Source organism: Daucus carota, chromosome 9 (assembly GCF_001625215.2).
Source record: "Daucus carota subsp. sativus chromosome 9, DH1 v3.0, whole genome shotgun sequence".
Lineage (NCBI taxonomy): Eukaryota > Viridiplantae > Streptophyta > Magnoliopsida > Apiales > Apiaceae > Daucus > Daucus carota.
The window spans coordinates 11,850,912-11,921,663 of record NC_030389.2 but is presented as its reverse complement, the minus strand read 5'-3'; the positions used below and the strand labels follow the sequence as shown (position 1 = coordinate 11,921,663).

General features: G+C 34.2%; 4 protein-coding genes across 4 annotated transcripts; 2 read left to right on the top strand and 2 right to left on the bottom strand.

Moving 5' to 3' along the window:
- The first annotated feature begins 5,563 nt into the window (after nucleotides 1-5,563).
- On the top strand, nucleotides 5,564-6,880 carry LOC108201274 (tetrahydroberberine oxidase). The gene has a single exon (XM_017369565.2). The coding sequence runs from the start codon at nucleotides 5,564-5,566 to the stop codon at nucleotides 6,878-6,880; it is 1,317 nt and encodes a 438-aa protein (XP_017225054.2).
- A 2,770-nt stretch (nucleotides 6,881-9,650) lies between these two features.
- Nucleotides 9,651-11,090, top strand: LOC108201273 (tetrahydroberberine oxidase). Its single transcript, XM_017369564.1, has one exon. The coding sequence runs from the start codon at nucleotides 9,651-9,653 to the stop codon at nucleotides 11,088-11,090; it is 1,440 nt and encodes a 479-aa protein (XP_017225053.1).
- A 6,941-nt stretch (nucleotides 11,091-18,031) lies between these two features.
- LOC108202919 (pheophytinase, chloroplastic) lies at nucleotides 18,032-23,597 on the bottom strand. Its single transcript, XM_017371534.2, has 6 exons — nucleotides 23,456-23,597; nucleotides 21,854-22,583; nucleotides 20,969-21,195; nucleotides 20,684-20,875; nucleotides 20,431-20,587; nucleotides 18,032-18,528 (listed from the first exon to the last, which is right to left on the bottom strand). The coding sequence occupies exons 2-6, from the start codon at nucleotides 22,565-22,567 to the stop codon at nucleotides 18,286-18,288; spliced, it is 1,533 nt and encodes a 510-aa protein (XP_017227023.1). The 5' UTR covers nucleotides 22,568-22,583; nucleotides 23,456-23,597; the 3' UTR covers nucleotides 18,032-18,285.
- Nucleotides 23,598-28,957: 5,360 nt separating this feature from the next.
- LOC108202464 (protein transport protein SEC31 homolog B) lies at nucleotides 28,958-42,395 on the bottom strand. The gene is made up of 22 exons (XM_017370858.2): nucleotides 41,879-42,395; nucleotides 41,311-41,365; nucleotides 41,070-41,192; nucleotides 39,498-39,594; nucleotides 39,380-39,416; nucleotides 39,177-39,282; nucleotides 39,042-39,099; nucleotides 37,985-38,082; nucleotides 37,744-37,863; nucleotides 37,420-37,462; nucleotides 34,752-34,855; nucleotides 34,376-34,503; nucleotides 33,723-34,278; nucleotides 33,466-33,558; nucleotides 32,462-32,647; nucleotides 32,173-32,386; nucleotides 31,820-31,914; nucleotides 31,379-31,684; nucleotides 30,455-30,580; nucleotides 30,091-30,373; nucleotides 29,445-29,683; nucleotides 28,958-29,348 (listed from the first exon to the last, which is right to left on the bottom strand). Exons 1-22 carry the CDS (start codon nucleotides 42,193-42,195, stop codon nucleotides 29,259-29,261), a joined length of 3,474 nt encoding a protein of 1,157 aa, XP_017226347.1. The 5' UTR covers nucleotides 42,196-42,395; the 3' UTR covers nucleotides 28,958-29,258.
- Between the last annotated feature and the right edge of the window lie 28,357 nt (nucleotides 42,396-70,752).

Here is a 70,752-nt window from a genome sequence, read left to right as displayed (position 1 = left end):
TGACTGGTATTAGTAGTTTGTTAATCAAATGTCTCAATATGAAAGATTTATCTGAATGTATAATACCGGAAGAGTGACCATATTATTTATATGGACTGTTCTGTTTATCACAGCTAATAACGAACCTTATTAACTTCCTAGCTAGATTGGAGTTTAACAAACCAATTAGATGCAAAACTTAATACTACTACTATATATTAATTTACTCTTTTATAATAGTTAGATTGGGTTGGGTTGGGTTAGGGTTTTAAAAGGGTAAATTTTGACCCAACCCAATGTAAATGGGTCAATTGAAAATTAACTCAACTAACCCATGGGTTTGGATGGTTCGGTTTGAACGGCCTAATTAAGAGTTGGGTTGGGTCGGTTTATGCGGGTTCGCTGACCCATGAGCAGCCCTAATATCTATAGTGCGGAGAGACTATGGTTTTTGAATAATATACTTAAGTAATGACTCTATCTCTCCAGAGTTTATCTGTCAGGTGGACTGCTATAAAATAAATGACAACAAAGACTAGTTGAGGGGGGCAGGGGAGTGAGTGAGTGAGTTTCTCTAGATCTATGTTACAATGCACGTTCTCTCTTTTGGACTAATATGACCACTGTCCACTGATAATGATCCTTGTGAATTATGTCACACTACAAGTATACTGTAGTGTATTGTGAATTATGATTTTCAGATGTCAATTAAATCAAAATTTTGAAATTATTAATAATATATTTCCTTATACTTTTTTTAAATAAAATTTTAATTTTGATATATTCCTTTTATCTACTACATCTATCTATGTGCTTGTTTGGCAAGGCAAGAGAACCACTTCTTTTCCCAAGAAGTTGGCTTCTACTTTCCTTGACCAATTTGTGTAAAAAAAACGGAAGCACTTTTTAAAAGTCACAACTGCTAGATTTTCTCTAAGAGCTTCTGAATTTTTTCCAAACACTTTAATAACTTATAAGTCTTAACTTACTTCTCACTTTTAGTGCACTTATTTATTTTAATCAAAAAATCACTTTCTTTTTTAAATTTACCCACACGACCCTTATATATAATACATGAGAATAGGTTCTCTTATCAAAATGTTATGGTTTATAGATTTTAAGTATACCTCATAAATTATGAAGAATCTAAAACTTCAGAGTTCTAGAGTTCCAGATGGATTCTACTCTTTAGAGATGACTATTTAGAGTTCTAGTCAGTGTTCTAAAAGTCGGAAATTAATCGCCGATTAATCGCTGTTCGGTCGGCCACCGTCTCGATTAAGCGTTAATCGGTGAAACAATCGCTTTTTCCTCAAAATAGGCCAAAGTTGGGATTAATCGATCAAAAAGCGGGATTAATCGGAATAAGTAAGTCAAAAATTGGTGAATTTAAAAAATTTTAAAAAACAAAGTAAAAAATTTAAAAAGTGTATATTTAATTTCAAATAAAAGAAAAGGCACGAAAATGACAAATCAGTGAAGTTAAAGTTGTTTTTATTACATTTCACTCTTTTAATATTAGCCGCAAAAATGTAATTATAAAAATGTGCAATATCTTTCTTCACAAATTCAATCAAATTCAAGCTTGTATATGAGATGAGTGGACCTATATATGTATATTAACTCATTTTTGTGTTATTCTAAATCAATAATTTTTTTGATTTTATAACACTATAAATTTATAGTACATATAATTATATTAATATACATATATTTTAAAAAATAATAATAAATTGATTACGATTAATGATCCGATTAATCATTCCGATTAATCCCCGATTATCCGATTAATCGTTGGACGGTGACTTCACCGACTAAGTCCGATTCCCGCTTTTTACAATACGGGTTCTAGATAATCATCAACTCAGGATAATGATCAAAGATTATTTTTATTTTACCTCAAACATGAACACCTACTTCCACTCAATATCCACTTGAGATGTCTATATATAGGGCTCTACCCATCAAAATTAAAATTACGTTTTGTGACTTGATTTTTTGCTCCGATGAAAATATGTAGGCATCTCGTAAGGATCTGTTTGAGTTTCGACAAACGAGAGCAGTCAAAAAGCATGAAGCTCACCTCTCGTTTTTTAATCCATAACATTAGGCGTCGTCTGCAAGCAATAACTATGGCGAGACCACGAAGAACACTATGCTTAGATGTTCATGTTCCATCAACCGGATAAGACACCAGAACTTATGATCCATCCATCAGCCAAGTCACTGTTGCAACCACTACAAAGATGATTCCTCCGTTCACTACCTAAAGGACTATATCCTCAAACCCCATCACTTTTGCACCACCAGTCACGCTGACCCTCACCGGAAGTGGCCACACTACTGAACCTCAAACCTCAATCTCGATGATTTTCAGCAGTTTACCCTTCTAACCAATATCTTTGCAACAACCACCCCGCGGGGTTTTATTACTCAATCGTCATTGTAACTCATCACCTCTTCGATCAAGGACGGAATACTGGACCACACACCGTTGAAGGAAGTGGACTCAACAAAGGCAATCCTCGTGGGACTGACTATGATGCATGTGTTATGGGCAACGGCTCCCCGGATATTATAAATAGGGATTATGATGCCCCCCCCCCCCCCCTCTCAAGATGGAGGCCCCATTGGTGATCCCAAGCTTGGACCGAAATGCTTGAAAAGCTTGTCGAGGAAATGATTTTGTAAGTATATCGGCCCACCGATCTTTGGTGTGCACATGACTAATTCGAAGAGATTTATTATTGACTCGTACATGAACAAAGTGGTAATCTAATGAAATGTGCTTCATGCGAGAATGGAAAAGCAGGATTAGAACATAAGTACATGGCACCTGTGTTGTTGCAGAAGATTGTGGGTGTTGAAAGATTAAGCTCTTTCTCAAAGTCTTTTCTCTTATATATTATATATAACACTCTTAACTATTTAGAAGTTAAAATCTTATTTCTTCTCCAACAAACTTCGTCAAATTGATTCTCTTTGTCTATTATTTATTGCTTCAAGCATGCATATATAAATATTATCATGCATGCATGTTCAGTATATTGAAAAGAGAGAAAAGAATATAAAATGAGTTAGGAGGAAACATATCTTCTTCACTATTGAGGAGACAAATGAAACTCCTAAGATTTTGAGGACGGGCAAAGAGTTTGTTGAAGTGCATGTAAGCTCCGGATTCTTTAAAAAATGACTAAAGAGCTTGTCTAATGTTACTGTTGGAGTTGCTCTAAATGCCCTATTCCACACGTCTACAATAAAACACAAAATAGGGTGTCCTGTTTTATCTAGTAATTTAGCACGATATTCAAAAACAGCCGGTATCTAATCGTTACGTAATATATTCTATATTATTAAAGATGAAATATTCAAACTTAAATAAGATATTAAAATTTTAGAAAATGGCGATTCTTTACTTACAAATGTAACAGATTAAAAATATGATTTGTATATGATTTCGAATCGAATATGAACCATGGATCATATTCGGGTATTCGGGTAGGATCATATTATGAAAAATTATATGAGACCTAATCTGAGCGGGTGTAGGAGTACTCATATCCAGGATTATATATTATCTGGGTTTAATTTTTCCGTCAGATTTGGATCGTTTTCAAAATGGATATGAAACACGTATCATATTTTCGAGCCGGATATTAGCCGAGACCCAGATAGTCCGTATCGATTAACACCCTAATCGGTAATCCACCGAGCCAAAACTTAACATATACTTCCTCCGTCCCTCTAGGTTGTTTACGTTCACTGTTTGCACGCATTTTGAGGCTTCTATAAAGTATAGTTCCATAACCTTTTTTCAAAATTTTATTTTTTTGAATAAAAGTTTAAATATAAAACTTTTATTCATAACAAAAAAGTTTTAGAATATATTATGGTACTATATTTTAAATGAGTGTGGAAAAGCGTGTCAAAAAGTAACGTAAAGAAATGAGGGGGACAAAGGGAGTATTATTTTGTGAAATAATTTATAATCAATTTTATAGGTGAAGCATTTTCCAAGAAATTTATTTGGATTAAATTTGGGTATGATAATTATCAATTATATTCGGCCGGGCAAAAGTTTATAAATCACGCAATTTACCGTGGCACTGTAACCGACATACCAGAACAGGGCCGTGCCTGAGGGTGTGCGGGCTGTTCGACGGAACAGGGCACATATTTTTTAGGGGCACAAGTATATGTATGTATTGTTTGAATTGAAAAAAAAATATTATCTTAACAAAATTAAAAAAATATTATATTAATCTTAATGATAAAATAATTTATAATTTTTTTAAAATAAAATTAATAAGAAAAATATGTAATGAGAATATTAATCTATTTGATTAGTAATTTAGACTACTAATTTTTAATAATTAAATGCAATGATCAATACTAGTTTTCGTTTAGACAACTTGTACATTATATTATTTTTAATAATTTAATTTTTTGGATATCTAATTTATTTTAAATTAGGTTTCTATTTAATGTTTATATATTCAATGAAAAAGTTAAATTAGAATTAATTAATTAATCAGTTAGTTAAAGTTTTACATCAAAATTTAATATATTTTACATTTAAATTAGTTTTTGTATGATTATTATTTTTTATAATTATTATAGCTTACTATTTTTGTACTTGTTTTTCCAGTTTTTTAATTTTTTATAATTATGTTATAATAATAATAAAATGATTATTGTTATTATTTTATATAATACCATTATCATTTTATTGTTGGGCCACATATTTTAATTTTGCACAGGGCACCTGAAATCTCAGGCACGGTCAATTTTCCTGATAAAATTGTCTAAACATTCACGTGTCTGAGATATATGCTAGCATAACCTTAACTCTCGTGACCAAAACTGCAGATCAAAGATATGCTGATTGCTGATATGCATATATGTAAACAAGCAGTCTGAAGGTGGATTCCACACGTTCAGATCGTCCCACCTGAAAAACAACTCCAAGCTATTAATTAGTTTAGCTTCATAAAATTATGAGACCGTTTGGTTAGTTTAAAATAACTGTTTATTTCTTATAATAAAAAAGTAAAATAGAAGTTACAAGCAAATTAAGATTTATGAGTGATAAAAGTATTTGATATATTTCAACTTTTTATAAGTATTTTTTGATTTTTATATAAAAATAAGTGTTTCTAACTTATAGACCCAGAAGTCCGGCTTTTAGCCCCGGCCAAACACCCTATATCATCTTTCTCCTAAATATAGCAAAGCGCATAGCTTCTTCACTCAAACAATTCGCACAGAAGAATGAAGATGGTCACTCGTTTGCTGCATCCTCTTTTCTTTTTGAGACTCCTTCCATTCTTCATCGTCGCATCTCAGTCCCATACTAATCTTCATGACATTGTTTCTTGTCTCGTTTCACGCTCGCCTTCCATGTCACAAGTTACTTATACGTTATACCCCAAACAACTCTTCTTACACTCTCATTCTAGAGTTCTCCTTGGTGAACCAGCGGTTTGCAAAACCCGAAACTCCTAAACCTCTTGTAATCGTAACACCGAACGAAGAATCTCAAATCCAAATTGTCATATATTGTTGCAAGAACCATGGCATACAAATGAGGATCCGCGGAGGAGGAAACGACTTCGAGGGCCTCTCCTACACTTCACAAGTTCCATTTCTTCTGCTCGATATGATTAATCTTCGAGCCATCGAGGTTGATCCCGTGGCAGGGACCGCAACAGTTCAATCAGGCGCAACAGCAGGTGAGCTTTACTATGCAATTGCGCGGAAAAGCAAGACCCTGGGGTTTACAGGGCCAACATTTAGTAGTGTTGGTATAGCAGGCTTTGTTGGTTACGGAGGGTATGGTGCATTGCGGAGAAAGTACGGCCTGGCGTGTGATAATATCATGGATGCTCGTGTTATGGACGTTAATGGAACAATTATTGATAGGAATTCAATGGGGGAAGATCTGTTCTGGGCAATCAGAGGAGGCGGACCTTCTAGTTTTGGAGTTGTGCTTTCCTGGAAGATAAAACTCGTTTCTGTTCCGGAGATTGTAACGATTTTTACAATCAAGAGGACTTTGGAACAGAACGCTACGGATATCGTTCATAAGTGGCAAACGGTTGGCCCGAATCTTCCGGATGATGTGGAGATCCGAATCAAAGCATATCCCGCGAAGAAAGGCACAAACATTCCATCTCCTGAAACAGCATTGACGAGTCAATCTAGCAGTGATCCAAAAAGTGATACGACGATAGTTGTGGAATTCGTGGGGTCGTACCTCGGGAAAGTGGATAAACTAGTCCTTCTAATGCAAGAAAGATTCCCGGAGTTAAATTTGGTCAAAGAAGATTGTTCTGAAGTTAGTTACATTCAGTCTGTGCTTGCTTTCTCCCTGTATTCACCTCAACAACCCCCTGAAGTTCTCCTCCAGAGATCGAGATTTAAAATCCCGACCAAGGTAAAATCAGCTCATGTAAGACAACCAATTTCTAAAGATGGGTTGCATGGAATCTGGGACATGCTTCTCAAACTAGAAAATGCGACAAACATTGTCTTCACATCATTCGGGGGGAAACTAAATGAATTTTCTGAATCATCTACCCCGTACCCACATAGACCTGGTATATTGTACATGGTTTACATTCGAGTACTTACATCCGGGGATTCGGACAAGGCCTTTTCTTGGATCAGAAGTTTATACAGCTACTTGGCTCCCTATGTAGCATCTCCAAGAACCGCATACGCAGGTTATAGTGATCTTGACTTGGGAGTGAACAATCAAAGTGGTGTGACCAATTACACTCAAGCAAGCATATGGGGTAAAATCTACTTCAAGAATAATTTCGATAGATTGGTTCAGATCAAGTCGAAAGTCGATCCTACTAACTTCTTCAGGCACGAGCAAAGTATTCCTCCTCTTTAAGGCCAATCAACTATGTCAAATGTCAAGCTTTATGTTACAAAATAAAACCATCAATCAATATTGTAGTCTGCATTGAGTTGCCTTCTTATTGAAAAATAAAGTTCTTATTATCTTCCTTAGTAATCAAGAATCCAGTCCATTGAACTGAAACATAAAAATTATTGGCCGATAACCTGACTTGCATCTACTTAATATACTGAAATCTGGCCGCTTCATAAACTCCAAGGCTACTGCACTGAATGCTTCTGTCGTGCAAGGTGATTTAGAGGAAATGAAACAAAACAGAATGTGTTTCTGAAAGCTTATTAAATTGCAAGACAGCTTAGTAAGAATACCAGAGTAGAAGAAGGGCTGTCCAACTTGCATTCGCGCTTCTCAGAAGTCTTGAAATACTAGAACTATTGAACTCTAAATTAATAAATTTAGAAAAGATAAAAAGCACCTTAATAATTATATATAAGAACAGTTTTTCTATGGTGTGCCCATGAGCACATAATAAACTCTAATATTTATGAGTTTGGTGCATTCTTATTGGTCATGTAATAATAAATATGGATGACCCTGCATTTACATCAATTCAACCAATCAAAATCCTCCAAATTCATCAAATTTTGTGTATATTGTATGCTTTTGGGCACGTATATTGTATGCTTTTGGGCACATATTAGAAAGACCATATAAGAAAGGTTAAGTCACCTTAGTGTTGGCTATTTGGGTCCAGAAGATTTGGATACCGAATCAACTAGAACTATCTCTAAAATTTCTATATATATATAAGAAAAAGTAGAACTATCTCTAAATAATTATATTTTATCATTATTTTTTAACAATATCGATAAAGAATGACATATTTTTTCATCTCTTTTTTATTTAGGTCCTTATATTTTAAAATAAAATATTTTGACCTCTTAACTTTTAAGATATCTGAGTTGCATCTTCCGTCCAAATTTGACTAACAAACATTAGTTAATGTTGTCATGACAAATATGTGAAAATTAAAGATTCACAGGTTAAATATATTAATGAAAAAATTGAATAATTGATGACAAGAAAAGAAGTGGTGAAATTTTTTTATTTTGAGTTAACTAATATATAAAAATAAAAATTTGTAATAAGAACACAAAAGATCGATATTCGCATGCAGATTTCTATTTGTTATTGAACTTGAGATTAAATATTTTTACCGTCTTTTATCTAAATTTGATTTTAATCGATGAATTTTTGAATTTCACATAACTATCAATTTAATGTTAATTAACTTCCTTGAGTCAAGTTTGGACATAAGGATGCATAAATCTTTTCAAAATTAAGATGTCAATTTTATGATATAAGGACCTAATCCCAAAACAACATATAATTTAAAGATGAAAGAATAAATCATATGTCCAATTAATATAATTTTATTTAATAATTATCTAAATATATCATTCTATAAATAATAATATCACATATTTATTTGGCAACTGTTTTTGAAATCAAAAAATGGTTAAATGTTCTTTTACATTTCTGATAGATTAGAGTTATCGATTTAATTCAAATTTACGAACTTAATATTACTTTTTAAAATTTTAACACATGTTTTTGCTACATTTTCATACTGAGCGAGGCATTGGTAGCCACTTTTTCGGATTTGTCGAGGTTCATTCGGCATTCAACGAGATGTGTGTAGGGATGAGAAGCTAAAATATAAGCAGTCAGAACAACTCCAGTTTTGGGAGATGTCTAAAAACAAAGTCGTGCGAACTCGGTCCAAAGCGGACAATATCATACCATTTTAGAGTTAGGCTCGCTTAACTGCCACAACCATGTGTGCACCAGCAGAGAGTCTGCACAAGCTCATATTTAGATGTTAACATAAAAGTTTAATCAACCACGCAATTCACACAGTCCCTGCAACCAACAACCTAAAACTGCCGACGTATCTAACATGTTTAGCAGATCTACAATACTTGTATCAGATTCTGCAAATCAGAATATAAGCATACTCTGAAGGTAAATACTGCACGTATGTAACAAATCAGTGTTTTTATCAAATTGTCCCAATATGAAAATAACAGCTCGTAATTATGTCTTCTTTATCTTCGAGTGTAGAACGAATCTGCTAATAGCTTCTACCAGAAATAACGTTATGTTACCAGAAATAACGTTATGCAGCTTAAATTATTAGGTTCCGCATGGCGGCATTTGGAAATAATCGATTTAATTGCAAACAATGAAGGGGAGAAATAATAAAAGAAATATGCTAAAAACAAAGATTGAAAAGAAAATAGTGAAATATCAATTTGAATTTATCAACTGTCGGCACAGATGAAAAATTCTCCGTTTCGAGCATGATTGGACAGTCCAAACGAATTTATCATCATTTGTCCCCGGACATCCGGATCCGACTCTTACTCATCCGAAAAGTATCAGGACACCTTTCTAATGCATATAGCTCAAATTGTCAACAACAAAAAAAGAAACTCTGTTCTTCTGTTTCTGTGTAATATGTTTTCGGCAGACCCTGCAATGTCTTTAGCATGAAGTATTCGCATCACTTCTCCTTTAAATTGCATGAAGTATTCGCATCACTTCTCCTTTAAATAGCGAACTATGATCCCTTCATCACTACGACAGAAATTAGTAGAAAAGAGAAAGAGTGATGAAGATTTTGGCTTGTTTGCTCCTTCGCTTAATTTTCTTGGGTCTCTTCCCATTAATTTCTTCGTCGTCTCAGCGTAGTACTAATCATCAAGACATTCTTCATTGCCTTGTTTCCAACTCCACAGCAATGTCAGAAATAACCTACGCCCCAACCAACTCTTCATACACTTCAATCTTAGAGTTTTCCATAGTTAACTTGCGATACGCAAAGCCTGAAACTCCTAAACCTCTTGTGATCGTAACACCAAAGCAAGAATCTCAGATCCAAACCGTCATATCTTGTTGCAAGAAGCATGACATTCAAATGAGGATTCGCGGTGCAGGCAATGACTTCGAGGGCCTCTCGTTTGTGTCACAAGTTCCTTTCGTCTTGCTTGATATGCTCAATCTTCGGCACATTGAGGTTGATCCTGTAGCTGCTACGGCTACAATTCAATCCGGGGCAACAGGTGGTGAGGTCTATTATGCCGTTGCACAAAAAAGCAAGACACTTGGTTTTTTAGGCCCGTCGTTTGCTCCTGTTGGTGTGACCGGATTCATTGGTCATGGAGGGTATGGCACATTACGACGAAAGTATGGCCTTGCAGCTGATAATGTCATTGATGCCCGCATTATGAATGATAATGGTGATATTCTCGACAGAGAATCAATGGGCGAAGATCTGTTTTGGGCTATTAGAGGAGGAGGCCCTTCAAGTTTCGGAGTCATTCTTTCTTGGAAGATCAAACTAGTTCCGGTTCCAGAGACCGTGACAATGTTTAAAGTCAGGACTATAGATCAGAACGCAACTGAAATTGTTCATAAGTGGCAAACGATTGCCCCGAATCTTCCAAGAGACGTGGAAATGAGGATCAATGCATATCCATCCACGGACTCTTTGACTGACGAGACGACAGTAGTTATAGAGTTTGTAGGAACGTACCTCGGGACAATAGATAAACTAGTTCCCATGATGCAAGAAAGATTTCCCGAGTTAAATTTGGGTAAACAAGATTGTTCTGAAGTTGGTTACACTCAGTCTGCTCTGGATTTTCCCCTGGATTTACCTAACCGGCCTCTTGAGGTTCTGTTGGAAAGATCTACATTCAAACTCCCCAAGAAAGTAAAATCCGTGCATGTGACAAGACCAATTTCCAAACAAGGCTTACAAGGAATGTGGGATTTTCTTCGTAAATACGAGACTGGGACGTACATTGTCTTGACATCATTTGGGGGTAGAATGGATGAAATCTCGGAATCAGCCATTCCATACCCTCACAGGCCAGGGGTGTTGTACATGATATTTTGGCGAGTACGTACATCAGAAGATCCCGCAGCAGCTTTTAGTTGGATCAGAGACTTCTACAGCTACATGGCTCCCTATGTAGTCTCTCCCAGAACTGCCTACGCGGCTTGTACTGATCTTGACTTGGGAGTAAACAATCAAAATGGTGTCACTACTTATGCTCAAGCAAGCAAATGGGGTAAAATGTACTTCAAGAATAATTTTGATAGATTGGTTCACATCAAAACCAAAGTTGATCCAGCTAACTTCTTTAGGCATGAGCAAAGTATCCCTCCACTTTGAAAAAAGACATCAACTATGTAGAATGTTGTGAAATAAAGTTACCTCAATGTATGAGAGTAAACTAGTTCTTCTTTGCCCAGCTACCTGGTTTCACTGTATTAAAGAGAAATTATTATTTATATTTTTGTTTGACTATGCATAATTAATTAATTATGGTCGTTTTCTTATGTTTTAGTTGATAATATATTATATATTTAAGGCAAATTTATATGTTGTTTGATATAACGCATTACTGTCACTAACCTGAATGAGAAATTTGATAAATTTCGTAGTACTAAATAACCCGCACATGTATAATTTTTGCAAATTTCATTTTAAAAAGGTTTTAAAATGTAAATACCTTCTTGAATATTTAAATATATGTACTAAAAGTAATTATATATTTGATATTACTTATTAGTAGTAAACTTTGAACAAAAGGTATGGCCAGTGAATTTTGAACATGTTCAAATATTTAATATGTGGTCGTTAAAAAAAAATTAGAGTACACACTTTCATTCATAAATAAATTAAGTTTCGAATAGTACTAATATATTTTAATTTAATATTTACATTTGTAAGTTATAGACATCCGGGGCTAGATAAAATTTACATGTCACATAGGTTGTCATAGAAGATGTTCGTTGTTTTCTGAAGCTATCATGCGACATCGAATATATGTATGGTTGAGGTGAATAATGGAGTGGAACGAAAGTTTAAGTATAAATTGATTAATATTTCAAAAAAAAAGTATAAATTGATTAAATTTTCAAAATTTTCGTTCTTTAACCCAATTTCATATTTAGCCTCCTTAATTATAATTAAACATTTTTAATGTGAAATGAAATTCTCTATTCTTTATTAACCCTATTTTCTTCGCAATTCTTATCATAATAATTTTACATGTCTAATTCTCAATATCATATCATTAATCTTGATTAATCTCTGACTTTTAGAACACTAATTACAAACGATTATGTTATTATGAAATGCTGCAAAAAGATTATATCTTACCAGACGCGCCTCTGTCAAAGACGTCTTTGCATAATGGAATGGCCTATGACTTTCGGGTCTATCCGACTGTGATATACAACCTATCTACAATTAGATATTTTGTCGTGTTATCTTGATGCAGGGGTTTGAGGTGATCATAACATTTGTTAAACGCCTTCCGGGATAATTTGAATAATTATCACATGTCATGATCCCGCATTCGGGTTAAACGGTGTTTTGGTCACTCAACTGATCGGAAACTTGCAATTGGGTCATCCAACTCAAAAAGCTGTCAGTCACATCATTATACTCTTAAAAATTTTCATTCAGGTTAGTGGCCGTTATACTCCGTTAAAAATTTGACGGAAAGCTGACTAAGCGTCGTGACTTGGCTTAAATAAATCCACCGTGGCATGTACAGTCAGCTGAAGTGGCATTTTGGTCACTCAACTGACTACAAACTTGCAATCGGGTCATCAAACTCAAAAAGATTTCATTTAGGTCACTTATCATAATATTCGTTAAATATTGAAAAAAAGAAAGAATTGAAAGCTATCATGAAAGGCATATGTTTAGCCTATTTGTAATTAAAGAGGTACCAACTCAACTCTGATAAGAAAGTAAGGTAAATAGCAAGTACTGTTGAAGGAATCCGTACGAAGAACGTCAAGTGATTCATTGAAATTATATGTCTGAAGAATTTTAGGATGCTGCTGCACACCACTGGAAGAAATTCATTAATATGTTCAAGCCTCAGTGTACAAATTATCTTTTGTAGCACGTCCAGAAGTCCAGAAGGTATAAAGTTTTAATACTTTACTTATTCAGAAGATTCCATACTATTGTTACTAATGAAGAAGAACTACGAAGACAAAGAATCGACGAACAAGCCACGTCTCAAATGTTTATTTGATAAAGAATATTTAATTCAGCTAGATACAGATGAACCAGACAGTACATTTGTGCGTCAGCTACTCAGATTAAGTGTTCTGCATCAACTATAAGTGGCCGTTTAATCAAGACGAAGATCTACTACGTTTAAACATGTCTGGAGTCCCTGCTGCTTGAAGAATAGAATTATATAAATATTTCTTTAATCACTTCACTTATCAAAATAATTAAATTGGTTGTATAAGTTATTTATTAAATTGATTCACCTTCGAATTAATTTAATTTATGAATTTATATGATTAATATAATTAATTAAGTGATTATTGAATATTTATTTAATTAAAAACAAGTGTTTATATACATATAGCAGTCGGTATGACATTATTCAATAATGTCATACCGTGTCTCTCCTTATGACATTCCTTGCCATGACTTTGTTAAGTCATTCTGATGCGTGTGGTATGATATATCAGTCGGTATGACTTTCTAAAAGAAAGTCATACCGTGTACTATGCACTGACTCATCCATCATGACTTCATTAAGTCATACCGTGTGATGCAGTATGACATTCTTTGAATGTCATACCGTTTGCATCCTTATGACTTATTAAGTCATACCATTTGCATCTATATGTCTTATAAAGTCATACCTCCTAATCCCTTATGACTTTAGCTAGTTATGTCATGTCAAATGACCCTTGAAGGCCAAGGAATTAATGTCATACCGTGTATGGCAGTATGACATTCCTTTTAAATGTCATTCCTTCCTTCCTTTTGGCATGGCTTTGCTTTGTAATGTCATTCCTAAGCTAGTAAGTCATTCCTTTCAATGTCATACCTAGTTCCAAGTGCTTTGCCTATATATATGGCTTCACTTCTTCATTTCTAAGTTGTTTAAGCATTGTAAAAGCTTTCAAGTTGTTTGTAACTTGCAATTGTTATATCCACAGTTTTCTGTGCTTTGATCACTCGGTTGTTTTAATCACTAAACTAGAATACATCCTGTCGAATTTATTCTACGAACTTTAGTGGACATTAAAACGAACCTTATTAATTATATAATGACTTAAAACATTGTTATATTAATTAATTAAAATCTGATTAACAAGTTTAATTCAAATCAGATTATTCCACCGCGATTTTTTAGTGACGATTGTATTCAACCCCCCCTCCTCTACAATCGTTTCAGGACCTAACATATCATGCATCACCTTTTTTGATCTCTTGAAAATTTCGAAACTTATTAGCAAATGAAACCAATAAACACACATAAAATCATCAGATTTTTTATGGAATTTTCCACAATGACCAAAAATTATTATAAAATGACAATAGATTTTTAAGTTTGAAGTTTTTCGAAAATGGCCTTAAAATAGGATTAAATATCAAAGTGGTCACTGAAGTGGAGGTCATATATCATTTTGCTCATTAATCTTAACGGGATCTCATTTCAATTATTAAAGTCATACTCCATCCGTCCCAATCAATTCTATACATTTTCCTTTTTGGGATGTCCCATCATTTCTATACACTCCCAAAATAGCAACTTTTTATAATATAAAACACTACTACACCCACTAAATTCTCCCACTATCTCTATTATATAATAATAAAAACACTATTACACCCACTATTTTACTCTACTATCTCAAATCTATTATTAAAAAATATGTGGGTCCACCACTTTACCCACTTTCCATCTAACTTTACTCATTTCTTACATTTTTCCTTGGTCTCCGTGTCCGATCCCAATGTATATAATTCATTGGGACGGAGGGAGTAATAAATATCAATCAAGTAACTCCAAATTTTAGTCGAAGGAGTAAAAATATTATTTATAGAGTTTGACACATTATTTTTAATAACTACCACAACCAATTAAAAGGTTATGACTTTTAGTATTTATGATAATATATTTATATTTTATCAATTTTATTTACTATTTATTTTTAATTAAAACAAATAAAATATTAATATAATAAAAATAAATAGTAAATAAACTTTATAAAATCTAAATATATTATCATAAATACTAGAAGTCATAACATTTTACTTGGTTATGTTAATATTCAAAAATAATGTGTCAAACTCTATAAATAATATTTTTACTCCTTGAACTATAATTTGGAGGTACTTGATTGATATATATTGTGACGTTAATGATTGAAATGAGACCCTGTTAAGATTAGTGAGCAAAGTGATATATGATCTTCATGTCAGTGACCACTTTGATATTTAACCCCCTTAAAATATATAAAACGATAAGAGATAAACAAAGATTAAGTTTTTGTGGGTCAAACTATTGATTTTATGTGTGTGTATCTGTTTCATTTGTTAATAAGTTTCGAAATTTTTAAGAGAGAAGAAAAGGTGTTGCGTCATAACTTTTAATTCTTTCTTTTTTTCAATTTTTAACGGATATTATGATAGTGACCTAAACGAAAGTTTTTAGAGTTTGATGACCCGATTGCAAGTTTGTAGTCAGTTGAGTGACCAAAATGCCACTTCAGCTGATTGTACATACCACCGTGGATTTATTTAAGCCAAGTCACGACGATTAGTCAGCTTTCCGTCAAATTTTTAACGGAGTGTAACAGCCAGTGACGTGAATGAAAATTTTTAAGAGTGTAATGATGTGACTGACAGCTTTTTGAGTTGGATGACCCAATTGCGAGTTTCCGGTCAGTTGAGTGACCAAAACGCCATTTAACCCTCCCGCATTCTGGTTAATTGTTCTCAGTAGGTGATTGAGATAATCATATATTCCGATAATCACAGGGAGACCTTCCCCTACATTCTGATAAATTATATTCACTCGTAGGAAAGGACTTGTCCATTCATGTTAGGGACATACGCAACTATACCATGTGTCTTGTTCTAGGCACCGATGGAGTGGACTCTTATCCCAAACATTGCAGAACCGTCTCAACAGAAAACTCCCAATGACTCTAGAAGATTCGTTGGGTTATGGGCCACTGTCTTAGTCATAACCTCATCCTCAAGAAACCCACTTCTAATCAACTATTATTTCTCGGTCTCCAAAAATTACGTATGTCTTGATGCTGATAAATGTAAGATATGTAGGCACATTGAAGGAATCGAAAATTATGAGCATTGAAAAAACCTACAAAACTTTGATCTTAGCCATCCATAAACACACATTTACTCTAGTTTGGGAAATTTATCGTCAAACATATTTGTTGATCATCAATTCCTATATAAACGGTATGGTTTTTTGACATCGGTTTTTTAGACTGGTGACTCAGAGCGAAACTTTTCATAAAGTGTAGTGATCTTCATCGTTATGTTATAAGTGTAGTGTGTCAAACTGTAGCATCTCTTAAAAAAAAAATCATCCGTTTTGAGTCTGGGAAATGGTGGCATGCCATGCTTGACCCTTTATATGTGTCCTTGTACTTAGTGTATGCGCTCTCTTACAAAACTAACCACTTTAAGCTCGTTCTTTTAAAAAACAATTGAATGTACAATAAATAAGTAGTAATAATCTTGCGTGCAACAGATCAGTAAGGGTCGCCCGTGTAAGGGGCGATCTTACTACCTCCCGCATGGGTCGCCCAACTTCCTCTGAATTAGACTGGTTAGTTTTAAAAAGTCGAAACGAGAGTGGTTATTTTTAAAAAGAACGAGTTCAAAGTAATTAGATTTGTATGGGTATCTACTCCCTCCGTCTCATTATATAAGTCTTTTTTGACTTTTGACTAGTCAAATTGACTATAATTTAACTGAAAATTATAAATATTATATAATTGAAACAATATTTAAAAAAATATTATCAAAAAGTAAATCAAGTCTATATTAAAATATGTAACCTTTTATTTTGTAAAACAATAAACAAATATTTTTTAATAGTTGATCAAAAATTAGTCAATTTGATTTTTAGAAAAATAAAAGAGAGTTATAAATTGAGACCGAGTGAGTAATTTGGTTAGCAGCAGCTCTTTGGGTTGTGCCTAGGCCTGTAAACGAATCGGGTTTGGATCGGATCTAGCTAAATCCATATCCTAATCCATTTAAATTTATCGGATTCGGATCGGATCGGATCAGGAGTCGGATATTTTACAAGTCAATCCATATCCGGTTTACTAGGATCATGGATAATCGGATCGGAGCCCCGATCCACTAAAAATTATGAAATATATTTTTTCACCATGAACAATGTTTTAACTTCCATACAAAAAAAAAGTGATATTTTCTAGCTATATTAATTCATAAACTTTAGTGTAATAGGTAAAAAAAACTAATAAACCAGTATTTAATAAAAACTTTGTTGCTTGTTCCTATAAAAACTTCAACACAGAATTTATCAAGTAAATAGAAAAATAATAAATAAGTTGCTTAATATCTTTGTAGGAAGCAAATTATGATTTGCTCCTCTATTAATAAGGATTAAAATCGATAAATATGTCTTAAATACAGAACCAGATGATTGAGGAGGTTTTAAGTGGAAGAGTTAGCTCCTGTGTTTATACTCACTCTACATAAAAAAAAGAGTGATTATTAGATTAACCGGATAACAAGAGTGAGAGCCATTTCAAGAATTAGGAGCGGCTAATCGATTATAAGAAAATATGATTTTGTATGTACTATATTAATATTAATATATTATATTATAATACAATATAATATAAAATATATAATATAGTTAAGCATGAATCGGATCGGATCGTTAACAGATCGGAGTTGACCATATCCATATCCATTCTTTATCAGACCGGATTATTATCGGATCGGATCATTAGCAGATCGGATTTTTTTTAATAAAAATCCATAGCCATTTATTTAACCACGGATCAGATCGGGTCGGATATCCGATCCATTTACAAGCCTAGTTGTGCCTTTAATTTCTACAAAATAAATTATTATTTTGGCAGTTTCATTAAACCTAGTAGACCAATGACAATTTTGACTTTCCGGTCAAGCTCAGATAGAAACCAACCAATTAACCTTTTTTGTTTTTTCTCCTGAAAAAAATGTAGTAGAAATGTGAAAACAATAGCTGGGCAGTAGTGGTGGGCAGAGCATCATTTTCACATGAAGATCTAATGAATTTTGAAATATGAAAAGAAATAAAAGAGCACCATATAATGTACATATTTGGAAAATATAAGTCCGGCTAAAACTGGTTCTATATCTTACTGTGCTATACAAGTTTTTCATTTTTCGTATTATGAAAAATGCTACTACTATTTTCTACAACATATTACAAATTTACATTCTTAGAATTATACAATCCATAGGTTAAAGTGGTTTCCTTCATATACAACACTTTCATCCAACAGTTCAACTCGAGGCATGAGTGTATTATTCTAGACTACAGGAACTTCATTTTTATATCTTTTATGCGAGTGTTGATAAATGAGCTTATCTGATCCCACAGAGAGAAGTCAGACCCATAAAGCCGCACCTTCACTAATCTTTTAGATCCTAGTCTAAGAAATTCCAGTTCCGCATTTGTGTCATGCTCAAGGCTGTGTTGGTTGTCAAGCAGAGGCATCACAACAGAACCCTTGGTCTCTAGGTTTTTGATCCACCCACGAAGTAGATAATTGACTACCTGTACACCATATTTTAATAAATGACAATATTAGTCTATTTTGAAGCCAAGAAGAGACTTGAAAGAAGATTAGAAGATCACCAATTCAAATTTATTGGAACCCACTTAAAACTGACTCCCCGAAAATGACAAGACAAGACTAGATTAACCCGAACATGAAACATTTATGAACACCAACACACCACTAGCAATCTGTAACTGCCACAGTTAATTTATATTAAATTAACTTCATATAATAATCACGGAGAAGAATAGAAAATTTTCTGTGACACAACATAGGAAAGAAAAATATAGAAAAAGAAGGATTATGTCAGTTCAGTTCTTTTTCTTTTTCTGATAAGATGTTGGTTCAGTTCTGAAAGCAATGATACGTGGAGCTTATTAGTAATTTCATGACATATTAGAAAAGCACTTCCATACTTGAAAAAAGGAAGATAAATTAATCAATAACTTCTACTTTTTAATAATTAAGCTTATATGCCTTACAAATGAGCAATGATATATGGAGCTTATTTGAAATATAATGACAAATTAGAAAAGCACTTCCATATCTAAAAAAAGGGAGATAAATTAATCAATAACTTTTTTTTATAAAGTAATTAGGCTTATATGCCGTACAAATGAGTATATGTTCTACAAATCTAAGGATGAGTGAGAATCAAACAAGAACCTGGGGCGACAAGAGATAAGCTCTTACCACTTGAGTTAACTTTGGAATGGAGGACATCCAACACTACCCATATTTCACAGACGTCAACATAGTGGAGAGAAAATAGCAGTGAGCAACCTCTATAAATGGTCCATGACGAATGCTTAAGATTGCGGAATCATATAAGTGCAAATTTTGGAGTGATTTATTCAGGCACTATCTTTCTTAATTTAGTTATGTTTGTTTGATTGAATCAAAATAGTAGGTAAACAAACAAGCTTAATGAATAGTAATTGATTCATCGTAAGCCATTCAGTTTCATTCACCCAGGAAAAAGGGGTCCCAACTCCCAAGTCATTTCTTCAATGTAACACTTGAACAGAAGTTGACTAGGCCTGTCTGGACTCTATATTCCCGATGTAGAAATACCCATTATTAAAAATATAAACATCGTTCATGTGGAATGACAGCATCATCTAACAACTCACCTAAAGTGGAATTGGAAAGCACAAAACTATCAAATGAAAGAAAGCCAATGGCCATTGGAGCAAGAAGTGCTTTAGATTATTAATCTATTATTACAAGACAAAATTAATTGGTACATATAACAAATTTATTGAACTCTAATGAAATAATATATACTGTTAGAGTCCCTATGTTCTTTAATTATACATGTATATATGTACTCTTTGTTAGCATTTATCCACTACAGAATCTTTGAAATTTCGCATTGTGATACAAACATAATGTTGTCTGTACATTAAATTACTTGCAAAGATATTAAATGCTTTACAGTAACAAATTAGATTAGAAAAAGGTAAATGATAAAGACCAATGTTTTTACATCTTAGAGTAATGAAATGCTTAGTCATATACCTTTTCTTCAAATTCATACACTGTTTAAACTTTCTTCTGGGGTTGTCTGTATTGCAGTAAACTAAGAACTTATTCAGGTCCCAATTAATTCTCAATAGATAACTAGTTTTGGTTTTTCTTTCATATTTAACCTTTATATTAACAAAATATATATCATTTTTGAACACTTCAACCATCAGAAACAACTCTAAAGATTTCATGGTTCACACTCATAGTGAATATGACAGAGATACTATACAAGTACAGCATTTGATTGCCCCGTGAACTTATAATTATAATAGGTGTGTACTATAATAAACTATGATTCCCAACTCCTTTCACATATATTGTAGGTGTATCAAAGATTCAGTAGAAAGTTTAAAGGTGTGTTGAATTACCTCAGGAACTTCGTCATGAGGACAATGACCAGCAGGGCTAATCTGATAATAAGGAGCTTCAGGAAGCTGCCTTTTCACCCGCAGACCCCATATTGGCTGTACCCAAGGGTCTTCTTTTCCATACACGAGACATATAGGTACATTGCTCATTCGACATCTAAAGAAGAAGACAGAAGCAATTCTTAATTTTTACACAAGAAAAGAGTATTTTAAGACATTTATGTATACCGAGGTTATATTCTGTATTTGTTACCTTTCTAGAGAATCCCTGAAAGATAGTTGTCCTTGAGGAGCAAACATAATTGAAGCTAATGAAGCAGCGGCAGCCGGATGCCGTGTTGTCTCCATTATATTGTCAAATACTTTATCAACATCTGTTGAATGATCTGCATAGACTTGCTTCAAAATTCCCGCAATACTTGTAGGGTCACTTACTTTTTCCCAACTGAAATCAGAATAGGATTAGAAGATGCAAGCTTAGACAACGCAGTCTCTAATTTACCAAAAAAGGTACTGAGTTATCAAATGTGAAGCTTACACAATTTGTACAAGTTTTCTGACATTTGCAGGAAGTGGAAATGTTCCTGCCCATGGAAATACTTTTGACAGTCTTGGAGACCTTTTAGGATTGGGGACAAAACCCCAAAATGGTGTTGCATTGAGCAAAGTGACACCCTTTACCAATTGAGGATTGCATGCAGCAAAATAAAGTGCAACAAATCCTCCAAGTGAGTTACCCGCAAGATATACTGGTTCTTTAATGACCTGCAAGAGCATAATATATTAATATATATACATAATCATCAGCAAAAAACAACACAAACAGATGCATATACTAAGTAGGTGCAATTAGAGGCTGAAGAATTAAAATTTTAATCATGGCTCCAAGGTTTAGCAAGTGATGTCAAAGGAAAAGTATGCTTCATGATATACAGTACAGAAGATGATATTATCAAAAACAACATGTTGTGTAAGCTATCTAATTTTGCAGTTACCCAGCATTTAAAAGAAAAGTATATAAATCGGTAAGATCCGAGATATTAACATCTCGAGATAATATGGATCCGTTATTTCATATCAATTAGTAAAAAGACATCTCAAATTTCGATATGATGCATTGGCCCTAGACAGAACAACAGAACAATATTAAATTTATAGTCCATGTGGAAATAGTAAGAAAATCTATCACTAACACACATTTTGACTAATGGCACCCATGTGAATATTCAAGAAAAATTAGCCAAGAAACAATTCTTGAGGAAACAGAATGTGTCAATTATACATTTGCATTACCTTTTCTTTAATGTGGAAGAAAGAAAAAGTGCATGCTCTGAGCAAAAACAAGCAAAACACAACATATGTTACAGATGGCTAATCATAGAAGTGGTGCATTAAACTCACAACTAGCATTAGGAAACCTTACCTCTTCTATAAAGTAGCGAACTTGCTCCTGCCACAAATCAATGGAATAAACAAGCTGATTCGCCCAGGGTTCAGTTTCATTTCCGAAACCCCACATAGAACTCTCCTTCTCTGTTTCACCATTGTTGTTCAATTGAGGGGTAGGATCCACATCTGGCAGCGACATGCCCTGTCCAAGAAAATCCAATGCCCATACTCTATAATCACGACCTAAATCCTTGAGCTGCTTTTCATAATGAAATGAACCGACACCAAAACCAGGAAGAAAGAGCACTGGTGGGGAATTAATGTTCTCAGAACCTGATGTTTCATAATAAACTTTTAAATTGGGCTTCCATTCCCAGAAACGACGGCTGATAGTGGCACCACTGTCTCCATCCGGCAGACCTGGAATAACAGCTCTACGTACATTGTCCCCTCTATCAGTCACATATGTACCATACTCATCTATAAAACTGCCAGAATCAGCGTTTTGAATGCCTTCAAGAGAACTGTGCACTCTTGGAAATCGATATAATTTTTTACTCTTAGATCCAGAACGGCCCGGAGGATATCTTGAGGAAACCCACTTTGAATCAATTACATCATGGTGAGAACTTCTATTTCTTGAAGTAACAACTCTAGTTCTTTGACAATCTATGCTCTTCTCAGCTGTTATTCCTCTTAAACTGGAAGCGTGACAGCCAGGTGCAGAATGCCAAGCAATAACATCCATATTGAGAAACAGCAAACTGTAAAATCAAACCATTATATTAAATACTGGACATACAAAGTTTAACATTACATAATTCTTAATAAACTTAATGATCAAGAAGAGGTACATAAGCAAGTTTTCTTTATACGATTCTCTTCTTAACTTCAGGTTCTTTTCATACAACTCGTGCACATTTCATTCAACTACTGTACACAGAAAATATAGAACCAACACAAATAGTACACCAAGCTTTTATAATTACCATAAAATATCAGATTATATTAGTTACTTGAGCAGCACTAAACTAACCAAAGAACCATAGAATAGAAATGATTAGCAATTCCAATGAGTATGTAGCGAACGATTTATCCGGTTAACAAATGAGGTCCCTGTTCCAATAAATTGAATTGCTCATTCAAACACTAACACATAAGTTTAAGGTTTCAATTCCTATAAACCGGGTTTATTATACATGAACCAGATTAAAAACAATCATCTTGGAGTCAACAACCATAGCCCTAGATGTTGTTAGCTTGTATTTTATTTATATGGAAATCAAAAATTTTAAAGTTCACAATTTTAGAGAACCCAAAAGAGGCCAAATCATTTAATCTACGAACACAGACCCATCAGATAATTTTAAGCCCAAGTAAACACTGGTTCACCTCATTCCAACAAAGTAAACCAAATCACAAAAAATCAAAACATCAAAGAACTCTAAGAGACATGAAGTACTTGATTTTATTTCTGATTTCTTTGGAACCTCAAGCAATCAAAAAAAAAAAAAAAAATCAGATCCATCAAATTCAAATCAAGAAAGAACATGTTTCAATAATACAACAGCAAGAAACTAAAAGGTTATTACTTGATAGAAACAAACTAAAAAGATGCATGTGAAGTATAAGTCACCTGTAACTAGGAGAAGCTGAGTGTCTCTAGAGACCACAAGATGTGTGAGAGAGTTTGAGCTAAGTTTTAGTTAGAAAATTAATGACACGAGGAAGTGTAAACATGGGTGTTTGGTGGAGTTCATTTTCAAAGTAGAAGAAATGTGCACGCAAGCTAATCATACATTTGTCAACCGACGGAAGAAAGATTATTACATTTTGGGAGTATTATGAAATTGTCCAAACTCCAAACCATTATAATTATTATATATATTATTTAATTAAATATTAAAAATTTATTATTAGAAAAAATTAATAAATAAGAGACTCATTTAAATTATTATAGTTATCACGTATATCATTTTGTTAAATCTTGAAAAGATATTAATGAAAATGTTATAAAATAGATGATTTATTTGCTACAATATTTTTATATTTATTTTTAGTACATATGAATCGCACATGGTGATTAGGATATTATTAAGTTTTCTGTTAATTATTTTTCAAAATTTAACATAGTGATATATATATGTGTGTGTGTGTGGTGATTCCAGCTCCCGAAGAGATTGGGTAACCACTTGATAGTTAATCAAGTTTTTAACGAGAACAATATATATCTAATAGACCAAATATGAGTAATTTAAATCAAAATGACTAAACTACCCTTGTTCATTATACATAATTTAATTCAAAAAGACTAGACTACCCCTACTCACTATTAATATTTACTTTTAATACCAACATATTTATTAGACATTAATGTCTCTTCATTAATATGCATTAATTACTTTATAATTAAAACTCTAATACATATAAGTATATAACATTTATAATTATTATTTAATAAATAAATAAATATCCAGTATTATAAAAAGCGAGAATAAAAATATCGACGATTAATCGAAATGGTTAACATGGTCATTATTTGATTAATATAATATTATATATGTAAAAATAATATATATAATCATCTTTAAAATTTTAATTTCTCTTCACAAATTTTGTAAATTTTTATATTTTGCATGATTTTCGACCCATTATTCAAATTTCTGACCAATTAGACATCGATTAAACGGATTTTACCAAATCGGATCAAAATCCGTCCGACTATTGATTAATAGGTTAACTCGGCCAATTTTTAAAATGTTTAATTGTTATTATTTAATAAAATTATATACATATGTATTAGAATAACTATAAATAATATATATATAACTATATGACAAAACTCTAATTCGGCAAGAATCTCATTTTTCGTATTAAATTTTCAATAATTTTAGGTGAGTGGTAATTTAATTATATAATTTTATATAGTGTACTATATTTTTTGTATTTATATTTTAATAAATATCATAATAGTGAGGATATGTGTACATATATACATCAATATAGAGTGTATTTGGGTAAATCTTATGAAAAGTGACTTCCTTCTTAAAATAAAAAAAGTGGACTATTTGTGAGAAGTGAGTCAATACTTATAAGTGATTAAAGTGTTTGAAAAAAAAATGAAGTCCTCAAAAAAAGTTGGAATTTCAAGTTCCTATGCGTGCTTGTGACTTTTTACACAAACAGGTCAAAAAAAACATATGCGACTATTTTATAAAAAAAAAAGCCGGAAGCAAGGACAGATATACACATAATATGACTTAAAATACAAATAAATATTAAATTGAAATTAAATTTACAAATAATCTCAATTTAAAAAAGATGAACAAAAAATATGAGATACATTAAAAAAATAATTTAAAGCAACCCGTGCTTTGCACGGGGATAAAAAGCTAGTTGGATATAAAGTGTCAAACTTCTTTGATAGTTAATCAAGTTTTTAACGAGAACAGTGGGCATTTGATATAAAATGTCATCTTCTTTAATAGTTAATCAAGTTTTTAACGAAAACAGTGGGCATTTGATATAAAGTGTCATCTTCTTCTCGCGTGTTTTCTTTTGTTCATATTTCTTTTTCTACTCTATAAAAATAAAATATTTCATATATTATAAATATTTTATTTATGTGAATGACTTTTCACTAATTAGATTTTTGACTTTTCATTAGCGATTTTTGAATTTCGCTAACAAGATTTTTGATTTTACTTATAACTCGCATTTTATTATCTTATATAAAGTTCATTTGTGTAAACTAGATTTACATGAATAATAAAACATTCTTTACTTCTTTCAACTTTATCTAGCTCCCTTTAGTCTTTTATTTTATATATTATCACATGTTAACAAGACGAATCGTTTTTCATTTTATTTGTATGTTGCATGCCTCGCCTTTTCTCTTTGTCCGTATGTTGAGATCCAATTTATATGATATGACCATGATTTGTAAAAATTTGTTGCATTAATCGATGAGGACTCGTTCTGCTACAAAAATGTAGTTGTTGTTTCGATATCAGAGGTGATATCAGAGGTTTTTATCAATCCTCTTGTAAAGACTCTCTTGAAGTAATCTTAAATTCGATAATAATTGATCATCAAATTGTAAGATTTTAAAGTACGCATCCCTTCATCATTTTTTTTATTTTATGATATTATTCGAAATATATATGTTTGAGTTACGCTAGTTTTGCGTTTCTCATATAATTTACTAATTTTTTTTCACCATAATCAAGAGATTTTAGATATTTCTCAAAATTCTCTTGATTTTGTTACTGCTTTAATTGGTTAGTATATTTGATATTAGACATCTAAATTCTTCAACATGCATACATTCAGTGGCGAATCCAGGATTTAGTTCCAGGGGGAGCGAAAATATATATATTGATCTTCCGTGATTTCATATTTTGTAATTTTTGGATGATGTCTTCATTTTTTACGGTCAGAAAGACATCTCGTCGGGAAAGCTTTCTCTTTCTCTTTGCCGGGTCTGTTGGTAGCTCCAGAAGAAGGTGTTTTAAACAAATTTTTACTTGTTAAGAGATAATTTCATTGTTGAACCCTAATATGTGTGGTCTCTTTATATTTGTTATTAATACTTGATTTGATATAATTATATTAAATTGTTCCTTCCTAATATTATTGATATTTTTCGTGTGTTTTTTTTTTTTAACAGAATAACCAAATATCATTAATTCTCAGAAGATCCATACATGATTGTCTCCAACACAGAAAGTGGAGGAGCCTCAAAAATATTGTAGCCATTGAGCGAATAAGAAACTCGAGCCATTAAGTGCGCTGCCCTGTTTGCTAGCTTTCTAACATGAAATACTCTAATATTATTCTTAGCCGAAAGAATGTTCCGGAAAGCTTCCAGAATTGAACCAACCTCAAGTTGATACTACCAAGAGAGGATCGGTCTCTAAAATAAGAGGTTGTGTAATAATCGACACCACCTCAAGCAGTGCTTCATAAACCCCCAATGCTTCCGCTTCAAACACTTGTACCTTCCCCGGAAATCTAATCGTTTTCCCCTCCAAGAATAATCCGTTATTATCACGGAATATCATTCCAATGGTGAAAGAATTAGAACCTGCATATACCGAAGCATCCATATTGAGAAGGGTGTATTGGATTGGGATTTTAAGCATTTTTTTGCATTCATGAAATCCGAGGGTATTCGATTGGGATTGTTTGAAATGCATTAAAATCTTGAGGTATTCAATTGGGATTTTGAATTATGCTACAAAATCTGGTGGTATTCAATTGGGATTTTAAATTATGCTTTAAAATCCGGTGGTATTCAATTGGGATTGTTTAAAATCCATTAAAATCTGATGGTATTCAAATGCTGACGGATTTTTTTTCATTTCATAAAATGGTGGATTTTGTGGCATTCTTCAGTGTATTTTAAGTTTTATGCAATCCCACAAAAATCAATGGGATTTTGAAGCATTGTGCTTAAATCCTATGAACTCTGCGACATTTCATCAAGAATCCGCACAAAATCAAAATCACATGCAATCCATTAAAATCCATAGACTAAAAACAATCCATTAAAATCCCAATCGAATACACCCCTGTGAGTTTCAGATGCCCCGTATCTGGGGGTTGCCACTTGATTTCACCTTGAGGGACTGCTTGGTTTTGTACATTATTAGCAACCTTCATTCCACTAACCAACGACACAGCCTGCTTCCAATCATTTATTTGTTTCAAACTCCATTCAATGGTCATAGCAGGAGACACCCATTTCCCTTCCCAGACTCTTTTATTTGTAGCCATCCAGATCCCCCAAAGCACAGTTGCAATCTTAATCGGATGGTCGTATGTTTCTATCTCGAGTTTTCTTAATAGCCAGCTGGGAGCATACTCTACCTCTGTCATGTCGAAATTTAATCCCACCTGTTGCCAGCAATTAGAAGCAAAAATGCAGTCAAAGAAAACATGTAATTTATGCTCAACATCTTGATTGCATAAGGGGCAAACAATAGGCACACTAACTCCTTTTCCTCTGAGTAAATACCTCACAGGAATCGTATTTTTGCAAAACCTCCAGAGAAATATTTTTACCTTATGAGGTAAATGAAGCTGCCATAACCTCTTCCACCCACTTGATTGAACTATTTGAGAATTCTGGGTATTCTGAGATTGCCAGAAGTGATAAGCACTTTTAACAGAATAGTGACCATCCTTTGATGCAGTCCAAGCCAGACGATCTTTCTTCTGAGTCTGCGGAATTCTTGTGTCAAGAACAGCCGTAGCATCTCAACTGTTGAAAGCCAACCTCACACGGGCCTCGTCCCACTCTTTTGTATTAGGATGGAAATAGTGACTGACTTTTCCAGTTCGGAGACTGTTTTGTTCGTGATTTTCAACACAAAAATTCTCTGTCCCGCGAAGCCAAGGATCCTTGTGAGCTTATATTTTTCCTGTGTTAATGTTATATTTCTAGGAGTCATTATATATATTTTAACTTCAGATTTTTTTTAATAATATTTGTAACTTTTAATTATGAATATTCTCTGACCCATCGTAGATATGAAACTAATACTTCTTACTTTTCCTTGTCTTCGTTATTATACTCAGAACTCCGCAATACAAATTTTTTTGATATACCAAAAAACAAGTTTTCAATACAATGATGAATTTAATTATATTTTATTACTCCGACAACATAAACACCTAACGCATAAATCATAATCCGGCCACGATAAATCATAATCCGGCCACGACAAATTTGAAAATGACCCATCGTAGATAGGAAACTAATAGTTCTTACTTTTCCTTGTTACATAATTCTTTGTTATTATACTCAGAACTCCGCAACACAAAATTTTTTGCTATACCAAAAAACAAGTTTTCAATACAATATTGAATTTAATTATATTTTATTACTCCGACAACAACATAAACACCTAACGCATAAATCATAATCCGGCCAAGACAAATTTGAAAATGACGATTACAGGTATATAATAAAAAAATAAAAAAAAAAAAAAGGAACCCAGTTATGAAGCTACTGGCCGAATGTTACAACAAATGTTGCAAATGCAAGTCTACACCTATTACTTATTTAATACTATCGCAGACAAGATTGCAACTAGTACATGTCCTATGCAATCAGCATAATTTAACCAAAAAATTCATGAAATTCATGATCATCTATTAAAGAAAAACCATATTCTATTTTCAATGCACATACAAATTTGATTTTAATCACCAAAAAGTCCAAACCTTTCATAGCTATATTTTCTAAACATAGTGAGAAGGGGAAAAAATAATACAGGGAATTACGAGATCAGTGAAACAAAAGTCCATCGCAAAATCTAAAGGCAGCAGTCCTGTTTACATTGTCGGAGCCTTCAGTGTACTGATAAAACCCTAGATCTCTGAATGCAAGCAGACCATTACTTCATATTTCATAAGATAGCCAAATATTCTTTTCATCTAACATTTTGCCTGGTCTTGATCATTCTCTTCAGTGTCGATAACCAGAAGTTACATTCATCCCAGTCACTTGTCGTCAGAAGTACCTGCATCCATCAGATGAGCAACAGATATCACCCATTTAGCTAGATCTATCTATATGTTATTTTACCATGACTTGTGGAACTACTAAAAAGGAATACCTGGATTTGGAGGGCTGTACTAAAATCACCATTATCCAAAGCCTGACAGAGCTGTACAAGTTTTTCAACAGCATTTTTAGAAATGTCGTTACTGTTTAACTTTGCAAACAAGGCACCAATTTTCTTTGAATTGTCTTCTATTTCACGCTTCTTAGCAGGATTTGCTCGAGGGCCTCCCAGTGCTTCTGATGTCTCATTGAACAGTCTGGTCAAAGTTGTAATAACAGGCCTCTGCGAAGCTGGTAAATAAGATTACAAAGCAAAAATTATGAACATCTACAGGTTTCATATTCATATTCAAGTTTATTAAATATAAGAAACTAATGGTACCCATATTCTGATAGTAAAGGACTAAAGGTACAGGGACCGAACCCCATTTAGGGTGAGAGAAAATATCATACTACTTTGTTATATTAGATTGTCATGTTTTTACTTACATGTGTAAAACATGTGGGACAAGTCCATTTTTAGTTTGATTACCTTACACCTCAGTTTTAAAAGTAGAAAAATAAAACAAAAAAGTTACATAAACAGCTTAGAAAGATTTGCAAGTAGACAGTTCATGAAAATATAATCTGCGAGATGCATAAAAGTTTAATTTCTCCTTGTTTTTCTTTCCACAGACTATTGGTCAAAGGTTTATCACCTGGCACATTTGAAGTGTCAGCTGTCTGCACCGTAGGTGGTGGAGCTGCAGGAGTTACTGGTGCTGGTGCTGGTGCTGAGTGAGTAGGGCTGGGTGGCTGCATTGGGCCCATCCCAGGTCTTTGCACCCCTGCATTATTTACTTGCATGTATCCTCTAGGTCCTGGTGCGGGAGTAACACCCTGTGGCATCTTATGCGCAGGAGGTGCAACTTGAGATGAAACAGGACCATGTGCACCACCTACCTGGTTTCCAGCTTGTTGATAACCAGAGTTGGCACTTCCCTGAATCAAGTGTGTATTTCAAATCAGCAATCAAATATAGACATGTAATTGTGAATAGGTAAACATAAATATGATACATACTGGATACAACTGGGAGGCCAATGTAGGCTGCTGATACTGCTCTACATTTCTCAAACCTTGAGGAGTTGAAGGAACAAATGGTTTCACTGCAGGCTGACTGGTAACTGGACGTGGGGCTAAGCTAGGCTGAAGAAAAGAGATCAGGAGTCAGTATGATAATTTCAAACTCTGGACGTTTTCAAATTGAAACCTTTCTTTCTAAGAACAAAGAGATGACAAAAAAACCATTTCAGCATAAAATCAATAAGGCAGATTATACATTTTACCTTACTCATCATACTACCGAGTGGGGTACATGGGGTATGCTTAGTTTGGTTTAGTGAAAAATCTTTATTCAGAGACTCTGATTTACTACTCATTATTGAAATAGTAATCAGTAGTGTAGAAGTCTTCGTTCATTCTACCTTCCTCATATCCTACTACCCTGTGGGATACATGGGGTATATTTAGTGAAAATCTTTATTCAAAGACTCAGAGTTACTACATACTTGTGTCCTCTGGGCATGACATAGGTGTGAGTACGGGATCTGAGTTAGACCTTACGTATAAAAACCAGAAAATTCACCTTCTACCAATCACTTCAAAGGGAAATAGAGGTCCCCAGTCAGCTTTTCTATGATTAGAAAGCTCCAGAATACAGTTGTTCGTGTTATCCTCTTAATTTTAAAATGGAACAGAACATCCCAAGATAACTAGTCTATGAAGAGCAAACTTCATAATAGAGCAAATATATACACATTATTTATACTAAACATATGCAATCCAGAAGCCAAAATAAAATTACAAAGACATATATAGCTTATAAGTTTAGTTAGTAGTTATTCAAGTACCAAATCTCACAGGAATTTCAACAGCAGTAAAGGAAAGCCTTTTTTAACTGAATTAAATTCATCACCAAAAATTTATTATGAGACTTGCACATACCTGGGGAATTTGTGGTGGCTGAGACGGAACGAACATATTAGGTTGAGGGGCAGGCTGATATGGAGATGGCTGGGGTGCAGGCTGATATGGAGATGGCTGGGCTGCAGGCTGATATGGAGCAGGTTGGGCTGCAGGCTGATATGGAGCAGGTTGGGCGGCAGGCTGATATGGAGCAGGTTGGGCAGCAGTCTGATATGGAGCAGGAGAGCCATAGTCCCTCCTAAATGAAGAATTATATGGCTGTTGGAAATTATCACCATAGGGAACACTAGGAACAGTCTGTTGCATTTGTGGCTGTGCTGTGTTCTAAGCACAAAAAAAACTATATAAGAAACACAAAAATAAGGAGCAATTGTCATTGAAAACCAGAACCACACTCAGGACTATAAATACATGTATAAACACCCTCATTGAATTTAAAATTTGGAGTATATACAGCACCTGATAATAATTTGAGGCATCAGGAGCATAACTAGGTATGGTCTCAGTTTGTGACTGGGAGTGCCCAAAATCTGTAGAACTTTGTGCTTCTCTCTCTGCAAGAAAAGTGAGCAAATAAATAAATAGCCAAAACTGCAAGAGGAGCAGGTCTATTCAAAACATACTGATAAAGGGACCTAAACACAAGCCAAATGAGTACATCAAGGTACATAAGCATGTTGGCAAAGCATAGATGGACTTAAAATAGTGAAAGTTAGACAATAAACAGAGCAATGTCAGGATGTCAGCATTCCCAAAAGGAAAATTTTCACAATTCAACATATATAAAAAAATGAGCATTAGTGAAACTATACCAGGTTGTGTAGAGAGAGCAATGCAATCCCGCAGAATCACTAGTTCAGTAGTCAATTCCTCAGTCCCCATAAAATTTAAGTATTCCATTGCAGTTGTTAAAAGCCCTTGACTTGCCAAAATTTCAGCATACTTCTCAACTAGCTTGCACAAAGAAGCGCTAAATCGCTTTTGCCCAGTTGCCATTGCAAGAATCATAGTTTTTTCCATGAGATCCTGTCATTAAAATCAGATAGTGTCAACTTACCATATAACCTTGAACAATAAAACATATTATTGTAGTACAATAACCTGAAGAAGAGCGACATAAGATTTCCCATCTTGCTTGGTTGTAACAGTTATCGACCAAATTTCCACTGTTTTATCTATGTTCCCAGCACATATATAGCAAAGAGTTGCTGCCAGAGTTCTGCCTGCTGCCATGAGCCTAGAAGCAAGCGTGTCACACAGAAAAGTCCATTCCTCTCTTTGTGCAAACTGGTTGATGACAGCATTAGTATATTAAAAGCAGAGTATGGGCAGAGAACAAGGGGCAATGTATTTCAGCGTTACTAGCTATAGGAGAAAATGATAGGGAGATATTTTTGTATATGCCTTCAATAGTTTCTAACACGTAGAAAGTACATTACATCACAACAAGAACATTAACGCCAAAGGAGTTTCCTTTATGAGGACTTTTATTTGGTCTCCTAGTTAAAGCAGATAAAGCTACATGTTCTTCAACTTGTTTAGAGAATATGATAAAATCCAATGACAATAAAATCTGATATTGATATTTAAGGTTTTACTTGGATCTGTCTCAATACTTTGCAGAGTTATAATCTCTTAAAAACATTTCATAATTCCTTCCAGAACCAATTTACACTATCCGTTACTCGGTCTATAACTGAAGACATGAAAATTCGATACATCGATCAAATTAGCTTTTCAACAAACAAAAGTTGGACTGGGTTAAAAAAATACTAAGATTTACTTTGACAAACCAGATCTGAGCAAAGGGGTGCTTTGCTTATTTAATGATTGTTGATGACTAAAGGAGAATTTCAAAATAAATCATACAGCTTAATTATCAATCCATCTGCTCTTTAAATATAATTCAACTTATTCATCGTCGACCAACAAAAAGTAATGTAATACTATCAGACGATAAATTTCGAGACTGGTTCATATTCAACTTGTATTATAAGTTTAGAACTCATGGTTGGTTCGTCGTTCAGAATTGGATAGATAACATTACTCGATACCAGTCAGTAATAATATCAACTGCAATGTCTGCAACTTCTAAAGAAACTTACAGTGCAGAGGAGAGCAAGGGTTTCCTTCCAGGCTTTTAGGGGCCTTGTATTAACGAGGCTCATTAGATCATTATTCACCATAGCAGCAACAACCTTTATGAAAAATGCAAATTTAGAGATACAAGGTTCGAAGGACATGCAAAAAATTCCATAATCCTGATGAATATAAACTATAATATGAAGTGCATTACATAAAAACAGTTTCAAAGCAAAACAATTGTATTGCAAGTTAAATTATTAAAACAATGCAAAGGTACCTTAAGGTAAGGAGAATGACTCGTCTTCAGGTATTGATCACGTGTGCTCTCCCATAGAGATGCCCCGCCCACATGAGAAATAACTAGAGCATCTGCAATTCTATTTGAAGAAATGCACTGAGCAACAGCACTCGCATAGTCACCAACAACCAAAGCACGTTGCACAGCATCTTCAAACGCCGCATCAGGATTCTCATCATGATCATCATTTTGGTGATGAAGTTCTTCTTCCGCATTATGAACAGAATTCTCAGCATTAAACTTGTTATCTGGAGTTGACACAGGTGTGTCAGCTTTCGGACTAGGAAGATTGTTAAAGAAATCTTCTCCATCAGAAGGGTATATAGGACTATCCTTTTGTCCTGCATGCGCTTTATCTGCTTCTTTTTCTTTAAGAGCAAGACCATTTAATTCCTGGGAAAGCTCATCTTCGGTTGCATCTTTAACTTCAGCAGGCAGACTGAATCCCAGGTGCGTAAGCAGCTTTGTCCTAGCCGTTCCATCATCCTCAAACATGACTTTCAAAAATCCCCATGTTTCTTTATCATCCTGAGATCTGCTCAGCCAAATCCATAAATTGTACTATGTAAGTGCAGAAGATCGAATTGCCTAAAAATGGTATACAAATTAATTTTCGAAGGAGAGAAAGATACTCAGATTCCTGAGACTTCTTATCGCATAAAAGTCTCAGCGAAGATCGCTCTCCACTTTGCATTGCAGCTTCAAATTCAGAAGAGCTACCCACCAAGTTGGTATCAGTGGCCAGATTATGCAAAAAAACCTGAAACAATTAAAAATAATGATTAAAATAAGATAAGTATGGGAAACCCTGTGTTACTCTGACTCTTCATTCTGCCTCAAGTACCCGTGTTGAACACTCAACACTCAAACATGGGTATGGCCATCATTTTAGGCTAAAAACATGTAAATTTTCAAAAAAATTCCAAACTCAACACTTAGACACGTATTCATGTTGGACACTTCTAGAAAAGTTCAAGTAACAAAGGAAACCCGACCACGGTAGAGTACCTCAGAAGATCCAGAGTCTGTAGTACTGAAAGTGACAAGCTTGCCTCCAAAACCAAAAGAAACTCCAGCCTTGCGCTTATACCATTTTGGGGCCCTTATATAACCTGCAAAGCACAATTTAAATATGAAAACAATTGTAATATAAGAAGAGTAGAAGACACAGCTAGAATGAACTCTACATAACATCAATAAGGAACAGAACTTATCTAAACAGCCCAGGAATGTTGCAATTATATTAGAATATAAACTTATAGTAAGATAATACAAAGGATCTAGACCACTTAAATCCCTTAAAAATAAAGAACACATTTGATCTGCATTTTCATGTTTCATATACATTTTTTGAAAGATATCTAGTGACAACATTATAAGGAACAGAACTTTTCTACACAGCTATTGAAAGGTATCCCGGGAATCTTGCAATTATATTAATACAAATATAAAATAAGATTATATAGAGGCTCTAGACCACTTAAATTCCTTTAAAAATAAAGAACACATTTGATGTGCATATTCATGTTTCATATAAACTTTTAAAAAGATATCAGGTAACAACATTACCCCATTCTTTGTCAACCATATCTTATGGTTGAACCCAGTGTTGCACGGATCGTGGATCGATCCGGTACGCGGTACGAGTTCGGGTACGTGGAACGTTAGTTTGAGTGAATTGGGTACGCTGAGTAGTGAATCGGGTACGCGGGTCGATATAAGGATCCCGTTAATGTATATATATAATAAAGGAAAAAAATTATACATATGTAAATTTGCTTTACTTTTTATGTTAATTAGTATAAAAGTTTAGTTTTTGGATTTTCAATATTATATTATATTAAAATTGAAATAATTACAATATTTGTTTTTGAAACTAGAAAAAAATGATAAAATTAAATGTGAACAGATGTTGAGCTTTGCACATCTGTTGAATTTTGAACGTCACGTGACTAGTATCAAAAAATAAAAGAAAATGAAAAATGAATAAAGTAGAGAAAAAGATACAGCTGTCTATCACTTATTCACTTGTACAGCTGCACACATACACACTTGCACAGTTTCACATGCACGTCTCTCATCTTCTTCACACTTCATCTTCTTCATGAGTTTAAGCAAACAAATATACACAAACATATACATGTATATCACAGATCATCAAAACAATACAGCCCAAATCGATTTTCTATCTTTCTTCCTCATTTTACGGTCGTCGAAGTAAGCATCCGCGGTTCGCCGGAAATGACGAACTGGAACGCGATCCCGGCCGATCCGGGTCGACTTCGACCCGTGTTCCGGTACGAGCGAACCAGTTCGCAGATCCATAGACCGTACCGCGAACCGGGTAACTATGGTTGAACCACATCACTTCCTGCTTAATTTACAATCACTTGTAGATATAGCTAATACCCGGTCTGGATTTCTACTATAATGCAAAAAATATAAAACTTAAAATATTAGGACATGCATAACTACCAACATAATGTGACAGTATAAAATTTACGCCAGCAACAAGGTAAATTAAATATATTTTATTTTGTTAAAAGAAGAGATGAATAACAAACACACATCAACTCCAATTATGGGATGACTACCATGATGCAAACTAGGAACATCTACACCATTTACAACCAGAAAAATTAGAGCCGGTTGCAATTTGGAGGCCATAGTTTGCACCGAGTTTCAAAATGGTGACTATACTTTCAAATTTACAAATCGGTGACCAAAGTTTTTTTCTGAGTTTCTAAATGGCAGCTACACTTTATAATTTACAAATTGGTGACTTTAGTTTTTATCGAATTCCATAAGATAAACGTGTCTTAATAATTTAATATATATAAGAAGTAAATAAAATAACAATATCATAAGGGTTTCAAGCAAGTTAATAAATTGACAAAAATGATGTTTATGTCATAAACACACAAAAATATTTATCTGTATGCAAAAACAATATTCAATCTAAACAACTATTCTTGGTAATATTGTTCAGGTAATATTTGAGCCATGTTATTAAATCGACTTTGAAATGTTTGATAAATTTATTTTATTACCATTAAATCGAACTTGATAACCTTTGACTTCAAAATAAAATTATGTGTTATCAAAAATATTTTTAAAATTATTAAATTACTATTATTTATATAGAATTATTGGAATATTATTTGTTAAATTACAAAAATACGGCCACCCTTTTATAACTCGGCATAAATCATGGCCACCGATTTGTAAATTATAAAGTGTAACCACCATTTTAAAATTAGCAAAAACTTTGGTCACCAATATTTAAGTTTGAAATTATAGCCACCATATTGAAATTTGGTGCAAACTATGGCCAACAAATTATAACAGTTATGGACATTAAATTTTATTTGAAAGAATATGAACTGCGACACATTAACAAATGAGATTATCGGACATGCTCAATTTAGTCAATCTTTTCTTCATGAAGATTTTCATTTGCCAAACTGCGACACATTAATGAACGAGATTATCATCCATGCTCAATTTACTCTATGTTTACTTCACGAAGATTTTCATTTGCCAAAAATGTGTCAATAAATTACCACACTAATACAAGGAACCAATATATTGAATAATGTGGTCGCTCAGCACCAAGTACTTAATATTGATATGAAAGAAGTTCTGAAAGCAATGTATATAATAAGAATCACATTACCTGTACCAATATCACTCTCCCCTACACCAATTCGGTCACAAGCCTGCACGACAGATATTTATATAAAAAATCCAAAGCATGAATGATATCGAGTAAAAAATATTCAGAAACCCCTAATTAGAATGCATGTCCTCAATTTCGGAGTAATAACAATAATACATGAGTACACAGACATCTGACATAAATCGTTCCGTTTTTCTTTTTGATTAACAAAGCTAAAAGTCCATATCCAGATATTTAATGTCCCATCATAACTGTCATCTTAGGTTCAGCAGTTAAACAATTATCTTTTTCGTATATCTGAAGTAAGAACTGAGAAGAAACCTCAATATTGTAGATCCCAATTTTTCCGTCAAATGATGATGCTGATATGACCCCGGGGATCTTTGGATACCAATGAACATCAAAGTTCCAGTTTGTTCCAGCAGGCAATTCAGAGACAATCTGTAAACATTCAAAAACAAAAATCATCAAAATAACAAAAGGTGGGAACAAGGAACAACAGATTGACACACTACTGAAGCGCATACTGCTATTTCAGAGAAAGTTGAGCATGTGCATTTACCTCTGAGGAAGCCATGTCCCAGCAAATAGTACGATTATCTTTGGCACAGGTCAGCAAATAAGAGCTGTCATTAGGACACCACGACATTGCAACTACACCTGTAAGGTAAAAGGATAAGCATCCAATAAAGTACTAATAGAGGAGAGCTTGCAAATGAATCATAGATCAGACAAGGAAACAGAAAGAAACAATAATTGCTACAGAGGACCCAATGACCAGAGACTAATGCTAGCCATACTACTTAGATTCAAAATTAAACCTTTTTTTTAAGTGAATAAATTAAAGCATGAAACCAGAAACTTGATGTTGTATTAGCATCATAAAATATCCCAGGACAAAGAACAGTTATACAAGCATTTGCAACCCCATTTTCATCCTAATCGCTTGGTCAACCCAGTAGGGAAGACAGAAGTTTCTTTAGTAGATGATCAATAGCCTTCACCTTGCACTATGTTTCCCTCAACCCTTTTAAGCGGTAATTCTTAAGGAACAGAAAGTACTCCCTCACCAAAAGGTGAGTCATAAACTATGATGTTTATATTAGGAAAAATATTGGAAAGCCAAACAAATATATAACCACTTGTTCAATTGAGCAAGGCAAAAGAAAGTCCATTAGTAACTAAATAGATCGTCTTCCCCATAAACTCTGTTTCCTTCAACCATAATAATCAGTAATTCTTGAACAGGAAGTCCTCCGTCACCAAAACAGGATGTCTAAAAGTTTATATTAAATGGAGTCTTAAATGCTCAACACATAAAAAACAAGGATACAGACAAATCATTGAATCGTTGACTAATTTGGTAACAAACTCAACTCTCAACAAGATTTAGTATCACTGGTATGCACAAATTTCACTTGCAAGCATGTATGCGACTATGTCAGTAAAATGTTTGTATACATGTGTGACCATGTCACATGGGTACATGTCATGCACATGCTTACACACGAAAGGTATCATAAGCAACAACTGATCTATACAACTGCTGAAAGACGACCCTAATGGAATGAAATAAAGTAAAACAAGACGTAAAACAACCAATGTACTGCTCTACTGACCTTTAGTGTGCCCTGCTAGTTCTCTCAGTGGTGACATAGTATTTCGCATGTCCCAAATCTGTTTGCATTAATTTAAGAATCAGTAAACTTAAGTAATACATTTACCTGTTAACACGGGGGAGGGGAGTGTATTACCCTTAAAGAGGGAGAACTGTCATCATCTGAAGCAAGAATTAACTGAGTGGCAACATCAGGATTCCACTGCAGAACAGAACATCGTCTTCTAACTGAATCTGAAAAGCTGTTGATTGAAAATTTTAATTTACATCACAGTAGTGTACAATGATGTGAGCCATATCGTGCAGAAATTTCAAGGCAGCATGAATATGCACATTTACCTTATCACAGGCTTTTGCTTCCTCAAATCCCACACCACTAAGAAAAAGAAAGCACATGTTATCATATATATAATGGGTGCAAATCTAAAATTTACAGTAGTTCTGGACTACATCTTACCAGTTGTCCCGTTAAAAGAAGCAGATGCCAATATGTGTTGTACCTTGCTATTCCAAGATAAAAACGAAATTTCACCCTGAGCGGCAGATCCAGTACCCTGTAGATTAGATGGTGCATGCATTAAGATAGATCTGAATAAAAAGAACTTATGATTGTAATCAGAATGGAGAGTATTGAAAATTAAAAAATATAAAAAAAATGAGATAAATAAAAGCAATTAAACTATAACAGATTTTAAACATGAAGCTTAAAGATTATCTCCTCTTCAGCATCATCACAAATAAGATTCAAATTTTACTACAGGAAATTCCTAAGGAAATGCAAAACAAGTGAACTTCAAAATTTTATCAAATTAACAAGGACATCCTTGTATACGAAGACAGATTCACTGCCTTGGTTATCATCGGATGATATGAACCCCAAAATCTAAACCTGAATAGAATTGTTATTTGACCCAAATAAAATTACTGAAAACTTTCTTATTATTGAAGGCAGAATACTCAGATTAATCCAAAAACTCAGGAACATGTGGACAATTGACTGATCCAAAAATCAACCTCAGGAATGAAGCAAGATAGTTCTCATTTTCTCCTTCACCTTTTATAGGAACAGGATAATGTGACTGTCCATTCCTCCACAAATTCAGGGCTGGCAACTTGGATTTGGTCCATTTCTTAAATAGGAAAAGTGATGCGTCTTTTAAGAGCAACTACCCCCTTAAAAGTCAGCTAAAGGAAAAATAGTTCATTACTATAAACTTCTAGCTTCCCAGTATTGAGATGTGGGACGGATTTTTAGCGGCTAAGCATCTAGTTCCAGTCGAAAAGAAATCAAAATAACAAATATCATGCAACCGAGGGTAGTGGTGATCTGTAAAAACAGTAAATATGCTTTCTACACAATGATCCAACCTGAATTACAAACGCCTCTGTTTTGGTCCTTCCTAGATTTACTTTCGCTGTACATGCAACTAGAGAGTAGGGCAAATGGACAAGACAGCAGCCTTGCCTATGCTGATTTAACAAATATTCTTGTAGTTGCTCTTTAATATTTTGGTCCAATGAAATTTATCATTCAACTAATTCGTTTTAAAGAGAACTCATCAACAAAGAAATATCTGGAGACCTAATTACTCATTAGTTTAATATTTCTATTAAGATTTCTTTTTGCAACTTTTTTCGTGATTGAAGGATAACGAGCAATTTTATATATACTCAACTATTTTTGCACATATATTTGTAATGGTGGGTTCAGTTATACTGGTGCCATATTAAGCTAAAGTATGCAAAGAGTGGAACTTTAAGACATAAAACGAAAGCAATTTTAGTAAAAAATATAGTAGTTTAACTAGCATGTTACCACTTATGGGACACAAAATTGTTTAGTATGATGCAAGATGTGGTGGTAAGGATTGCATGAACATATTTTTAAAAGCCTAGTCAATATGAAAGCTAACCAAGGGAGAGAAATAAAGTTCTGCCAACCAAAACAAACAAAGTAAGATTGCTTCTTTAAAGAATTTAGCTCATAAGCTTTGAACTAGTGGACATTAAGAGTAAAACGTGCGTGTACCTTGAGAGGAGGAAAATGGGTAGGTTCTGTGGGTTTTGCAATATCCCAAATACAGATTTCCCCTTCATCGGCCCCAGAAGCAAGAAGGTTTGGTGAAAGAGAGTTAAATTCTAGACCACGAACCTAGGAATTTATACAACAAATTGAAGACAATTAATAGAAGAGTAAAAACAAATATAGAACCAGATGTCACAGCACCCTCATATATTAAAGGTATGATGAAAATATATAAGACGCTTACAGGTCCCTTATGTCTTGAAAGCTGTTGAAGAAGAGAGCTTTCACTTGACTCAGAACTGCAGCAAATACATTTTAAGTAATTAGGTTTCACAAACTCGAGAAAAAAGCAAATGGCTACTTAACAACGAAATAGATCCACAGTAAATTTAAAATCCAGTTCACAGAAACTAAATACCAAACAAATCATTATAATATATTTTAAAATGTCAAGCTTGTTTTAAAAAGACTTCGAATACATAAATTCAACAACATATCATCAAAATGCAAAATTTTATGTAAAGCACTCAAATAAACAAAACTTACAATTCATAAAAAATTAAATTCCGCTTCATTCTCAGTTGTCCTTGAAAGAGTATAATTACATGGCAAAAGAAGCTCAATTTTATAATTACATCCGCAAAACTAACCAATCCAGTGTATACAAACATAAAACATACCCAAGTGTAGTCTAATGACCAATAAAACCAAATACGAATCAACAAAACTAAATCAACTTAAAATCCACCAATCCATACATACATCACTAATGAAATCGAGCGAAAAAGCGCGAAATCGAGAAATTCAAGTACCTAATAAGCGTAGCAGGATTCCAAATCCCAATGTTGCCATCATTAAGTCCACCAGCAATCAAACCCAATCCAAACTCCTCAGAAGCGGGCGGCTTTTTCCCCCAAGAAATCCGATTAAACGGCTCTGTACTCGGCACAGCCCCGAGCAATCGCAATTGGCGATCATCCGATTGGAAATCCAGCTCGAATATATCGAGATTGGCCGATGTGCTGAACGATATATCCACTGCTCCGGCCATTGTTCCCGCCGCTAAGTACGGTTTGTCCGGCGAGAACGCCGCCGTCGCCGATCTGCTCACCTCCTTTATCGCCGCCATAATTGATCACACAATCTCTCCAATTACGAATATATAGATACAGATAATTGTATGTATGTGTGTGTGTGTTTTGGTGTGTGTGAAAGATGAGATCTGGGAGTGAAGTGAGGAAGATGAATTAGGGCAAAAGACCAGATCGTCAAACAAGCTTTGTGCCCTCTCTTTTGTTTCTCTCTGTATCTATGTATGTATCTTTGTATGTATATGTGTTTTAATATTTATGTTTTTTTCGTTGGGCTGAGATTTGCAAAATTATATTTTGGATCAACCAATTGTATTTCGACACGTTTTATGTAGATTATTTCACATGCTTTCCTCCGGATCTTATAAATTATGGAGTTTATCGATGTATAGAATCGGGGTGTATCCTGAAAAAAAAATACACACGGGTGCGGCCTGCGGGTGGTAATTTTAGACAACGGGTCATGTTCGTATTAGTAATCGGGTCGATTTCGGGTCAAGATAAAATCATTTAAAATTGAATAAAACTGAAACTGAAGTTAATAGAAATGAAATTCTAATTATTGGGCATTTTAGGTCCATTTCGGGTCAATCGGGTGATTTTTCGGATCACTTTCGAGTTTTGTCTCAGTGAATCGGGTTGTATGTTGGGTTGGGTTTCGGGCTGTATCTAATATTACCACCCATACTGACATCTGTTATTGTTATAATTGAATTATTCATAAATTCTGAAAACCAATGCAAACGACTAATAATTACAATTTGGAGATTTAGTTGGAAATTTTTTATTTTTCTAATAGTTTAGACTTATATGTTTTACAAATGAGTGTATGCTCTAATAATTCTTGGATGAGTCAGTCAGCTATCCAATCGTACTCTAGTCGAAAGAATTTAGATACAAGTAATGTATCAAAATTCACAAAACAAAAATATAACTTTCTAACAATGTCATGAATATATGGAATAAATTTTATAATATTTGTATAATATTATTTGACTTTATTTTATCAATGTCAGTTTTCTTAATGTAGTAATATGTTAGGTCCTATAAAATCACTATATAATCTGATATAGTGATCACAATCTGTAACACAGTAAGACAATATAAGAGATTGAAAGCAGTAAACTCTTATATTCACAAAGCTTGAATGGTTACAAAAACTCTCTCAGTGATTTATAATGTATCACTAAGAGCTGCTAGGGTTCTGTAAAATATACTCGATAACTCAACTCATCTAGAGTAACCCTAATCTGTGTTTATATAGACACAGTTACAAAATCAATCTCTGATTTGATATCCTATAAATCTGCTATGAATTCTATCAATCAAAGATTGCTCCAGTTTTCTGTTTAGTTTCCATAGCCAGTAAATCACTCCTCCGCTTCTATCCTTCCTTGAAGTATATCCGCTTCTGAGCTCTTTCCACGTGTAAACTCTGACGAGTCTTGACTATGTAAACTCTGGTCAGACTTTATCAAACTCTGTCAGACTTTACTAAACTCTGATCAGCTTCCAGATTAAACTCTGATGATTCCTGTTCTAAAACAGACTTTAAGAATATTAGTAATCATCAATTATATCTAACAATCTCCCCCAACTTGTGCATAAACAAGTTATGTGCAAGTTAACAGATAATTGATGATGTCAAAACATTTAAGTCAAATGCAACAGAGTTTAACTATATAACAGAAAACTTTTAAAACTTACAGATACTTTACTCCTTAGCTGCATAGACACCATTTGCTGTCTGTAGATACCCTCTGAGGAGTTCTCTCTCAGCTTCTTCAAGCACTGTAGTCATTTGTCTCTTGATCTCTCTCAGCTCTGGATCTGAAACTCCAGTTTGATAAATTGCAGCTCTGAGATCATAAATCTTGTTCTTCTTCAAGTCTCTATCCAGCCTGATATTGTAAGCTTTATCAGACTCTTCATTAAATGCAAGAGTTCTGATTCCACCTATTGTTTCAATTTTTGCTGAATTTTTCTTCATCTCCACCAGCTGTCCTTTATGATTGAGGTATTTAGGAATGAAAGGTCCAGCATTTTTATTTCCTGTAATCCCCATCTTTCTTCTGATTTGATCCTTGAGCAGGTTGGAGATGTGCTGGCATGACTTGTTCTTCACAAGAAATATGTGTGAGACATATCTCAATTCTTCCCAGTGTTTAGCATAGAGATCTGCTTCAAGTACTCTAAACACTGTTCCATCAGACATGAAGTAGATAAGAATATTATCTCCTCTGTCATTCTTCACCAGCTGGACTGAATCAAGCTTGTCCATTTTGTCTTGCAATACTCCAGTCTTGGGAGCACAGAGAGATGAGGGGTCATCTGGTCTTGATCCTATACTCTGATCAAATTTCTCATATTTGGATCCCAGCCCTCCTTTATCTCTTCCTGCCTTACGATGAGAGATTGGTTGAATTGAGCCCTTTTCAAAGCTTATCTCAGTCATCAGAGTAGGCTTTGCAAATCCAGCCAGTGGAGTAGTTGTTGGTTTAAACACAGCTTGAGCTTTGTCAGAGGTTGTGTCTGTCTTTGTATCCTTATTAACTTGAGCTTTGTCAGAGGTTAATATTTCTTTTTGAGGTTCTGCAACATGAGCTTTGTCAGAGATTGCAGCTTCTAATTTCTTTTCCTTTACAACTTGATCCTTGTCAGAGGTTGTAGACTTCTTCTTTTCCCAGCCTTTCTCCAGACGTTCATCTACTTTGCTTTTGCCCTTGGAAGTATATTCATCTTCAGAGTATACCTTTTTGACTGGTAAACTCTGATCAGCAACAGTAGGTTCCTTAATCAATATCCCTTTCTCTTTTGGCTTGGTAGTTGACTTTGCAGGCTTTTGGATCTTTCCAGAGTTTATAGCTTCAACATGTTCCTTTTTCAGCTCAGCTTCCTCTGCAGCAATCAACTCCAAATCCAAATTGGCTTCTGGATTTTCTTGTTCAAAAACCAATCTAGCAAGCTCTTCATCAGTCATTGGTTTGTCTGATCCAGTCACTGGTCTTTGCCTAGATCCAGATGTGAAGTTATGTGTTGGACCAGACTTTGTACTTTGCTTAGATTGTTTCTGACTGTCAGAGTTTGAAACTCTTCCACCAGTCCCTGCTTGAAATCTCTTGTGCTTGGTGAAATCATCAATATCATCATCATCATCCTTCTTCTTTCTCTTCAGAGTTTGAGTAGTAGACTTGCATTTGACTTGAGCTACTCTCTCCCCCTTTTTGACATCATCCTCATCAGGAATCAGTATGGATGTGATCAGAGAAAGTGAAGATTGGATGGCTTCAAGCTGTTTGGACATCTTCTCCTGAGTTGACTCAATGATAGTCATTCTCTTGTCCAGAGATTCATTTGCAGTCACCAGCTTCTTTACATTCTCTTTCAGAGGTAGCATGGTCCTTTTCTTTTCCAGATCATTTGTCTCCTTGATACTTGCCACCTCTGTTCTGAGACTATCTATGGATTTAGATGTCTGAGCATGAGCAGGATGAAATGTCTTCAGATAAAGAATTGTGCCTTTGAGGCTTGACATAACATCAGAATTTGTGATTTTATTCTCTGCCATAGACAAAAATTCTTCAGCTTTAGTTGTCTCCAGAGAATGCTGATGGCTAAGCCAGAGTTTATCCCATACTTCATTTGGAGGATCAACTTGAAGATCCCTGGGAAGTGGCTCAGAGTCTGTGGTCAGAGTTTGTAGCCTGGCATTATACTGGCTAGTAGACTCCCACTTTCGTTGAGTCAGAGGAACTCCATCATTTTCATCCTTGCTGTCATCATCATCAGTATCAGAGTTTGCCTTTTCAGTTTCAGGAACAGGATCAGCAACTTTCTCCATAGTATCTTGAGCAGATTTTTCTTTAGCTTCCATAGGCTCTTCACCAGTCTGAGCAAGAGATTGTAGAGCTTCCATAGCTACCCTGTCAGATTCATCAACTACATCAGACCTGTAGTTGTCTGGAGCTGTATCATGAACTATGGCACCCTCTGGAATTTTCATTGGAGAAGTAGGAATTGGAGTAGAGGGTCCATGATCAGATACTGGAGTATGAAGATCAGACATATTTGCTCCAGCTTCAGTAGTGATAGGTTCCTTGCAAACAATTTCTTCATCTACCTCAGATGAAGTTGAAGATGCTGTAGGAGATGTCAGAGGAACAGCTGTGATAGGAAGCACCATCAGAGCTTGAGAATTTTCAGCTACTGTAGTTGATGGTGTTTGGTCTTCCTCAACTGTGAAATCTGTTATTTCAGTGATTGGAACTTTTGCCCTTGCAGGCTTTTGAGCCCTTCTTTTGAATCGAGCTGGCTTTTGAGGACTGGCTTGAACAGGTTCAGAGGCTGTTGTAGGAGTAGATTCAGAGTTTACAGCATGTACAGGTTCAAGATCATCATATTCATATGCTGCAACAAGTCTTCTTCTTTTCTTCTGCTTTTGAGGAGTAGCAGCTGCAGTGTTTTCTGGGATCTCAGAGTTTAGAGCTTCAGAGTTTAAGTGAGCCTCAGAGTTTACTTGAGCCTCAGAGTTTAAATGAGCCTCAGAGTTTACTGGCTCATCAGTGTTTGTCTGCTCATCAGTGTTTGGTTTCAGAACATGTGTGGCAACAGAGGTTCTTGTTCTTTTTGCAGTAGAAGGGGCTGCATCAGACTTTGCACCCCTTTTGGACTTGGATGCAGAAGTTCTGGGTTGTTTGGGGTTTGTAGGAGAGACTGGAGGTTGAGGTTGGTGTGGTTGTGGTTGTTGGTGTACTGGTGGCATATTCATCCTAGCTCTTAATGGGGCTGGAATGTGTAGAGGCCTGAGTACTGGTCTTTTCTCATCTTTAGATATGAGATCTTTGAAAACCCTTTTATGAAGTTTAAAAGGTTTGATCTCATCTGCAGCATCAAAAGCCACTTCTCCAACAGTGGCATTAAACAACAATTGGCAAAATCTTGAAAAATATATAATCTGACGATTTTCATGCATTCTTTCACCAATATTTCTAATCACTAATCTACCAAAATCGAAATTAGTAGAATAGATCAGAGAATACCCAATCTGCAGCATGTCCATTGGAATAGCATCCCAGTTTGTAGATTTCTTCTGGAAAGCCCTGGTAATGCAATCAAAGAAAAAACTCCACTCCTTCCTGAGTCCTGGACGCTTTAATTGACCCAGTTTATCCAAAGAGTCGTAGTACCCCAAATCAATCATCATTGTTCTGAGATTAGCATCTCCATTTGTAATGTACGCAGCATGCTCTGGCAGGTTAAATGTTGTTCTGACTGTGGCTGGAGTAACAAAATACTCCTCCCCTTCATATGAAAATACAATTGATGGTGATCCATCAGCACCACCATTATCATATTTACCCGTCCTCCAAAAATTTATGATTTGGCTTCCTGAGAGTCTGGCAGGAGCGGTAAGGGCTGTGGCCAGGACACTTTGAGCTAAGAGTTGCTGAAAAGGATGATAGTCACTTGGAACATCAGTGATGTCAAGGATGGCAGCATGATTGTTGGGAACAAATTCAACACCTGCAAAGGTAAAAGCTGAGGTCGCCATTAGAACAGAGTTTGTGAGTAGCGGAAAGTGTTTGAGAGAATGTGTGTGAGAAGATTTGAATTTCGGAGAGAAGAGAATAAGAGTTTGTGAAGAGAGTGTGTGTAGGGATTGAGTGTATAAGAGAATAATGAGCAATAAAATCTGATGTGATAAACCCTTCAGATTTTGTGTAGCTGTACACGCATGTTCTCTTTGTTCACATGGACACCTGTCAGTTTTTAACTGGTGGACGAGAGTTAGTGGCATGGAGAAAAGAAAGTAATCATTATGAGCGCAGTAAAACAGTGCAGTTATAAATGCTGATTACACGTTCTCCTATTAAAATGTTTTTCATGTAAACCCACTAACAATACATCCGTTTGAAATACTCCCTTCATATTCTCTGAATATTTGTACTCCTGAAATGTACAAGATTTAAAAAAAATCAAGATTAAATCTCTCGAATTTTAAACTCTGAGATTTACATCACATAAAAATAAATTTCTAAGTACCTCAGAATAAAGACATGATTTTTAGAAAATTCATCAGAAAATCAGAGTTTGTCATAAAATCTATAGCCCAATAATGTGCTTGTGAAATTATGTGTGTGATTGAACATATGAGATCAGAGACTAGGGAATTTCACAATTTCGTAATTATAAGGTAGACAAGAATAATTTATTTAAACTCTCAAGACATAGACAATAGGCATACTCTGATGGAGAAATGTAAAATAAATTAACCTTTTTTTTTTTTTTAAGGACGCTTTTCAGTGCAAATGAATCACGACCTTTAAATATTATTGTGCATCAGTATTTCTCCAGTAATCAGAGATTGTGACTAGTCACCATAGATTATAAAATCTTGGCAATTACTTAATACCAGTAAGTGTTTGGGTCTTCCCAGTCACTGTCATATAGACATCTAAGATCTCAAAGGAGTACCATGCTTTATTTGCAGGGGTGTATATATCATCAGAGTTTATAATCACTGTCTAATTTACTGAGAGAAAATGCAAATTAGTCAGTCTCACTTATAATTAAGATATGTGAAATAATAGAGTCTCAATGATATCAATGTGCATATAGTGTTAAGGAGTAGCACAAAATTGAGATCAAGATTAAGGAACTGAACTGAGATTTATGATTACTAATTCATATCATGCTTCATAATATCTTCACAGGTTTGTTTTCTCAGAGAAATAAAAATGAAATCATTAATCAAGATTCAGAGTTTACAAACATCAGAGAATATCGTCAGAGAATGACGATCAGAGAATGTCATCAGAGTATAGCACACAGAGTATATCATCAGAGAATGTCATCAGATTTTAACAATCAGAGTATATCATGGCAAATTTGTGAGTAATACATATTGTAATTTGACAATTGAAATTTGAAAGATCTGACCAGTATGTTTACTCAGTTCCTGATATCATTCCTAGCTCATTCACCAGCCTAGTGAAGGTTGCTTCACTGAGTGGTTTGGTGAATATGTCTGCTAGCTGCTGTTCTGTGGGAACAAAGTGAAGTTCAATGGTTCCTTCCTCCACATGCTCCCTTATAAAATGATATCTTATACTGATGTGCTTTGTCAGAGAATGTTGAACTGGATTTCCTGTCATAGCAATAGCACTTTGGTTATCACAATAAATAGGAATTTTAGAAAAGGCTAACCCATAGTCCAACAGTTGATTCTTCATCCAAAGAATCTGAGCACAGCAGCTGCCTGCAGCTATATACTCTGACTCTGCTGTTGATGTTGAAATAGACTTCTGCTTCTTGCTGTACCAAGAAACTAGTCTTCCACCTAGAAATTGACAGCTCCCACTTGTGCTTTTTCTGTCAATTTTGCAACCTGCAAAATCTGCATCAGAGTATCCAATCAGACTAAAATCTGATTCTCTAGAATACCATAATCCCAATGATGTGGTTCCCTTGAGATATCTGAATATCCTCTTTACTGCAATCAGATGAGGCTCTCTTGGATCTGCCTGAAATCTTGCACATAGACATGTGGCATACATGATGTCTGGTCTACTTGCAGTCAGATAAAGCAGAGATCCAATCATGCCTCTATAGTTTGTGATATCCACTGATGCACCAGTATCTTTGTCCAGTTTGGTTGCTGTTGCCATAGGAGTAGTTGCAGCTGAACTGTCTTGCATACCAAATTTCTTTAAGAGATTTCTGGTATACTTGGCTTGATTTATAAAAATCCCATCTTCAGTCTGTTTAACTTGTAAACCCAGAAAATAACTGAGTTCCCCCATCATGCTCATTTGATACCTGGACTGCATGAGCTTGGCAAATCTTTGACAGAGTTTAGCATTAGTGGAGCCAAAAATAATGTCATCAACATAGATTTGAACTAAAAGCAGATCATTACCATGATTCAAATAAAATAGAGTTTTATCTATGGTACCTCTGGTAAATCCATTCTCAAGAAGAAATTGAGCCAGAGTTTCATACCATGCTCTTGGAGCCTGCTTTAGTCCATAAAGTGCCTTGTCCAATCTATAGACATAGTCTGGATGCTTTGGATCCACAAAGCCTGGAGGTTGTTCAACATATACCTCTTCATCCAGTTTCCCATTTAGAAAAGCACTTTTGACATCCATCTGAAACACCTTGAATTTCTTGTGAGCAGCATAGGCCAGAAAGATTCTGATTGCCTCCAATCTTGCAACTGGAGCAAATGTCTCATCATAATCAATACCTTCCTGTTGTGAATACCCTTTTGCCACAAGCCTTGCTTTATTCCTTGTAATGACACCCTCACTGTCAGTTTTGTTTCTGAACACCCATTTTGTACCAACTATGGATCTGTCTTTAGGTCTTGGTACTAGGGTCCATACTTTGTTTCTCTCAAACTCATTTTAGCTCCTCTTGCATGGCTTGAATCCAGTCAGCATCTTGAAGAGCTTCCTCCACTTTCTTTGGTTCAGTTTGAGACAGAAAGCAATGATGTAAACACTCATTTGCTGTAGCTGTCCTTGTTTGCACACCTGCTTCTGGATTTCCAATTATTAAATCAGGTGTGTGAGATTTTGTCCACTTCCTAGCATGTGGAAGTTGACCATTTTCATCATTGGATCCTCCCCCTGATCCATGCTCTCTTGATTCTGTTGATTATTCTCTGTAGCTCCCCCTAAGTTTGTGCTATCAGAGTTTGAATCAGTATTCTCTGATGAGTTTGAGTCAGCATTCTCTGATGAATCTTGGGTAGAGTCTGAAACATTCTGATGCTCCCCCTCAGCAAGTGCTTCATCATCATGAACTTGTAAATTTTCATCAGAGTTTGCTGTATCTTGTTCACAGTCAGAGTTTGACTGTTCATCAGAGTTTATCGAATCAGAGAATATTTCTTCATTTTCAAAATGCAGTTTTTCATGATCATCCATATCTGTTAAGCCCATGATTTTCTTGTCATCAAATGACACATGTATGGATTCCATGATCACCTTGGTTCTTAGACTGTAGACTCTGAAGGCCTTTGTTATCAGAGGATAACCTACAAAGATGCCTTCATCAGCTTTTAAATCAAACTTGGTAAGCTGTTCTGGATGAGTCTTCAAGACAAAGCATTTGCACCCAAATATATGAAAATACTTCAGATTTGGCTTCTTTTTCTTCACCATCTCATATGGGGTCTTGCCATGCTTATTAATCAAGGTTGCATTTTGAGTGAAACAAGCTGTTTGAACAGCTTCTGCCCAGAAATAAGTAGGCAATTTAGCCTCATCAAGCATAGTTCTGGCAGCTTCTATAAGAGTCCTGTTTTTTCTTTCAACTACACCATTTTGCTGTGGTGTACCAGGTGCAGAGAATTGTTGCACTACACCTCTTTCTTTGCAGAACTCTTCCATTGTTGAATTTCTGAACTCAGTTCCATTATCACTTCTAATGATTTTCACTTTGTCTTCAGATCCATGGTCCAGTTGTGTCACATGATCCATCAGATGCAAGGCTGTTTCATCTTTAGAGTGAAGAAAATATACCCAAGTGTATCTGGTATACTCATCAACAATGACAAGAGCATATTTCTTCCTTGCAATGGATGGTACATTAACTGGTCCAAATAGATCAACATGTAGAAGATGATATGGTTTCTTTATTGAGAATTCAGTCTTACTCTTGAAGGATGTCTTTCTCTGCTTGGCCTTTTGACATGAATCACATAATCCATCAGATGTGAGTAGTGATTCAGGGAGTCCTCTCACAAGCTTTTTCTTTATAAGCTCATTTATAGAGTTGAAATTCAGATGTGAGAGCTTCTTATGCCACTTCCAACTTTCTTCTGCAGAGATCCTTGTAGACAAGCAGATTGCTTTTCCTTCAGAGTTTGTAGGCAAGTGGATTTCATAAATATTCCCATGTCTGTGAGCGATCACTGCCACTTTGCCTGTTGACTTGCTTACTATCTCACTGTGTTCTTCATAGAAATCAACATGATATCCTCTGTCACAGATTTGACTGACAGAGAGTAAATTGTGTTTTAGCCCTTGAACAAGAGCTACATTTGATATGATGACATTTCCAAGATTGATGTTGCCATATCCCAGAGTCCTTCCTATGTTGCCATCTCCATAAGAAACACTTGGGCCAGCCTTCTCCACAAACTCTGACAGCAGGGACTTATTTCCAGTCATGTGTCCTGAACATCCACTGTCCAAGACTAGAATATTCTTCCTGTTGCCCTGCAATCACAAAGACCACTAATTGTTAGTTTTAAGGACCCAGACTTGCTTGGATCCCTTGGCCTTATTAAGTTTGTTAGCTTTTGCAGCGGTATTATTATCAGAGTTTGAGCTAACAGACTTTGCAACAGAGTTTGTACTAGAAACAGATTTTGTACTTGCAGAGCTTTTATTAAACTTCTTCAAAGAAGGTTTCAATTGATAATAATCATAATACAAACTATGATATTCTTTGCAAGTATAAATAGAATGCCATAAACTACCACAATGAAAACATGGATCTTGTGGTTTATATCTAATACTACTTTTTCTAACTCCAGACTTTGTAGGTAAAGAGTTAATGTCCTTGTTCTTCCTGCAAAAATTAGCAAGATGATTAGTATTACCACAGTTATGGCATGTCTTCCTAGGTGCATTTGGAACAGGCATGTAGTTATTACTCTTGTCTATTCCAATCTTGCCATTTCTGTTTTTCCTAGGCTCCTTGTTTTTGTCATCAGACTTTACTTCTTTAAGCTTGTTTTTAAGCTGTTTCTGAGTCATCAGTCCTATGTTAACCTGTTTGGGCTTATCAGATTTTAAATTTTTGTTAATCTCTGATTTTGGTTTACTCTGTTTAGACTTAGAGGATTCAACAACAAATTTGACAGGTTTAACCTTAGGTTTTTGAGTTTTAACAAACTCTGTTTTTGATGACTCAGCTTCAGAGTTATCAGTGTAACCTAGTCCCTTCTTCCAGTTTCCACTACCTAAGATATCCTGAGTAGTTTTGCCTGAATTAGTCCATGTTTTAATAATTTCCCTTTCCTTAGCAAGTTCTGATTGAAGAGATGCATACCTCTTTAATAATTCATCTTTGACAATGACAGCATCATCTCTTTCTTTCTGAACTTCCAACATCTGAACTAATTCTTTTTCTAGATAATCATTCCTTTTCTTTACACTTAGAGTTTCAGATTTTAATCTTTCATTTTCTAAAGTCTGATCTCTAAAGCTGGTATGCAAAGTTTTAAGAAACAATCTTAACTCAGTTATATCTTCAGTATCAAAGGCAAGAGTAGAATGAGGTACCTTAGCAGGAGATTCAGAGTTGTTGTCAGTGTTTGCCATCAGAGCATAATTGACTTCTTCTTCTGAATCAGATGTATCTGTCCAGTTTCCTTTCTTGGTGATAAAGGCTTTTTCTTTTTCCTTCTTGGCTTTCTTGCATTCAGATGCAAAGTGTCCCTTTTCACCACAGTTGAAACAGGTATACTTGTCAGCTTTTCCAGCTTTTCCTTCTTTGCCCTCATTCTTCTTAATGTTCTTCTTGTCATAAACTCTGTCAGAGTTTCTGTCTTTCCTTGAAAAACTTTTGCCTTTGTTGAACTTTTTGTAGGCCAACTTCTTGAAGCTTTTCACCATCAATGCTGCTAACTGCATCATCTCATCATCACTTTCTTCAGAGTCTGAGGGAACATCAGAGTTTGAGTCATCAGAGTTTGATGACTCAATGTCAGACTTTGTGACATGAGCTTTTCCTTTGCTCTTAGCAGCTTCCTCTTGAACTTTCAGAGCAACAGACTTTGATTTTCCTCCATGACGTTTGCTCCTTTGCTCCATTTCAAGTTCATGAGTCTTCAGTCTTCCATAAACATCATCAAGAGACATTCCTCCAAGATCAAGATTGTCTCTTATTGTGGTGACTTTCAAATCCCATTTTTCAGGAAGAGCCAGAAGGAATTTGAGATTTGAATCTTCAAGATCATATTCCTTGTCCACCAGAGATAAGTCATTCAACAGTTTGACAAATCTGTCATACAGATCTGTCAGAGACTCACCAGATTTTGAGTCAAAGTGCTCATACTCCTGTGTAAGGATTGTTTTTCTGTTTTTCTTAATGGCCTGAGTTCCTTGACATCTGGTTTCCAGAGCATCCCAGATTTGTTTAGCAGTTTTGCACCCAATTACCCTATTAGACATTGCATTGTCAAGAGCACTGTGCAAAAGGTGTTTCACCTTTGAGTCTTTACTAATTGACAGGATGTCCTCAGGGGTATAATCTTTCTTTTCTTTTGGAACCATCTTCTGAGGTTCATCAGCAAGCCCAACAGAGAGCTTGGTGGGCATATGTGGTCCATCAAAGATCCTGTCAAGATATTCTGGATCAACAGAGTCTAAGAATATTATCATTCTCTCTTTCCAGACTGGATATTCAGATGCCTTAAGGATTGGAACTCTAAAGGATGAAGCTTGTGATTTTTCAGACATGATTGTGTTTAAGATCTCACTGTAGTAATCTTAACAGAGCTGGCTCTGATACCACTTGTTAGGTCCTATAAAATCACTATATAATCTGATATAGTGATCACAATCTGTAACACAGTAAGACAATATAAGAGATTGAAAGCAGTAAACTCTTATATTCACAAAGCTTGAATGGTTACAAAAACTCTCTCAGTGATTTATAATGTATCACTAAGAGCTGCTAGGGTTCTGTAAAATATACTCGATAACTCAACTCATCTAGAGTAACCATAATCTGTGTTTATATAGACACAGTTACAAAATCAATCTCTGATTTGATATCCTATAAATCTGCTATGAATTCTATCAATCAAAGATTGCTCCAGTTTTCTGTTTAGTTTCCATAGCCAGTAAATCACTCCTCCGCTTCTATCCTTCCTTGAAGTATATCCGCTTCTGAGCTCTTTCCACGTGTAAACTCTGACGAGTCTTGACTATGTAAACTCTGGTCAGACTTTATCAAACTCTGTCAGACTTTACTAAACTCTGATCAGCTTCCAGATTAAACTCTGATGATTCCTGTTCTAAAACAGACTTTAAGAATATTAGTAATCATCAATTATATCTAACATAATATTTTCAAAGAAGAGAGGTATATGTTCAAAAATATATAAATTAATTTTAATATTAAATATAGATGTTTTTATTATTAGTGTTATCATATAATTTATAATTTATAATTATTTCTATCATGAATATATAAGAAATTTATATGAACAATTTCAAATATTAAGAATTGTATTATATGAAAAAATTAAAATATTATTAAAAAAATTAATTAGGCCAAGAAATCTTGTGCATCTGTAATTTTCTTCACCCCGTGTAAGCATTTCATGTCATTTCATTTTTCATTTGTTACGTCCATAAATTTTTTTACGTCTATTTTTTCCTTCTTTGCTCTACAGCGGTTACAAAAAATGGGAACACATCTCGCAGTCTCACACTATCTGATTTCATCATCTTTTCAAAATTTCTTCCTGTTTTACAATGTGATTCTATACTTCTCAAGAATAAAATAGTTATGCTATTACAATTTCTTTTATTTACATATATTGTGTAGACATGGGATTCATATAGATCGAAGTGCATGTTGCACCCAATAGGGTTTAATTTAGATTGCAAGGTATTGAGAATGGAGATGGACGTATGAGTGTGGTTGTGAAATGATAAAATGGTTTGGCTGTATGGGTCTTAACGGTATATGTTTAATAGAGAAAAAGATAGAGATTATCAAAATTTGAATTTTAGTCAGAATGAAAGAATATACATATTGATATCTTGATCGCACTTTCCATTTTTGTTTCTTGGGTCTTTCTTCCTGATTGATAGGAATTTGAACTTTGAAAAGTCCAAATACTGTATTTTATTCCAGACATCTATGATCCGGATCTTGATTGTCCACATTTGGACCTTGATTAAGAATCGGGCAATTCAGGCAAAAGCAAGATTCAAATTGATTTGGTAACCCAGAAAAGTATCGTACTACATCTTTAGCTTCCCCGACTCAAGTAATCTTCTATCTATTCTGCATTCTCTTGTCCACTACAACATCCGGAACCTTTAGAGGACAATAAACTGGGAAGCCAAAGTACGAAGAGTTTGAAGGCTGGTCGGAGTAACTACTGTTTCCAGTCTTTGAGAAAACATGATATGATGAGAAATCAATGCATAAACAAAACAGAGGTGAGTATTTGTGCATAAATTTCAAATAAAATTCTAAGGAAGGTGATTCTAAGAATAAACTGGGAAGCCAAAGTACGAAGAGTTTGAAGGCTGGTCGGAGTAACTACTGTCTCTGGTCTTTGAGAAAACATGATATGATGGGAAATCAATGCATAAACAATAAAGAGGTGAGTATTTGTGCATAAATTTCAAATAAAATTTTAAGGAAAGTGATTCTAAAAATCCATGAATGATTATCAAAGCGTCCAACTATTTGTGGATATCGCCCAAGCAAGATAATAAACATGAAATCAGTGGCACTCCCATACATGATAAATTACTTCAGGCAACTAACCTTTTTTTCTTTGAACTGACCATGCACAGTTGGCCCTGCAATTTTCATTGCACCTGCAATGACATAACTATTGCCCTACACACTTAACTAAAAATGTGTTAATTGAAACTGACCCTATATTTTACATGATTGTGGAAACGAATAATAAAATTGAAGATGAACGTAAGATTGAACCTGGAATAGCACGATAGAAGGCATCACTGACATGTTCCTTATTTTTCATGAGATAGGCTGCTTGTCCAAAGTACGCTAACACCATTACAACGTGCCGCAACATTGTATCTGTAGGGAAATAATTGTGTCAAATAATCAACAAATATTTTATATCAAAATTTGTGAATTTTTTTCACAAATAATTGTGTTAATAACTGATTGTACCACACCTCCGTTCACTTGCCTGCAGTGTGTAAGAAATCTTTCAGGCCGTAATATCCATGGGATCGGCGTCTTAAAACTTGCAACGGTGTGTCTGTATATGTGTACAAAATAAGACAGTGTACCTGTTAATTGATGAACTGCGTGCGTATATTCTTGAAATCGAATTAGTGTTGTGATTCTGAGCTTCATTCTACGTTGCCAATGGTGCTGCTCAATATCTCCATTCAAACCAATAACAATCACCGCGTAAAGCGCTGCATAATCAATTTTCAAATACACATCTTTTAGTCAAAAGATGATTAATATATATAATCGATATATCAAAAGCAATTTGCTATCATTCAGCCATCGATGGGGGTAAATAACAGGTTTTTGAAAACATTACCATGATTTGTGGAAGGAGGCGATGATCCAAGAGGATTTTTCTTCATACTCTTCTACATGTTTGATATTTTGAACCTTGAATAACAGACGAAATACACGAATAGTAATCGATCATTTGAAAAGGAGAATACTAACATGTTCGATCATTGACGACAATCAAGAATTAGAAACTCAAAAGAAGAGAAGATGGGTTATCATTAGTGTTTGAATTTCAAATTGTTCGAGACTTGCGGATATGAGGCTGAAAATCAAGATGCAGAACTTAATTAAACTACAGACCCGATTTATGATCCAAATAGAGAATGGGTAAAACATGAGAAAACGAGTAAAAAATGTGAGAGTATTGGGTAAATCTTTTTACCCATGGGTAAAACATTGGTTATTTTCAAAACCCTTCACTAGTGCTCATTAAGAGTATGTTTTACCCATGGGTAAAACATTGGTTATTTTCAAAACCCTTCACTAGTGCTCATTAAGGGTGTGTTGATGTTGATTCTTTTGTATAAATGGAAATTATTTGAAAATGCCTTGTTTCTCGTTTAATCAGTTACTATGTTAATTATGACTTTATTGTTGGCTAAGTTTATACCATTTATGGGTGGCTATGATTGATGGCATATATTTGACTTATAAGACTCATTAATAATTGTTATGTTAAATTTTCGCTTTCCCAAGTGTCTAACCAAAAATCCACCTTTGACTGAGACTTTATCTTATTTTATTTCTTTTTCACTTCTTGAATGATTATACACGTGATTTTAATAATTATTAATTATTAGATATATTTTCATTTATTTTCTTATAATATATATAATCTGTTATATATATCGACTTAAATTCTCCTTTTTACCTTTGCTTATATTTTCAGGAAATTTGGAAGATAATGAGTTTTTTTTTTCGGACATTAAGATTTTATTGTCTAAACTTTCCCGGTCATTTTGCATGTCTGCCGGTTAGATAATAAACTTTTTTGAATTAAAAAATTATCACGAATTGTCCAACCACATTTGTTCAAACAATAAATCTTAGCGTACATACAAACTCACTACCTACTTTTTAGGGTAAACACATGACCCACTTTTTCACTTGTTTTAATATTTATTTTAACTAATTAAATTTTTGAAAAACTCTGTTTCTTTTCTACCCAAAACACAATGACTTCTCCTTTCAGTGTTCTTCTTCTTGTATTCTTACTACTGTACTCGAATCATCAGGTATATCATCAATTACATATCTTTAACAAAATTCTTTTGATTAAATTATAGAATCATACACACACAGACTTTCTATATGTATATGTGTATATAAACTACAATATATAATTTTCTCTATTTTATCAAATACATATAAAAAATTGATTATTTATATTGATTCATGTTTACGGTGTTTTGCATATAGATTATGGAATTTGAATCAGAAGATCAATTGGCTGACAAAAGGGATGACGAAGAAGAGGAAAATGTCAGAACCATTTGACGTGGAAGAGGAAGATAATGATGATGATGAAGATAATAATGAAGAAATCTCAGAAAAACTCTCACCGCCAGAGGTAAATTCTGTATTTGATTCTGAAGTGGAAGTTTGTGAATATTACAAGCGATATGGAAAACAAAATGGGTTCGGAATTACAATAAGAAATACTAGGAAAATTGACTGAGTTACCACATACTTAACAGTGGCATGTCATAGATATGGTAACTCTCATCGGAAAGTGGTGGATAGTTTAAATCCAAAACCCGTAGGAAAATCAAATTGCAAAGTTAGATTGTGTGCTAAAAGAATGGATGATGGTAAATGGTGTGTGACCCAGTTTGTTAATGAACACAATCATGATTTGAGTCCAAGTAAAGCACATCGTTTTCGATGTAATAGGAAGTTGACAAATAATGCAAAAAGAAGTCTTAGTTTATATGATGAAGCTGGTATTCCTATTAATAAGAGTTATATTACTCTTGTGGTAGAACACGGAGGTCACGAAAATATGTCTTTTAATAAAAAAGATTGTGAAAATTATACGAGGACAATTAGAAGATAGAGACTAGCAGAGGGTGATGTTGTTGCTCTCCAAAAGTATTTTAATTATGCCCGGTCAGTAGATTCCAACTTTTTCGACTCAATAGACCTTGATGATGAAAATAGGATAAAAAATCTATTTTGGGCTGATGCGCGGTGTAGAGCAGCATATAGAGAATTCGGAGATGTTGTGACATTTGATACTACATATTTAACCAATAGATATGATATGCCATTCGCGCCTTTTGTAGGAGTTAATCATCATGGTCAATCAATATAACTTGGATGTGGCTTAATTTCAAATGAGAACACACTGACATTTGTATGGTTGTTTGAAACTTGGCTTAACTGCATGTCTAGTATTCCACCAAATGCCATAATTACAGATCAAGATAGAGCAATGCAAAATGCGATTGAGCATGTTTTTCCTAAGACACATCATCGTTGGTGTTTATGGCATATTATGAAGAAAATTCCTGAAAAGCTAAAGGGGTATAGTGAATATGAATCAATAAAATTTCAGCTCCAAAATAGTGTGTATGATTCAATTGCAATTGATACTTTTGAAATTAGATGGAGCGACATGATTTCTAAATACAAATTGCAAGACAATGACTGGTTAAAAGGTTTGTATGATGGGAGACATAGATGGGTCCCTTGTTTTGTAAGAGATTGTTTCTGGGCAGGAATGTCTACAACACAAAGAAGTGAAAGTATGAATGGTTTCTTTGATGGCTATGTGAATGCTAAAACATCTTTAAGGGAATTTGTGGAAAAATATGATTGTGCTTTAAAAGATAAAGTGGAAAAGGAAGTTGATGCTGATACTCGCTCATTAAGTACTGTTATTCCTTGTGTCACACATCATCATATGGAGAAACAATTTCAAGATATATATACCAATGACAAGTTTAAGGAATTCCAAAAGGAAATAATTAATGTAATGTACTGTGAATGCACATTACTAGAGTCTATAGGTTCTATATTTGATTATCAGGTAGATGAGATTCAATATGTTGGTGATTATCAAACCCGAAGAATCATCAAATATAATGTTTGTTTCATCAAAGAGATAGGTGATGAATATGAGGTGAAATGTGAATGTCGTCTATTTGAGTTTCGGGGAATAATATGTAGGCATATCATCAAGGTGCTTCTTTTTAAGCAAAATATTTTTACAATTTCAAGTAAATATATTTTGCAAAGGTGGAGAAAGAATATTAAATGATGTCATAGTAGGACCAAGGTGACATATAGTACATAGAGAAATTCTGAAGAAAAACGTATGCATAACCTGGTATGTGGGCATTTTATAGAATTGTTGACTTAGCAACTGAAAAAGAAGAGAGGTGTAATCATTTAATTGCTACATTCAACAAATTAGAGTTGGAATGGGACACTAAGCATCAAGAGGGTTCGAAAAATAAATCTACCGACACAAAGTTAGATAAGGGTGAGAGTAAACCAACATCAACTTGGAGTTTAACTATACATTTACCAATCAAAAAACGGTGCAAAGGTCGTCCACCGACTAGGAGAAAGCAATCAAAGGTAGATACTATTGTGAAAAGTTTGAAAAAAATGGTATTAAACTCCCACTTTTCTATTTCTTTTTAATATATATATATATATATATATATATATATAGAGAGAGAGAGAGAGAGAGAGAGAGAGAGAGAGTGAGGTTCCAGAGAAAACCAAGTTATCAAGAAAACCGAGGAACCCTCTTAGATGCCGTTGATTATTTTTATCATATATAATTATTTCCCAAATTGAAATCAATCAAATATACATCCTAATCTAACACACACAGGGGCAAAATCGTGAAGAATCTGTTGTTGATTAATTAAGAATCTTTTATTTTTGGCATCTGCCACAATTCAATCATAGCACAAAAAATCATTACATATATATTTCCTCTGAGAAGAATCTCTCTCGTTGTAAGAAAAAGACAGCCACGTTGAAACACTATACTTCATCGATTCAAGGTTTATACTACGTCCCATTATCATGGATCTTACAACTTCTTTATAAAATTTATTTGTTATCACGTTCGTATAATCTCCAGAACCATCCAATCTTTTTCAGAATTCAATGGCGGAGAAGAATCTCCATGACAACATCAGCGGTAATGATTCAGATTCCGTTGGCTGCTATAGGGATTGAATTGAACCCAAATACTCCGCTTTATTATGTTTCACCATGTTGTTTTGTGTTTCCGTCAGTGCCTTGGTTGATTGTTGAGTTCCCAGTGTTGGGGTAGACTTCGAGTTTCCATTTTGATTTTTGGATTTTTGGGGACAAATTCAATTTGTGCACCTGCTTTGAATCTTGTTGTGTTTTTGCTTGTTCGGAATACTTCTGAATTGACTATGAATGTTGGGGGTAGGTAAGAATTGGTTGTTGATGCTTTTTCGTGATCGGTGATAATGATCAAGTGACTCCGATTAATTTGGCCGGATATGGGGTGGCTTTTTTGGGTGTTGCATATTATAATCCCTTGAAGTTGCAAGCAATAAAGAAAAATGAAGATGAGAAGAAGGCACGGGAGGCTGACGAGGAAGGTTGAAAGTTGTTGGAAGAGAAATCGGAAGAAGTTGGACCGAAGAAGAACGAAGCGGAAGACTAATTTATGAGAAAATTGGTTCTTCTGTGAGTTCCCAAGTCTGGAGGATAAAATGATCAGGAATCTCCATGATCTAAACATTTTAGAGAATGCTAAGTTAGGTTCTGAAGAGCTTCTGTTTTCCTCGAAGGTCCTTCCTTTTGATTCTTTGATTTCCTGTTTCCGCGATGTGAGTAAAGACTTGATGGATGTTGATCAGGTTCTCCTCGAGTTGGAAAGCTTGGCTGATTCTAAAGGATCTTCTTAGAATACTAGGTTCTTTACTAAGGTGGAAGTTGCTCTTGAGTTAACTTTTGGGTGTTCTAGTTTGTGTTCTAGTTATATTTATAATCAACCTGTGTTCTCTTGTATTCTGAATTTTATTCGCTTATTAATATAATTTCTACTGCTTATAAAAAAAAGTTTGCAATTATGTTTCTAATTAGAATTCGATTTGTTTCTTAAGTATGTAATTTATAAGAGTTCCATTGCATCTTCAACATTTGATATCAATCTGTAGAATCACATTGTGTTTTTGAGTTCCATAATCTAAAATAGTTAAAATGATTTGATTATTGTCAAAAATATCCCACAATCAATATTGTCATATTATTCGAGTTTAATAAGTGTATACGGGTCTACATGAAAAAAATGATCCGATGCATCGGAACTTTGTAATGATCATGTTATGACTCAATATAACTATTAAGCACCATACAAGATTCTTTTACAATATATATACAAGATTCATTGAGATTATTTTATTATTTTTAATAATAAATATTTGTGACATGCAAAATTCTTTCAAAATTTGAGATTTTTCTTGTATAAATTATTTTCCCTATGATATTCTTTTGACTCTCCTAGTACTTTTAATAATTAATTTGAAGAATCTCAAACTAATTAATATAAAAGAATGAAATTACACACCTAGAGGGGGGGTGAATAGGTGTTATGGCTAATATGACCTTTCATACCATGATCGAGGTGCTTGCCTTAATCCATAAAGTGCCTTCTTGAGCTTGTAGACACGGTTGGGATATTTTTCATCCTCGAATCCTGGTGGTTGCTTGACATAGACTTCTTCCTTTAGATATCCATTTAAGAATGCACTTTTGACGTCCATTTGATGTAGCTTGAACTTCTTGTAGCATGCAAATGATAACAGCATCCTGATAGATTCCAATCTTGCAACCGGAGCATATGTTTGATCAAAATCAATCCCTTCTTGTTGATTGTATCCTTGTGCAACAAGTCTAGCTTTGTTCCGAGTGATAGTACCAAATTCATCAACTTTATTTTTGAACACCCATTTGGTTCCAACAATTGAAGCATCCTTTGGTGGATCTACAAGTTCCCAAACATCACATCTTTCGAATTGGTTGAGTTCTTCTTGCATTGCCATGATCCAATTTTCATCTTGTAAAGCTTCTTGAACATTCTTTGGTTCCTCTTGAGCTATGAAGGCAGCATAAGCACAAATGTTGGCTTGAGCTTTCCTTGTCTTGATTCCAGCTGATTTATCTCCAATGATCAACTGAGGAGGATGATTCTTTACTGTTCTAGTTGATTTTGGTAGATTATGTTGAGCTATGACCTCTTCATTCCTTGTAGTCTGCCTAGGAGGAGTCTGATCAACAACATTTTGGCTTGCTGATGAAGTCTGACCTCTGGATTCATCCAATGTAAGCTTTGACATCTTATCCAAAGTTTCTTCAAGAGATGGAGTGGATTCAGTAGCTTTATTGCCTTCTGAAGTTGTGACAGTTGACTTGTCAGCTTGCTGATTTCCAGTTTCCTTCACTGTCAGCTTGCTGTCAGTACCTGTACCTGCACATTCTTCCTCATCCCTTGCAAGATCATCAGTAGACTCTTGAAATGAAACATCAATAGACTCTTCAACAGTATGTTTAGCAAGATTATACACTCTATAAGCAGGACTTGTTAAAGAATAAACCAAAAATATAGCTTCATAAGATTTAGAGTCGAATTTACCATCCCTATAAATGGTTTTGAGTACGAAGCACTTAGATCCAAAAACTTTGAAATAGCTGATGTTAGGCTTCTTTTTCCTTAGCAATTCATAAGGAGTCTTGTTGAGAATTGGCCTGATAAGCACTCTGTTAAGAACATAGCATGCTGTGTTGACAGCTTCTGCCCAAAAGCTTCTTGGCAGCTTGCTCTCCTGCAGCAATGTCCTAGCTGTTTCTTGTAAGGACCTGTTCTTACGCTCTACAACTCCATTTTGCTGAGGTGTACGAGGTGCTGAGAACTCATGTGAAATTCCTCTATCTTCACAATAAGTAATGAAGTCCTTTTGAAATTCCCCACCATGATCACTTCGAATACCTACAAGTCTTGTATCTAGCTTGTTCTCAAGCAACTTGATTAGTTTCTCAAATTCACTAAAAGCACAATCTTTAGTACGCAAGTATAATACCCAAGTGAATCTAGAATAATCATCAATAATAACAAAGGCATATTGTTTACCTCCAATACTCTTATAAGCTTCGGGACCAAAGAGATCCAAGTGAAGAAGTTCTAAAGGTTTAGAAGTAGATACCATTTTCTTTGCCTTATGTGGAGTCCTTGTTTGCTTTCCCAATTGACAAGCAGAACATGTCTCCATCTTGACATACTTAAGCTTTGGTAGTCCTCGAACAAGCTTCTTTGCTGACAGCTTGTTGAGATGATCCATATGAGCATGTCCAAGCCTTCTATGCCAAATTTCTGGATTATTATCCACAGCTGCTAAACAAACACCTGCCTCCTGTTCTTCAAAGTTCAAAACATATATATTTCCTTCTCGTTTTGCAACTAGAGGAGTTTTGTTAGCACCAACAAGTATAGTACATTCATCCTTACCAAAGTTAACAATATGACCATCATCAAATAACTGACTTATACTAAGCAAGTTATAAGTAAGACCTTTAACATATTGTACCTTGTTGATAGAAATGATACTATTACCTATAGTTCCTTTGCCAAGAATAGGAAGAGTTTTGCTATCACCAATTGTGACACGACCACCCTTCTTCATCTTCAAGCTTAGAAACTGAGATTTGTCTCCACTCATGTGCCTAGTGCATCCACTATCCAATATCCATTGATTTGGCTTTACTTTAGACACGAGACAAACCTACAAAACAAACACAAACAACTCAACGTTTTGGTACCCATATTTTGTTGGGTCCAGCAGTGTTAGTTGATAAAACATATAGAACATTAAGATCAGATTTCTTGATCCACATTTGGACCACTTTAGAACTCTTCTTCCATGTCTTGCTGGTCTTATCAGCATACTGTCTTGGAGCTGTCTTCTGTCTGTTTCTGTTGTCAGCATACTGTCTGTAAGCTGACTTCCTCTTCCAGCTTGCTGATTGAGTATTCTTCATTGGACAATTATTAGCAAGATGGCCCTTCTTTCCACACTTGTGACAAGTCACCCAAGGCATGGCATAATTATATGGAATGCCATTTTTCCCTTCATATCTCATTGAAGATGTGGATGTAGAAGCTGCACCAATGCCTCCTTTGTCATGAGAACCTTTAGCTTGTTTCATCATGGATTTGAGACTTTCTTCTCCTTGAACAAACTTTTCCATGGCTTTCTGAAGATCTTTGACTTCTTGCTCCAATGATTTGATCTTTTCAGCTTGAATAGAGATTTCGGCTAAGCTTTGAGATTTGCTTAACTCGAATGTTTCCAAGCTTGCATCCTTAGCCTTAAGATCTGCTCTCAGCGAGCTGAGTTCCTTCATGAGTGTATCATTCCTTCTTTGGATTTGCATGTTGTTCCCTTCAAGTTGTGAGATTTGTTCCTTGAGAGTAGCAATGATTCCACTACTTGCCTTGGCACTCTTTTCATTCAAGAAATCACCTATAACTTTCTTCAAATGAACATTTTCTTTCTCGAGCTCATAGTTCTCATTCTTTAGATCAATGAGTTCCATAATTGATAGACAACTCTTATCCTGCATGGTTAGTTCACAAGATGTTGTATCAATAGAATGTAATTCAGAATTAATAGAATGTACCTCACTATTAGTCTCTGAATCTGAATCAGTTGTCTCTATTGAGCCATCGAGACCAACAAGAGCCAAGTTAACCATCTCATCACTTGAAACATCAGAAGCTGACTCATCTTCATCATCACTCCATGTGAGAAGTGCCTTTGATTTCTTTTTGTTCTTGTAATCAGCTTGCTGTTTAGGCTGCTTAGACTTGTTTTTCAGCTTATAGCAATCCCTTTTGAAATGACCTTTCTTGCCGCATTCGAAACATGCATCATCTTTTGGATCTTTCTTTGCACCAAAAGCTTTGCCCTTTTCTCTTTTCATCTTGTTCTTCTTTTCGATCATTCTTTTGATTTTTCTGGACATGAGAGCTAGATCCTCATCTGATTCTGTTTCCTCATCTGATTCCAGCCTGCTGGCAGCAGAGTGAAGTGCAAGATTCTCCATTTTCTCTGTTGGCAGCTTGTTGCTTTCTGAGCTGTTAGCTTCAATCTTAGCTTCAAACTGTTCCAACTCAGCAAATATAGCCAGGTGATCCATAGTATCAATGTTGAGAGCTGACTCCAAAGCTGTGACCTTGGCACCATATTCGAACGGAGCTGCATTTAGAATATTCATGTTGATTTCCGATTGAGGAATCTTTTTGCCAAGTCTTTCAAGGCTGTTAAGAGTGATTTGGAATCTAGCTTGGCTTTCACGAATGGATTCTCCCTTCTTGATAGCGAAGCTTCCAAATTCTTTCATGAGCTTTCCGAGCTTGACCTTCTTTAGACCTTGTGAGCCTTAATGATATGTTTCCAATGCATCCCAAATTTCCTTTGCTGTTTTGAGAGAGGAGACCTTGTCATATTCAGCTTGATTCAGCCCATTGATCAATGTACTCCTTGCTTTTCCATTGGCAGCAACCTTTGATAGCTCGTCCGCTGTGAGAACATCAACGTCCTTGACTTTGCCATCTTTATCAAGATATTCATAAGGACCTCTTTGCACAACTCTTTGCATTAGGGGATCTCTGGATAGATGAGCCTCCATTTGGCCTTTCCACCAATTGTAGTTGTCAGAACCCGTGAGGAGAGGAGCTCTAAAATCGGACTTTCCCTGAAAGTTATCAGCCATATCGATCGATACTATTCCTGTTACAGAAGTATTAGTACAAACACAGCTCTGATACCAATTGAAATTACACACCTAGAGGGGGGGTGAATAGGTGTTATGGCTAATATGACTGATTTTTAATGTTACCGAATATTTATACTGTCACAGACAGCCTACTGTTAATTTTCAGAGTAAACAGTTAGCCTGCTAATAAGATAAATGCAATGCAGATAATGTAAAGCAGTATGCTAGCAACACCAAGAATTTTAGCCAGGTTCGACCCCTAACCCTAATGGTCTACGTCCTGGTCCCCTACCAACTGGTAAGAGATTATATTATTAATCAAGAAATGTCAACGATTACAAGATTCAATAATATAGCTCCATTTCTCCCTTGTTCCTGTTATCAGCCTGCTGAAACCCCTGAACCACGAACCAAAAGCCTACCAAGACCTATACTTCCCAAGTATACTCTTCTAGCTAACTAGTTCCCTTGTTCCCTTGTTTCACAAGCTGGATACACAGCAACAAAACATTACACCTTGAACAATACAATGAATAAGTGTAATACAACCGAAACTATGAACTCTCGATATTAGTATATAAACGAATATAAGCACTAGAGCTCAATAAAAGATTTAGCAATGTAAAGAGTTGTATTTCAGAAAGCTTGGTGTGTTCTCCTTGTTCTCTACCGAAAATGAAAGCACACACAACTTTATATACATCATACCAACGGTCATAATCCAACAAATTTCCAACGATCTTGGTAACAACCTCACGTTTAAATTTGATTTGAATAATGAACGTTTGGATGACATAAGTTTACTGAGTAAAAGATAAAACACGTTTGAAAGCATCTCAGTAAAGTATTTAAAATAAAACCCGTTTGAAACAAAATAGGAGTTTGTTAAAGATAAGATTCTTTGAGATAAAATCTCCTATTTGTTAGGAAAACGTTTTTGAATGAAAAACTCTTTATAAAACCGAGCTCTAATATTTATATAAGATATATACAAATATTAGAATCCTTACAAAGTCGTTTCCTATTAAATCTCCTTGAAAATAGACTTTGATCTTTATCCGATTGTTTCTCTGTTCACGCTGTAAGCCTGCTGATAGCTTGTAAATATCCCTGTAAGCTTGCTGACAGCTACAATCATGCTAACATCCTGAAATACTGTTAGTCCGCATAAACAACCTTTGATAGCATGCTTACACACATCAGTTTCATGTTATTAGCTTGCTGTTAGTGTTATCATCAAAACCTTGAGAGTATCAAAGAATTCTAATACAAAAATTATAATAATATCAAAAGGAACACTTTAACAAACCTCTTACGTTAAGAAATCATAAATAAAAATAAATGCTAAAATAATGTGATAAAACTTCTCTATTTATTAAGGTGAATCTTTTGAAATTTAAAATTTGAAATTCAAATTTAATATACAGTAAATGCTCTGTTTGATTGATTGAGATATGAATAATATAGAAAAAAAAATTAATAAATTGTATATATTATTATTTATGTTAATCAAATAATATGTATATTTTGTAAGATGTTAATAAGAATGTTTAATAAGAATATTTTAATAATATTTTTTGTCAAAAAATTATTAGATTTTACGAACATTTGGTATGATAATAAATATTTTCTATTTAATATTTTAATTAATTTTTTACTATTTAATAAAAAAATATGATGTATTATGTTTTTTTATTTTTGCGGTAAGTTAAAAAATTAATATTAAGATTCTATTAATCAATTCACTAATGATGTTAGAATGTTTACCGTGAAATGTAGTATAAAACGTTAAGTTTTTGTAGGAAAATATATTAATAAGAGTTCGAGAATAATATTAAGATTCTATTAACGAATTCGTTAAAATGTTTAGGGTGAATTTTTTAAAGAATTTCAAAATTTTATCGTATTTATAGATTTCTCAAATCAAATTTGTAATTAAGTATTTCAAAGAATATTTACTAAAACATAATAAAATCTTTAATAAAAGGTAATAAAATTCAAAGAGTATGAAAAAAGTGAATAATATTAATCATGGAGATTTAAGATTCTTGAAATTATTCTTTATTGTAATCTTTACATCAACTCTTTAAATCACATTTAAAACTGTTCTTTGTGTCACCTTTGGATTCCTATTACAGTTCCTTAAAAGTGATTTAAAAGTGTTCTTTCTAAGATTCTCAAAGGTGTTTTAAAAGTGATTTTAGAATATATAAATAAAAATTAAGGGCTTAAACATTGAATAACTTATGTCAAAAATATTTAAAATATTTCTGATGGATTCTTTTAGCATTAAAATTATATATTTTGAATGAAAGATTCGTCCAAATAGTATACATAAATCTTTTTAGCACATTAATCATTTACAAATTTATATAAATAATAAGGCTTGTGTGTTATGGATATAAAATACTTTATAGAATCTCACATTAGTCATATACATAAAGAATCTCAGAAAATCTCAAGAGAATCTTAAAAAAAAAATTAATTTAAGTTAGTGAAACACTTAAAAGAATCTCTGAAAATCTTAAATATATTTAACTGAATAAAACACTTGAAAGAAACTTAGGAAAAAAAATTATTTTAAATTTTAGATTAATAGAGCACTTAAGAGATTCTTAGAAAATCTTAAATAATTTTAAATTAGTAAAACACTTAAGAGAATCTTGAAAAATTTTAAATATTTTTAAATTTGTAAAACACCTAAAAGAATCTTAAAAAAATATTCATTTTAAATTAGTAAAGTACTGAAAAGAATCTCAGATATCTTAGAAAAGAATTTATTTTAAATTATTAGAGCACTTAAGAGGATCCTAGAAAATCTTAAATAATTTAAATCATTAAAACACTTAAGAGAATCTTGGAAAATCTTAAATATTTTTAAATTAGTAAAACACTTATAAAAATTTTAAAAAAAATATTCAATTTAAATTAGTAAAACACTTAAAAGAATATCTGAAAAATCTTAAATAGATTTAAATGAGTAAAACACTTGAAAGAATCTTAGAAAAACCTTATTTTAAATATTCAATTTAAATTAGTAAAACGCTTAAAAGAATCTCAAAAAAACTTAAATATATTTAAATGAGTAAAACACTTGAAAGAATCCTAGAAAAAAAATTTATTTTAAATAAATAGAGCATTTAAGAGAATCTTAGGAAAATATTAAATTTATTAGTAAAACACTTAAAAGATCGTAATAAACAACATTATTAGATGATCCGTTATAACAATGGTAAGAGATTCGTTATCATACACAAAATAACGCAAAATATATAAACAAGATTCTCTAAGATATTCGATCATTTTTTTAGCAAGATGAATTTTTTGAAATTTGAAATTCAGATTTGATACTGATTGATTGATTGAGATAGGGATAATATAGAAAAGAAAATCAATTAATTACATATCTTATTAAATGTACTGATTGAATGCATTAAATATATGTACTAATTGAATGCATTAAATATATGTTGAAGGTTACTATAATATCCCTTATGAATTAGATTTGATTGTTTTTTTGATAAATCATAATTTATATCATGATTATA

Coding starts and splice junctions, on each gene's coding strand:
- LOC108201274 (XM_017369565.2), top strand. CDS start 5,564: ATGAGGATCCGCGGAGGAGGAAACGACTTCGAGGGCCTCTCCTACACT.
- LOC108201273 (XM_017369564.1), top strand. CDS start 9,651: ATGTCAGAAATAACCTACGCCCCAACCAACTCTTCATACACTTCAATC.
- LOC108202919 (XM_017371534.2), bottom strand. CDS start 22,567: ATGGATGTTATTGCTTGGCATTCTGCACCTGGCTGTCACGCTTCCAGT. Junction 20,876..20,968: donor AGAAAACTTGTACAAATTGT/GTAAGCTTCACA, acceptor TTCTGATTTCAG/TTGGGAAAAAGTAAGTGACC. Junction 18,529..20,430: donor CTCATGACGAAGTTCCTGAG/GTAATTCAACAC, acceptor TATGGTGTACAG/GTAGTCAATTATCTACTTCG.
- LOC108202464 (XM_017370858.2), bottom strand. CDS start 42,195: ATGGCGGCGATAAAGGAGGTGAGCAGATCGGCGACGGCGGCGTTCTCG. Junction 34,279..34,375: donor AAGAAGTCTCAGGAATCTGA/GTATCTTTCTCT, acceptor TTGGCTGAGCAG/ATCTCAGGATGATAAAGAAA. Junction 32,387..32,461: donor CTTATGTCGCTCTTCTTCAG/GTTATTGTACTA, acceptor TTTTAATGACAG/GATCTCATGGAAAAAACTAT.